We start from the raw sequence: 72,089 nt of genomic DNA, 5'->3' as shown, positions 1-72,089 counted from the left end.
GTGGTTTCCTTGGGGATTCATATAAATTGGCTAGTTGGTTCCTTTTCTTGTTTTGTTTTTGTAAAGATATTGTGTATCTTGTCTCTTACAATCGTGTCCTAGATAGAGAGAAATGAAAAAAAAGAGACAAGATGAGAAAAGAAAGAAAAAAAATAGAGAAAAATGAAAAAAAATTGTGAATAATAGAGTCAAGAAGAGGATTGAATTAGAGGTTTGGATGTGATTTGACTATGTTTACACTTGTTCCCCATTGCTCCTCTATTTCTTTTGGTTTATAGCTTCTCATCCATATGTTATCCTCCCTTGTCCTTGGCCCCATTACATCCATAAAAGACCTTTTGATTTGAACATGCATATGTTTTGAGTGTTGATATTAGAGGCTTGCCAAGTTTGTTGTTGCTTGCTTTCTTGAGTGCATTGAGTTGAAATTCTTTACCCAACACACTTGAGAGAAACACTGGTAGTGCATCTGTGAGGTTCTGTTGCTTTTGATTCACCTCTTAAGTTGATTGATTATTTTACCATGTTTTGAATTCCTTGAATGATTTCGATGAGTATCTGCTTTCTCTGATACCTGTGTGATGGATGTTGTCTATTCCTTTTCTTTTTCCAGAATCATTGAGGATTGTGTAAATCTATTTTGTGTCCTTTGTGTCTTTTCGTTTTTGTGTCCGGATGTTGTGTCACACTCTTGATGTATTTAGAATTGTTCCTTGTTCTACGTCTTGATTTTGCCCAGGAGTACAAAAGACTAAGTGTGGTCTATTTTGATGAGTCATTATTTTTCTACTACTAACTTAGCTTTTTGCACCATATTGTGTTAGTAAATTGTGTTTAATTCTCCATTTTTATCTCATTTTCACTATTTGGGTTTAATTTCAAGAATAATTCTTATTTTAATTAATTTGAATTATTTGGTCTTAATTATTTCAATCATTTTTTGCAGGACAATCGTTGTTGAAGGGTTGAGTAAGGATCTGCTGAAGAGGGCCGAACGATCTTTTGAAGGCTTGTCCGAATGGTCCGTGACCGAATGGTCTTGGAAACATGACTGAACGGTCTGTGAAAGACATAACCGAACAACAATCAACTGTAGTCTTGTGGCCGTACGGTATGCTGAATACTTGCACCGTATGGTCTGCTGAAGCCTTGACCGAACGGTCTTCTATAGGCTTGACCGAATTGTCAGAGAAACATGCAGAGCTTGATGACCGAACGGTCTGATGACGTCTGCACCAATCAGTTCCCGAACCTGCAATGAATGACCGAGCACTACTCTATCGAACGGTCTGTTGAAGGATTGGCCGAACGGTTTGTGGAAACCCAGCTCAACTGTTGAATAGAATGGGCGAGCATCACAGAACCGAACGATATGTGGACGCATATACCGAATGGTCTGTGAAAGCTTACACTGAATGATCGAACACTCTTGAACCAAACGACAAGCCTTAGTGCATGTGTTCCTTGAACCGAGCGGTCACAAGCGAATTGTAGAGCATTGATGAACCGAACGGTTTGAGCCTTTCATGACCGAACGATCAGATGCAGTAACCAGAGGAACTCAACAGTAGTGTTGGAAGCACATTCTGGGACTTCAAGAGGATCGGCACATCAATAGTGTAGCGTTTTAGAAGGTCATTGGGTCAAACTTTAGGACTTTGGGCCCAATTATAGGTCATTTTGTAGGACAAGCCCATTATGAGGGCATTTTTTGGTCTTTTGGTTATATAAAAATCGTAAAAGCAGATTTCTCTGCAAGTCTCCCAATCGCCACTACGTGCCTGTTCTTGGGGAGTATTTTCTTCCTCCTCCCCCTTTGGGGAGGTTTAAGTTTTATTTCTTTTGCATTTCCATGTATTGAATCTTGTTTACAGTACAATTTAAGAGTTGAAATCATTGCTACATTCACTTTTCAGTTTATTTTACTATTCATTGTCTTCTTCGCTCTTGCATTTTATTGTTCATTGTTGCATTCTACTATTCATTTTGTCCTCTTTACTGTTGTAGTTCGTTATTTTACTGTTCATTGGCCTTTTCTGTTTTTGGGGCATTTTTCATTTGCAATTTCACGTTCTGCTGTTTAAGTTTCACTTCTACTGTTACTGTTTTCATTTGAAGTTCAGAGCCATTTTGATTATGTTGCGTTTAGATTCTGCATGTTTACTGTTGCTGCACTCTATAGATCGTTCGGTCTATGCTTGTACCGTTCGACTTATGGTTCTGTTGCATTTACTCTGTTCGGTTGCATTGTTTTACACTGTTCGGTCTGTTTGTACCGTTCGGCTTTGGTTTATGCTCATCTTCAATTCTGTTCAGCTTTAGAGACCGTTCGGTCTCATATTTAGAACCGTTCGGTCGTTGTAGGACCATTCGGTGTGCATGTTTTCTTCATTTAATTCAATGTTTGTAATTATGTTTGGTTGATTTTCATTTCTAGTTTTAATTTAGTTTAATTTTCCTTGCAAAAACACTTTCAAACCCCCCTACCCCACTACCTGTTTACTTAAGTCTCTAACCACATTTGGTCTTTGAGAGACGGCTTAGGAGTCACTTCCTAGTCTATACTGCATTCTTATTGCACATCAAATTTCTATGGGCCGCGATACCCATCAATAATGCATTGGCTTCCTGTGGTTGGAAGGACACTGGATGTAGGCTTGGCCGAACCAGTATAAAAACATAACTTTTGAATTTTCTAATCCCTACTCTCTTTTATTCATTCGATTAAGTTCTTGCATATTCGATTAAGTTTCAGTTGCATTTTAAATCATTTACCTTGCGATTCAAGAAAAGTGTAAAGGCATCACATTTTGTGAAAAAGATTTTAAAAGCTTTTGGTTTTACACTTAACAAATTCACCCCCTCCCCCTCTTGGTGTGAGAAATTGAGCCATTCTATTTTAACAATTGGCACCAGATCTGGTTTTCATAAAATATTTGAAAAACTAATTGATTACTATTTCTGTTTAATCGATTGATCCTAGAAAATGGCTTTCACTCAAACCTTTGGTGAAGGTGCATCCACAAATAGACCACCACTGTTTGCTGGAAAGAACTATGTTTTTTGGAAAATTAGGATGCAAATTTTTCTTGAATTCGTGGATAAAGGAGTTTGGGATGAAACTCTAAACGGTCCATATGAGCCCACTCAAATTGTAAATGCAAAAATCATTTTGAAAATTTTCTAGAGTGAACTCAGGATGAGAACCGTAGAGCGCAGTATGATGTTAAGGTTAGGAATGTGATTGCATTTGCACTAACAATGGATGAATTTTTTAGGATTCCTAATGCAAGACTGCCAAAGAAATGTGGGAGGTTCTTGAGGTAATGCATGAAGGCACAGACGAGGGGAAACAGGCTAGGAAAAACTCCCTAGTGCAAGAGTATGAATTATTCAGGATGAAAGCTGGTGAGACGATTTATGAAGTGCATAAAAGATTTACACAGATAGTAAATCATCTTATGGCTCTCAGCAAGGTGTTTGACAAAGAGGACATCAACATCAAGATCATGAAAAGTCTCAACAGAAGCTGGCAGCTAAAGGTAACAGCCATATCTGAATCAAGAGATTTAACTAACATGAATATGGCAACTCTGTTTGGCATTCTTAGGGAACATGAACTGAAACTTGGAAGGCTGAAGAAGGAGGAAGAGATTAAGGAAAAGAAATCAATTGGCCCCAAGGCCACGAGTAGAAAAGCCTCAAAGAAACCTAAGTCAAAAACTGAATCAGAAGTAAAACTTCAAGAAAAAGAACTCATGAACATGATGGTAAGAAAATTTAACAAATTCATGAAGAATAGAAATTCTGCTACTGACAATGTAGGTCCTTCAAGAGGAAGAAAGATTTAAAAAAACAATGTTGTACAATGCTATGAGTGTGGAAAAGAAGGTCATATCAAGCCTGATTGTCCAGACTTGAAGAACAAGCAGAAAGAATTCACAAAGTATCCTCAGGACAAAAGCAGAAAGAAAAGGAAAGCATACATAGCTTGGGAAAACAATGATGGATATTCTTCAAGTGATGATGATTGTAGTGTTGAAGAGGACTCAAACTTGTGTTTTATGGCAGGCTCTACACACTCTGATGATGACTGTGGTAGTGATTTCGAGAATGAACTAATCGAAGTCAAGTACCACTTGCTACTGGATGCATTTCAAGAAATACATGCAAAGGCCATGCGACTCCAACACAAGGTGAATCGATTATCTTTTGAAAGGAAAGATTATGAATATAGAATTGATAACCTTGTAAAGGATAATGAAAAGCTTGAAAGTAAATTAGAAGTTGCATTACAATCTGCTAAAACAAATGTTAAAACTGAAATAAAGATTGTTGAAAAGAATTGTGATAATTGTCCTGTGCACATAGAAAAAATTGATTACTTAACCAACACTTTAGATAAATTCACTCAAGGAAAAGAAAATCTAGATGTTGTGTTAAGATCATCTGGAAGAGCAATAAATAGGCAAGATATTGGCTACAAAGCAAAGAGTAATAGGATTAATTCAAAGAAGTTTATTAATCTCAGTAAGCCTATTACAAATGCTTGTTTTTACTGCAATACTATTGGCCATAATGTTAGAAATTGCTACTACAGAAAGGTTGGGGTTCTAAAGGGAAAATATAAGTGGATTCTTAAGGAACAACCCCCTGCAACTGACAAGAAAGGACCCAAGTTCATGTGGGTACCAGCATCAAAACCATTCAATTGTTTTGCAGGGAAATAGCTGCTGTTGAAGCAAAAACAATGCTCAAGGATGAACTACAAATGGAACAAATCACAAGTTCTTGAGTCTCTGAATGTGGTAACTGGAATAAATCTTTTTCATGCACTCATGCATCATAAGTATTTGTATGAATGATTGTTGTATGCATGTTTAATGAGTGTGTTAATTGATTGATCTGATTGTATGAAAGTTCGATTGCACGATTTGTAATCGATTGTGTTATGTATAGAGTCGATTATGTTCTGTGTATGTGTTTCACTGTTTCTTGTAACACTATGTTATACACTAAGTTGACTATACTCTTAATGAAATCGATTAATATTCTCTGTTATGGGCCTTATGTGTTTTGAAAGTTTAAATGGGCTTTATACTTAATATGTTATTGCGCGCCCTTTTAAACATTTGATAGTCTTATATACACCGTGTTAGTCTCAACACTATGATACACAAAATCCTTATTTGAACCAAGAAGTCTCTGCAAATTCTTCAATATCTATCATGGCCGCTTCATCTTCTCATCCTCGGAAGCGCCCTGCCTCTTTGGTCAGAGAAGCAAATCTTTTTGGCTGGTTTAGTGATAATGATCAAAGAACATATTTCATTTGTCAATGGGGCTTTCAAGGAGGTCATTAGACATAAATATTTAAGCATAGATTTCTTTCGTGATGAAGGATTTATGTTCCAAGAATGGCTAGTCCACACTGGTTTAACAAAGTTTGTCGTACTCCAAGGTGACTATTATCCAAACCTTGTGAAGGTGTTCTATGCAAACCTGAAGAAAGAAAGAAACTATCTTCTATCAAAAGTATAAGGTGTAACTATTCGCATTGATGAAGCAGTATGGAGGTTTGTTGCTGAATTCCAACTAGGAGGAGTTAAATCTCACCATGGTATTCCTGGACTCAACAAGATTGATATCTACAACATATACTTAAGGAATCCATACATGATAGGAAACTATGATTCCTTCAATATTGGTCACCTTAGTATGGAAGACAAGATATGTGCATTTGTGATTACTTGGATTCTACTTCCAAGGAATGAAGATCAAAATGTGGTGGCTACAGAGGATGTGTATCTATTACATGCACTAAGAACCAAGATTCAAATAGATTGGTCTTCAATAATCAGTGATCACATGATGAAAGTTGTCAAACAGAAAGAATCCCACTTACCATATGTTGTGTTCATAAGAAGGATTTTAAGGTTTCATAATGCGGACCTCCCCAATGAAGTAACAATCTGCTGCAACAAGAAGAATGTCATTGAAAATTTATTTTTAGACCACATAGGTCTTAGAAAGAGTGTCGAAGGTTGGATATTTAATGATGAGTATTGTCTTGGTAGTGTTGAAGTTGACACTGTAAATATTGACTCATCAAGGTACAAATTCAGACCTAAAAAAGGATTTGAGAAATTTGTGGATGAAAGTTTTAAAAGGCTTGATGATAAGATGTCAATGCTTCAAAGATCCTTCACTGAACTGCATAGAAAAATGGATTATGCACTAAGGATAAATGCATTTGGTGACACATCTGTAGATGATTTTGAAAGTGAAAAGAATAGTACGGATAAGAAGATTGTAGAGTCATCTGAATTAGAATAAGGGTTTTGGGGTCACTGTTTTAAAGTCTAATAATGTAGTTTCTATTGTGATTGTTATGTTGTTTTGATGTCTTACTTTGTAATGGTTGGCATTATATGCCACTTTGCTTTTGTTATCATCTGATTGTACCTTATGGATTGATAACCAATGAAATCAGATTTTTTGTTTTTTCAATCTGTGTGTGGATAACTTGTTGCGAATGATGAATTAATCAAATTGGAAATTGATTACATTGTGCATGTATGCAACTTGATATATTTCACTGTTACATTCATATCTTTGCATATTCATACATTATATGTGATATTTCCTGTAATACATTGATTCTAAAATGCTTGATCTGGAAAGACCATGAAAGGTTTTGCAGGAACATTGCTTTCTAATTGTGTGAATCCGAGAAATCAACAAAGTGTTACAGCAAGAAATCGATTATGACAGTAATCAAATCGATTGAGTTTCGACATTGGTTTGAAGTTTCCAAACTTGGAATATTTGTTATCTTTAAACTTTGTTTTATATTCTCATTTAATGTTTATTATGCTTATATCGCTATGCTTATCCATTGTATCTATGTTCTGAGATGGTAAGAGATTAAACTATGTTTGATAATTGAAATTGTATCAATTATGCTATGTTAATAATGTTATACATGAGCACTGATACAATGCTAGAATACGATATTACATGCTCTAATATATACTCTAATTGTACTGCATTGTGCATATGTGATTTGAGATTAATACATGCATAATGACAGGGGGAACATTACATTTTATTCATATATCTCACATGTTTTCATTTAAGGGGAGAAAATCTTAAAATCATGGGGATATTAATGACAGGGGGAGCATCATAATCTGTTTTGATTATTATATCTGATGCATCTTAAGATTGTTGATTATGTATGTATCAATTATAATGTGCTTACCTTTTTTGCTAATGTCCAAAGGGGGAGAATTATGATGACTTTTGTAATTGAAGATAATCTGTATGATTTGTGCAACATGATTGTTTATTAATCATGGTTGTGCATCATCAAAAAAAGGGGGAGATTGTTGAGATTGTTGATAGGGGAGCACAATTGTTGTTTAACCCAATCTCAGAAATATTTGTGTTTTTGATGATGACAACACATAATTAATAACACATGTATATTCTGTGTTACATGTTCTATGTTTACATATTATATGTTGTTCTTTAATGTGTTAAATTTGTATGAACATATATGAGAACATGATTGTGTTGGTCATTGCATATCACTGTGTTAAATATGTGATTTTATATGTGAATGCATGACATATGTTTTTGGAAAAAGAAAACCACATGCACTTTAGTTGAACTTTAAATATGTGGAAAAACAACATATTTAAGTCGATTACATTATGAGGTGAATCGATTAAAACTCGTGTGTTTGCACAGAATCTTTTCAAGTGTGCTGTGAGATTTTTCAAGAAGAAAAGTCTTTAAAACTGTGCTAAGTATTGTTGCTTAATCGATTGCATCTGATTTGTATTCGACTAAGTTGGTTGATGTTTTGAAAAACTGTTAAATGCTTGTCATAACTAACATAATAGTCATATTTTTAATTGTGTTGACCAAGCATTAAATGATAGTCAATTGCATTAATTGTACATTCAATTAATTGTTGTGATTGTTGCTAAACTATTATAACTGAATGGTGCATTCGATTACGTTAGTAGCAAAGTCGATTAAAACATGTCTAATATGTGTTTAACTATAAATTGATTCTGATTTGAATTCTATAAGAACTTTTGTGATTCTAACACTTTCATATTCTTTACAGAAAAGCTTTGTGATCTTACAAAGAAGAGAAAAGCTACAAGAATCAAGATTGACTGTGGTGATCAAGGATTCTGAGATTTGTTGAGGAGCATGACTAGCTTTGTTTCAAACATCTGATCAATCTGCACATTTATTTGTTTACTGTGTGGTCAGGATTTGCAATCTTGTGAAGATTGGCTTGGCTTTCCTGTTGTGATTACAGGAAGAAGAACGGTGGTGTTCTTGACTTTGAGGATGCCTCAAAGGGGTTAGACAACAAAAGAGGATGTTCTTGCTGCTGGTCTTGTTGTTGACTGCCTATATTATATTAGAGGGTTCGAGAGGGGCTTTATATTTTTGACGTGAGGTCTCTATAAAAACCTTGTTGTAAAAACCTTGATCTTTATAGTGCATTGGCTTCCTGTGGTTGGAAGGACACTTGATGTAGGCTTGGCCAAACCAGTATAAAAACACAGCGTTTGAATTTTCTGATCCCTACTTTCTTTTATTCATTCGATTAAATTTTTTGCATATTCGATTAAGTTTTCGCTGCATTGCAAATCATTTACCTTGCAATTCAAGAAAAGTTTAAAGGCATCACATTTTGTGAAAAAGATTTTTAAAGCTTTTGTTTTTTACACTTCATCAATTCACCCCCCCCCCCCTCCTCCTCTTGGTGTGAGAAATTGAGCCATTATATTTTGACAGTAAAAAACATGCAGTAAGCAAGGCTTCTTCACAAAGGTTATGAGGTGCACCAAAATTAACAAGCATAGCATTCATCATTTCCTTAAGGGTTCTATTTTTTCTTAGTTACTCCATTAGACTTAGGTGAATATGGTGGGGTCACTTCATGGATAATTCCTTCTTTAACACAAAAGTCATTAAAGAGCACATACTCACCACCTCTGTCTGATCTAATCCTTTTTTACTTTTCTTATTCAATTGATTTTCTACTTTTACTTTATAGGTTAAAAACACATCAAAGGCTTCATCTTTATGTTTGATTAAGTAAACTTTGGTGTATCTAGAATAATCATCTATAAAGGTCACAAAATAATTTTTACCTCCTCTAGACATGGTTTGTTTCATATCAGCTAGATCAGTATGAATTAACCTTAACAGTTCAGTTTGACGTTCTACAGAAAAACATGTTTTCTTTGTTAATTTAGATTCTACACATATATCACATTTACTACTCTATTTATCATGCATATTAATTAATCCTAGTCATTGTAATTTCAAAACATACGAGGAATTCACATGAACTAATCTAGCATGCCATATATCATACAAGTCAACAATATAAGCAGAAGAACCTGATTCACTAATATTTTCAGAAACATTTAGAATGAAGAGTCCTTGATTACAATATCCCTTTCCCACGAAAACATTATTTTTTGTCATAATTATCTTGTCAGACTTAAATGACACTTTAACCCCTACCTTTCCCAATAGTGCTACAGAGATTAAATTAACTCTGATTGATGGCACATGTAGCACATCACTCAAGGTCATCGAGGTAGACGTGTTATTCTCCATCCCCTACACTAGTGTAAGAGGTAAAGGCACTTTTGTTTGCACAAATATTCTTGGTAGCACCAGAGTCTACCACTCACTTGCTCACATTGGTCATCAAATTTACTTGAGAAACGACCGCAACAATAATGTCATCTCTTTCGGCTATATTGGCCCTAGGAGGATTGTCGTTTCTCGCTCTACGCCTGCAATGGGTGCATGATTGCCCGACTTCCCACATACGAATCAATTTCCTTTCTTCTTAGAGGTGGGTTTAGATTCATTGGGACGGGATTTAAGAAAATTATTTTTCTTTTTGTGATTAGGTTTGTATTTGTACCTTTTGGGAGCAGGTTTTACTTCTACCATATTTTCTTTTGCAGATAAAGCTTTGGCCCTTGTAGTAGTAGACTTCTTCCTGTTGGTATCTTCAATTATTATGTGTGTAATGAGTTCTGGTAGAGACATTTGTTTGTGCCTGTGTTTCAACTGTTGTTTGTAATCTGTCCAGGATAGCGGCAATTTCTCGATCAGAAGTTCTGAAACAAGTTCATCCGGTAGAAGAATGTTTTTTGCTTTGATATCTTCCAGCAGCTTGTGGTACTCATTGATTTGAGTTTTTATGTTCTTGTCTTCAATCATCTCCCAACGGTAGTAGTTTCCTATGACGAATCTTTGTCTGACGACATCTTTGGTAGTGTATTTGAGAATCAACGAGTCCCAAATGTCTTTTGCTTCCTTGTAGGAACAATACACATCGGACAAATCATTAGAAAGTGCACTAAGTAGAGTAAGTCGGCATACCTTGTTCCCGTACTCTTCAACTAGTTTTGAGTTTGAAGGAATAGTGGAGTCGAGCTTCGAAGATGAAATAGCAGCAGCAACTCCATACATGTCTAAAAGGGTGGACATGCGTTCTTGCCAGCGCCGAAAATTCTGTCTAGAGAAAACCTTGATTTTTGACATGTCCAAAAGTGATTTTGCGAAGATCGTCTGGGTTCCGGAGGCAATGGTTTGGCTCTCCGAAGGCATGTTGTTGATGTCAGTCATAAGTCCTTAAGATTGTTGTAGAAAAGCTGACAAAACAGTATTTCCTGAGGCGTATAGAGTCACTGTTAAGGACTTATCTGCGGTGTATTGCACAAGTCCCCCAGAATACAACAAGAACTTCTCAGAATTTCGGAGGATCTCAAAACTAGCAAGGATCTCTAAAAAGAGTATAAAATAACCCAGAATATTTTTAGAAGAAGAGAGCTAAAGAATGAAACTCAAAAGAGAGGAGAATGAGAAAACTGAATTTGATGTGTTTTGGAATGGAGGAACAACTCTCTATTTATAGAGCTAGGGGAGAATAAAATTAATAAAAGAAAATAAAAATAATAAATTATTTTAACGTTGCAGCACTTAAAGAATTTGTACGTTGCTTCAAACTTTAAAGTTGGTAGTTAATAAAATATTAACGTTGCCAAGTAAAACACTAATGTTGCATTACAACGTTCTGAAATTCAATCTCACAATTAATGTTTTAAAACCAAAAATTAACTTTTGCAATAATATAATATTAATATATTGTAACATGAGGTACTTGACGAACACAAGGCCAAACCTGATACTAAGCGTGAGAATCACAAGCCCCTTCATGGAGGAGCCAAGGTACTCTCATTAGAAAGCACTGAAGTAGATACTAAGGTACGTGAAAAGAACTATGTCATTCAAACTATTCTATACTAAGTTAGACAATGCTTAGTGGGTACTCTGATAGTGACTAGTGTGAAGACATGGATGACCAGAAGAGCACGACTAGTTATGTCTTCTTCATTGGGAACACGACGTTTACTTGGCTCTCAAAAAAACAACCCATTGTAACGCTATCAACATGTGAAGCCGAGATGTGACAAGATCCTGGAGTGTACAACATGCAATCTGGCGTAGAAACCTGCCAAGCAAACTAGAGATGATGTATGGAGAGAATGTGATGATCTGAGTAGTTAATAAATCAACAATCAAGCTGGCCAAGAATCCAATCAACCACAAAAGGAACTAGCCAAGAATCCAGTCAATCATGAAAGAAACAAGCACATTGATGTCTCTTTTCACTTTATAAAAAAAAAATGAAGGAAAGAAGCATGAAGCTCGAACACATAAGAAGTAAGGAGCAAACCGTTTATATGTTCACGAAGTCGTTACCTACTACGTCATCTCAAGAGTATAGATAAAAAAGAAAAAATTTAAATTTATGAAAAAGTTTTGTAAAATAAACTTAAATTAAGGAAGTTTTGTAATTTTTCTTTAAGTCTTATTTTATTTTCGATTATGATTACTTGCGGTTTGTTTTTATTTTGGTTGGTTACTGCGTCAGTTTTTGTGTCCAACCAGTTTGTGAAGCTAAGCATGTTTTCGTTTCAGTTTTTCGGTTTCTATTTCGTAAAGTTATGTTGCTCTTTGTGTCTATTTATAGACCCGCATTCAATAAATTCAACTCAGTGAATTATCAGAGTCATATAATTTGTTTGTGTACGGTTTCTATTTATCAGAGATGATATTTGAAATAATCTAGGTTGTTCGGTCTTATTATTTTTGTATGTTACTAATCTGATGATTCTAAGTGACAATTGATGTCATTCTTTTTCTTTCTTGTGACTGAATATGTTCTGTTACTCAAAAGCCATAAACTGAACCTGCAATAATCTAACCCTAAAGGAAATTAGAGGGAGTAAGTGAACAACTTTCAATCTCATAAATATGAAAAGTGGATCCGATCAAGATTAAGCTGCTAAATTGTCTATGCCACAGCCGACTTCAACTTTTATATTGTAAGCATATATAATGATTGCAAGTTACTAAAAAAAGAGGTAGCAGACAGCAGATGCTACAGATATGTTGACATGAAAGAAGAATTCTTTACATTCAGAAGACGAAAATTTAAATTTGCATGTGAAATATATGAAGGCAGTGAAGAAAGATACTAATGGCACATCAAGACTTTGCATTTTACCAAAATGTTGTTCCTGGCTGCATTAAGCATTTCTGAGGCTGAGTTCATTTTAGATGAGCGTTAACACTCTAATTTGTTAAGTACATTTTGGCTCATTATACAATTGCTGCACACATTGAAGGTTCCATGGATGATATAGATATTTCCTTGTAAAGAAGTTGCATTTTAGGTCTAATAATGAAAATGAGTTAGTTATGCCCACTGAAGTGTTTGTAGAAAAGCTGTGACCCACATCCACGTGCCCTCACATATACACGTTCACTGCATTCATACGTCAATTTGAGTCATGGACTCTTTTTGCCCCCAGTCAAGACATATCAAGGTGTGACATTCTTGAAATGTAGACCATATTGAATGTACTCTAAGACAACAAAAGTCCTGTTTCCTCATTCCTGTCAGATCACAAACTGTTATACTCATTACTCAGACAGTGTCATGTCCTTAATATCTCTCGTCATATTTTAGTCTCTACTTTTAAAATTGTATTCATGTTAAAAGTAACTGACCTAAACCATTATGAAAATGTTTTGAATCGGTAACCGATTTGTAGACTACTAATAAGTAATGTATTCATTCCTTCATCCATGAAGCGATGTAATAATGTTCTGCAGTAGCTTGACTACATCATATCTTATGCCTTTTGTTGGGTTGGCACAATAAAGAAATTGCCTGCCAGTTTTCAATAATGCTTGCATTTTCTAATGGATTATTCAATAATGTTTTTTACACTTCTTGTGTATTAATATGAAATGTTAGTACCATGTCTTCAATCATCCATTGTTCAATGATTTGTTCCTTACCTTTGTTTGGAAAGTTGAGATTTCTGATCATATGATCTTGCTTCAAAAGCAATTCAAAATTCACATGCTGAAAACTAAGAGAGAATAAGTAAAACGAAAAGGAAGTAAATATCCGTGAGAGAACCAGCAGTAGCAGATATCTGGATGCTTTGCGGGGCCAACATTCATATGTTAGTAGTAGGTATATTTCATGTTCTAGGTTTCTTTGTAATATAATGACACACACCTAATTTATTGCTATGTGATGTATACAATTTGTAAACTACAATCAAATATCTCAATGGTAATAGATATCTGATATGGATAGCATAGCTAGACAGATTATTTACTAATCATATACCTGTAATAGAAAAAAAGAGAAATTAAAATTGTGAGAATTCATTGAGCTATTTCTGATAGCCACAATTCATGTTGTCCACTCTTACTTGAGGCTGATTCTGATAGCCACAATTCCTGATGTGCACTTAAATCAGTTTTTTCCTTAGTCATTCTGCAAACAATGTTTCTTTTAAGTAAAAAAACATAACAGAGTGGACACATGGAGTTCTTCCCTTTGCTGAAAGTTTCATGACAATCTGACTAACTATTGACCATAAAGCAAATATTCTGTTAAGCAAATGACAAGAGGCCAAGTGTCACAAAATCATATCATAAATCCATAATGCAATTATGATTTGTAATATATATATAAATCTAAGTTATTTTGTGGCAATAAAAGAAAGGTGGTTGGGTATAAATAATAGCTTAACTGATCAAGCTAAGCAAGCTCTAGATTCTTCTTAACCGGCCAAGCTAAGAATAGAAATAGTGATACCTTGATTAGGATCCTTTAATCATCCTTCTTTCAATGTTTAGATACCCACCCACATGTAAAAAGTTTGTTTTCCCCTTTAGTTTAGTTCAAAGAGAGAAAGTTAATCATGTAACGTCAACTCAGTGTATATGAAAGGGTTACATTGGAGTCGAATTTGACGTGACATTTCTTATCTTTGCACCAGCTAGAAGATGTGTTGGTTGGTGGAATTTATTAATCTGTCTGATTTTGAGGTTGAGATCTCTTGCAAATTAGTCATAGTGGAGTAAAAGTAGCCTTTTTAGTGCACAAAGATGAGTCATCTCCACGTGGTGCTACACACACCTATAGTAAGCTGAAGCTCTTCTTTCTTCTTTGTCCCAAGAGTAAGCAATAATCAAGTCAAAAACTTTTCCTTTAAGCTGTTGAGAACCATTCAGTTCAGAAAAGATGGTTTTCACCTTTCCTTAAAAAGGGACTATAATTGATTAGGAAATTACCAAACCTAACCATTCACAGGTTAGCAGAGTTGGTGAGGACACAATTTTAATGCTCAATGGAAAATCTTGCCCATCACTTTCTGGTACATAGTATTTTGTTACCACATGTAATTGAGGAAAAACTGATTGATTGGTAAGAAGAGATAAAGAAGAAAAATGAATTTCACAATCCAAACTCCTATGGAAGCAGGAAAATGAAAAGGATGTGTAACAGACAAATGCTTTGTCATTGAAACTAGAAAGATCACTCACAAGTCCACGTGGAGATCAACTTTTCTATACCAGTTTTCTACACGCAAAATTCTCTGATCCCCATGTGTCATCCATCCCAATCACATTTCATGAAAATGAGAATTGCGTTGCTTAAGCTCCAATCTGTGTACATGCAAATGTATCAGCTAGTTTTGTTTTAACTTTTAGAAATCACAATGCATTTGATGACCACATTCACGACATCTGGCTTATTTTATTGGTACCTACTCTTTCATCAACTCAGTAATCCATGCATGGTCAAACTCATGTATAACTCGAAGGAAAGTATTTAATATCCAACAAATCGTCAATTTCATCACCCTTTTGTAGATTATTTATATAATTCCATTATTTTAATACACTTGATGAACAAATTGATACTCTATTCATATAATATATTACAAGCAATGTACCATTTACCTCTGTCTTCTGAGAGGATGCTTATTCTATGTAGAATAGATAAATAAATATGAAAGATCTCTCATTGATTGGACAAACTCTTGTGTTTGTGTGACTCATCTATGAATAAAAGTACAATCTAATATTTAATAAATATACAAGACATTTTGTCTTTTGATGAAAGTATCTTAATGTTCAACCAGGTAAACCAATAAATTTTAACTAAAAGTAAGGTGTAGTGTATGCTTTAGATGAGAAGAATGATTATCAGTAACATAAAGGAATAAAATTGATTTGATTTGTCTGAAACCAACAACTGAGTTGATAATTTAAACGGCGGCAGTAATGTTGTTAGCATGTAAAGATTCTCAAGAATATTATTATCCTGTACTAACTTCTCTATAATTTAAGAGTTCTTTAATGCAAACAGAGAAAGAATCTTAGGCTCACATGGTTAATTATTTTAGCTTGAGTGGTGCATAGTAATTTGGTAAGTAATATAGTAATTTGTAATTACTGTATAGAGTAAAAGGCCAATAATAGGTCATTAGATTTAGAATAGGTGTTGACACTATAGATCCACACATAGGTAGGTCTCCAGGTTGTCCTGATGAGGTCCTACACTTACACATATACCATGCATGTCTGACAGAATGACACTTCACCGCTGTGTCATGAAAAATCTACCAGTCGGTGGATAATGGAAGTATCATAATATTTTTGTGTATTTTTCAAAGTTCCCTTTCTCCACTTTCTATATCTTTATTTCTCTCTCTTCTCAACCTGGCCTAACTATTAATCCCTCTTCCACCCCACCTTGCTCTATAAATCTGCTCAGCCTGCTCCACTGATTCACCCCTTCAACCTTCACATCCCTGAAGATTGAAAAGAGTTCTGAAAAGAAATATTAAACTAAGAGGTTCCTTTTGCAGTTAGTGGCACTGCATGTGATAAGGAATCACTCAGGTTTAACTTTATATGCAAATCAACCCCCTAGCAATCTATCATTGCCCCCTCTCCTTTCCTCCCTATAATATATCATCATTCACTTCTCTACACTTGTTAGACCCTCTCCATCTTTTGCATGTCCAAGAACTTTTCTCCAAAATCAGAATAATAATTGACATTTCAGTCTCCATTCATAGGAAATATGGGTGAGGAAGCAAAACAGGTGATTTAACCTTCCTGTTGCATTATGATTTCCTAATGATACTTTGCTTTTTTTCTTCTATGTTGATAGTGTTATAACTGGGTCTACATTAGTTCTAGTACTTATTAGGTTGGTTTCTTTTTTTTTTATATTGTGAAGGAACAACCAGTGGCTGAAGCCAGGCCAGAGGAAAAACCAGCAGAGGAAAAGAAGGAAGAAAAACCAGAAGAAAAACCAGAAGAAAAGCCAGCAGAAGAGAAGAAGGAAGAGCCTAAACCACCTTCCCCATGTGTGCTGTTTGTGGACTTGCATTGTGTGGGATGTGCAAAGAAAATTGAGAGATATATTATGAAAATGAGAGGTTGAAATCTTTTACATACTCTTCCTCTTTTCCACGAAATGTCATGCATAAGTGTTCACTCATTATTTTCTTTTTGTATTTATCTTCTCACAGGAGTTGAGGGAGTGGTAATTGATATGGCTAAAAATGAAGTGACCATAAAGGGTATAGTGGAGCCTCAAGCGATCTGCAACATAATCACCAAGAAAACAAAGAGAAGAGCCAGTGTTATATCTCCATTGCCTGAAGCAGAAGGAGAACCTATACCAGAAGTTGTCAATTCTCAGGTATCACAATATTTTTCCTTTTCCTGGTTGAGTCCAAAATAAACAAAGGAAAGCTAGTTGCATATGAAAAAAAAAAAAACTATTAACAAAGGGAATTGTCGGTGTTCCAGGTTAGTGGACCAGTTACTGTGGAACTAAACGTGAACATGCACTGTGAGGCCTGTGCTGATCAACTCAAGAGGAAGATACTACAAATGAGAGGTACCCTTTTTCTCTTGATTTAAAATTTTCAATATGATGGCTTCATTGTTGGTTGTAATTGGCAAAGGAAAGGTGAAAAAAAAAAAAAGAGAGAAATTTGCTTCCTTAATGACCAAATCTTGTGGTACATATCATGCCTTCAAAATCAAATTGCCCACTTAACCTTATCCTTTTGGCTTTGAGCTAAAAGTAGAGGACAAAATACTGCAGTGGTATATTGGATCCTTCCTTGTAGATGACATGATCATCTTAAAAAAGATACAAGAAAAGAAAGACAACACAGAAAGGATCATTACAAATTGTTTGGTTAAATGAGATTAATAGGCGTAGAAGGTTAGTGTAAAGGATTTGATACCTCTAACTACTCAGAAATCATTTTGGTATAACAGTGATTTGTGAGTGTGTTTGTGTGATCATATATACATATTCTGGTTATATACTCCTTTGTTTGTATCTTTTTCCTGTTAGTAACAACACCGTATCATATCCTGTTGGTTAATGTAGGAGTTCAAACGGCAATGACAGAGTTTACCACAGGGAAGGTTCTTGTGACAGGGACCATGGATGCAAATAAGCTAGTAGATTATGTATACAGACGCACCAAAAAGCAAGCCAAGATAGTTCCCCAGCCAGAACCAGAACCAGAGAAGAAAGAAGAGAGTAAGGAAGGAGAGAAAGCTGGTGCAGAAGAGAGTAAACCTGAAGAGAAGAAAGAAGAAGAGAAGCCAGCAGAGGAAGCAAAGAAAGAAGAGGGTGGTGAAGGTGGTGGTGAGAACAAGGAGCAAAAGAATGGTGAAGAAGGCATGGAAGAAGCCAAAAAAAAAGAGAATGTGGTAATGGCTGCTAATAACATTGATGATGAAGGATTGAAGAGGATGATGTACTATTACCAATACCCTCCACTCTATGTCATTGAACGAATACCTCCTCCACAACTCTTCAGTGATGAAAATCCTAATGCATGCTGCATTACATGAACTTTTAACAATGTTCAGAGTTCGTTCTTCCAATAATTTTTTTTAGTGAATTTGGTTTAATAGGAAGTGGTGTCAAGTGAATTGGAATTTATACAATAATAAGTGATGAATGATATATCGTTCTTTCTTTTTTATGTATGTACGATATATTATTATTGTTATATTACACACCGATCAGGTATCATCATTGTACAAAAGTTGTGAAACATGAGTATCTCAAGTTTTTTTAGTTCCTTTTGTTTTCTTGTGTACTTATGATTATCAAAGTAAGAATGATGACAACATATCACAATAAAACACACTAATAAGACCTTGCGTAATAAGAAAGGAATCTTATAAATTTGACATATTACTTTTAATATATTAATTAGTGTGTTTGATGGGTTGAAAATAGAGAGAAAAAACAAGTATAAGGATAAAAGTGAGTGGTATAATGTTAGAGGAGTGAAAAGAATTTTTTATGGAAAGAAAATTGGTAGGACTTTAAGTTAAAATTTTGCGCAAAAATAAGAAATATGAAAAAGTATTTATGAAAATGCAATATAAAATAATCTATGTTGAACATTATTTTACTTATTTTGATATGACAATTGTCTTTCACATATTACATTAATAATAATAAATAAATAAATAATTTTCATAGTAAAAATAAATAAGAAATATAATAATAATAAATATTATTATTAATGTAACAGAACTTACAAGGAACTTAAGGCTACTAGAATAAGAGATCTTGATGGATAAAAAATTATCTATCCTGTTGTTTTTCTCTCTCAACCAAATGTTGAATATCCTGAAAGATGTTCGTCCTAAGCTTACACCAATTAAGGTGATCATTGTTTGTATCGTATGTAAACAAACACAAAAGCAAGGGTAAGCTAAATACAAAACATTACATCATAAGTTTGAAAGCATTTTATATCGTATGTAATTTAATCTAATACAAACATCTTAACATGCAAAGACCTAAACCGACTGTCTGGACTTAGAATGAATGTCGAGCTATGGTGAGTTATGCACTTGTGGTGGTCACTACTGATTTTGCAAAGCCCTTGCCAATTGGGTTTCACCCTACCACACATCACAAGGTTAGTCTGTATCGTGTCATAGGTCATACTGGAAGCACCTAGACTAAGACCTCTTACTACTCTCACCACATGCGTCAAACCTCTCTATATGAGAATGTATGACCATTAGAGTGTTAGGAAAACTCCCAAAATTGAGCTACTTGCATTCATTCTAACACACTTGAACCATACCAAGAAATTCCACCTTGGAACTAACTTTCATAACTTTGAAACCATACTTATATCCATATACTTTCACATTGAACCCCGACATATAATATTAAAGATCATATAATACCATAGATACTTTTACATCGTTCTAAACATCAAAAGGTTATCAGAAAACAAAGATATAAAGAATAAAAATAAATTCTGGACTGGTCACTCAGCGTCCCAAACTCGCTGTGCGAAAATAGAAACAATGGGCTCTACTCATTCACCTTTCGCTCAGTGACGACTCTCGCTCAGTGAACACACACTCACTCAGCGAGATTGCATAATTCTGCAGCACCAAAACTGCAAAATTTGCACTCCTCAACCACTCATTACCTATTTTATGCAACTCTCCCAACTTGTAACACCCCTAGATTGTATTCTAAACTAAAATTGACCTAACTAAACATATCTAAACCAACTTAAACTTGTTTTAAATTGATTAATCACAAGATTTAAATCCAAACTTAATCAAAACCTCACTTTAGAGACCAAAATTGAATTCTACAAGTTCTAGCTCATTTTTAAGTAATTTAAGAACTCTAACAAGTCAGGAATGACTTACTAACACACCCCAAACTTTTTATTCGGGCACAGAACCATTGCTTCAAAATATCACTAATCCAAACCCCTAAAATGAATCTTAAAACTAAGCAAAATAACACCAACTTAGTACTAATTATTTCTAAACCATATTTTAACACATTCACCATTTTAACAAGTCTTAAACAACACCAAACCAACCTTAGAAATTCATATTACTCCAACCAACCCCAATCTCACCGATTTACCCCTTGTAACCTCTATTTTAGACCAAAATTGACCTACAATTCTATTCACACCTTTATTCTTAACCTTTCAACCAAAATTAACACCAACACAATCATATCAACCGCATTCATAAGGTTACTCTAAATTTACAAAAAATTTACACAAGGAATCAACATCCTACCATTTATTCTTCTCAATCAAACACAATTAACACCAACAAGATCATTTTAGACATAACCAATAATATACAATAACATACATACCAACAGTCACAATTTCATATATTATAGTCTAATTTAAAGGCAAACTAGCTTCCATTACCTTACAAGAAACAACCCCAACTCAAAGAATGTTCTATAGATTACTTGAAACCATAAGGAATACCTAAACGAACCTACAAAGAACCAAATTGCAAATGCACAGAGTCCTTAGAACTCTAGATGAACCAAGAACGTGTAGGAGAGGCATGATTACACATGAAACAGTACTAGATTCTCCTAAAACAGATTTGGGAACAGAAGGGGAAAAAGAAGTCGAAACTTACTTGCTCTATTAAAGAAATTGATCGGGTAGAAACATAGACGTCGTTGTCGTGGTTAATTAGGTACCCCTGATCATCAAAGAGATGACTCAGGAGTTAGAACTCTTAAAGAAAAAGGTAGAGAACTCTAGAAAAGTGGTTTCTAGAGAGATGGTACGTTTTAAAATAATGAAACTCATTTATAACAAAACTATTTATAATAAAATCATTTAACATTAAAATAATCGAGTCTCACTAGTTTTAGACTACTACCACTTCTAAAATACCATTTTCTAGGGTTTTAAAATAATAATAATAAAGTTAAAATATATTTTTTAAAATAAAATATCTTAAATAGTTAATTTTCAAACTATTTTTCTTGAATTAAGGGGTCTCCATTTTAATTTTATTATTACCTTATTTCGTTACTTTTTTTTGTCATTAAAAATTGAGATTGAGAATATTTTATAATTCTCCTTTCCTTTCTTTTATCATTATGATAAATTGTGATGAAAGTATTATGTTTTAAAATGAACATTTGTAATAATGTTAATGATATTTTCTTAAACAATTCGAAATGATTTTAGTATATTCTCAATATATGGAATTAAGAAAATATATTTATTATTTAAAGGTTGAGGAATTTGTTTGGGGACTATTGTATTTATTTTATATTTTACTACTCAAGAACTTGAATTCTTTTGGGTGATTTTGTTAATACAGTGAGAATCAAATTGTATGGTCAAAGTAACAAAACAAAGTTTAGGATACACCATATTTTGGGCATTTTATTTTGAATAACATTTTTTGAAATTTTGAGAATACATACGTGCCAGGTTAATTATATAATAGATAAGATGGTCAAGTCATAATCGAATTATCACGTTTGATATATTATGTTTTTAAGTAAAACGAATTATACTCTCGCTACAAACTATATTTTTTGGTCTACTAGTAAATTCTCAATAATGAAAATCACAATTTTGATTTCTAGTAATACAATTTACAAGGAGATTATGTAATATCCCAAGATATAGCGATAAACCATATGATAGAAGTCACACAAATAATAAAATAAAACAGTTAAAGGATAATATAAAGTATGCACTTTACAGTCATTTAAAATGGTCATAAAATTTAACACTTTATATATATAAGACGGTTCAATCAAAATTATGTACAGTCCTATTCTATCACTAGCTACTCTACAGCATCAGTTCCGTCCAATGCCTACTCCAGGAAAACCTCATCTCCTTCTGCTCACATACATTAGATGATCATTGCAAAAGAAAGAATACAGCACATATAAACACAAACACAAGCAGAAAGGGTAAGCTAGATATACAAAAATCATACCATTATAATAGTACACAACATACATGTTTATTTCAAGTAAAGTAGACTGAATCACACATCCTAACATGTTATACTCTAGACTTGACTCGTTCGGACTTAGAATGAATACCGAGCTATGGTGGGTTATGCACTTGTGGTGGCCTCTACTGCTTTGCAAAGCCATTGCCAATGGGTTTCACCCTACCACACACAAGGTTAGTCCGTTATTGCGCAATAGGCCTCCAAGTAGTGCTTACACTAGGACCTCCTACTACTCTCACCACATGCATTAATCCTCTCTAAATGAGAATGAAAGATCATTAGAGTGTTAGGATAACCCCTAAGACTGAGCTCCCTATATTCATTCCAAACAATACAAGTATCTCACCAAGAGATCCTACTTTGATACTCAATTACACTACCTTGAATCATACTCTTCTTCCCTTTGAATCACCAACATACCTCTCATATTCATATAATTTCATACATATTATGCACAACATTTAATGAACTAAATATCATTCAACCAATCAAGAACAAAGGAAGAAAATAGTAAACTACACTAGGACTAGTCGCACAGCACACACAATCGTTGAGCGAAACCAGAGGATTTTCGCATAGAGACTCCAACTCGCTATGTGAATCCTCAAACATAGACCATCCCTTCACAGTCATTCGTACAACGACTAAACTCGTTGTGCGAATAAACTCTCAGATGTTCCAGACCTCTCTCACTCGCATAGCGCCCCAAATCGTTATGCGAGAGTCCCAAGGCAGTGGCTCAGACTCCTTAAGCACTCGTAGAGTGCATCTATTCTCTATTCAAATAAAAATAGTAGTAATCCTTGATCCCAACTAGTCGCATAGCGTCCTAATTCGCCATGCAAATCGTCAAACAAAGAGCAACCCTCTCAAATCATTCGCATAGCGCGTCTATTCGTTGTGCGAATGCCTTGGCAGAGAGCAACTCGCCAGGGTGACTCACTATGCAAATTCATTCGCATAGCTGATAAGTGCAAAAAGGTAGTTAATTTTCATATGGAATTTTAGAACTTATGTTTTGAATTGAGTACATTTGTATCAATTTTCCCCAATCTAAGAAAGATGAAATGTAATCACATGTTTCTGAGTTGTTGAGTAAAAGGAAATCATTTGATCCCTAGTTTGTATACATTTCAGGTAAACTAAGAGAGAAGAGCAAATCCTGCAACATTTCGCCCAAGCTAGAATGATTTCGCTTAAGCTAGACTTGTCCAGGAAGCCATTACTTTAAAAGTCATTCTCGCTTAAGCGAGAATATTTTAGCTTAAGCGAGAATGACTATCTTCTCCAAAAAGTTTCTTCTCGCTTAAGCGAGAATAATTTAGCTTAAGCGAGAATTCGGGCAGTTTATATATTTACGAAGCAGAAAGAAAAAGCAAGAGGGAGAGCTACGGAGAAAGAAGCACCCAAAGAGTTTTTCTTCCACTTTAGTTGTAGGATCTTCTTCTTCATCTCTTAGAATGCTAATGGCTACTATGAGTGGCTGATCTCTTCTCTTGGGATTGAATGTAATCGATTCGAACTCGGATGTAATCTGGTGATATTTATATATAGCATTTCTGTTTTTATTCAACATTGGTATTTTTGTTCTGCTCTTAATGCTTGATTCTACCTGATCAATAGTTTCATGAATGTGGATTTTAGACTTGACTGGAAAGTATTTCTAAAACCCTGATCTGAGCAAGAATACTTGATATTCTGTGATGCTAGGGATAGATTTCAGTTTATCAATTGCTTATAACACTTGAATATAATGCTGGACAGTTTGTTGGATATGTGAGGAATCAATATTCAAGGAACTGATCTTATGAATTTTATATGCGAGGAATCGATATAAATGACTTTTGTGTGTTGCATCAATGTTGGTAATTTCAGTTGTTATATGTTTGTATTCATCCAGATTGCAGACGAGTGAGATAGATGAATTCAATCCCAACTTCTCATATTAATCTTCGTTAAGTTATTTGTTACTTTCACGCAACGTAGTTTTATTTATCAACATCAATCATGAATCAAATTGAACATCCTTGTATATATACTGTTTGAGATAAAAATTTATCTGTTTAATCGAAACTGTTCCTCGTGGGTTCGACACTCTTACTTAAAAATCATTATATTACAGTTGACTATTGGTACGCTTGCCAAAAGTCTAACAAGTATTTTTGGCGCCGTTGCCGGGGACGGTTTCTTTTGAATTTTTAAAAAGTTATCTCATCCAGCTTTGTGAATATTTTTTTTTTCTTAATTAGATAGTTTATTTTATTTTCTCATTTGTATTAATCCTTGCTTGAGCTGTTTTGATTTATGTTCTTAAGAGGTCAGGTTTCTAAAGATCAATTAGCATTTGACCCAGAGATAGAAAAAACAGCTCGAAGAAGTAGAGGCAAAAACAAGAAGAAGCAAGGAAAAACAAAGGAAAAATCTTCCAATACTTCCATCACACATCAGGAAACAGAAAACATGGCGGAAGAAGGACCAAATCCACCTAGAAGAACACTTGGAGACTATGCTATGCAACAAGGGCCAAGATATTTTTCTAGCATAGTAATACCGCCCACCACCAAAACTTTGGAGATGAAGCCAGCTTTCCTTAGCCTAATCAGTTCTCATCAATTCACTGGAATGGATAATGAAGATCCATACATTCATCTCTCTACATTCTATGAACTAGTAGGAACTATGGGATTTGAAGAAGGAGATCTTGACCATGTATATATGCGTTTGTTTCCTTTTTCTTTGACAGGTAGAGCAAAGGAATGGCTTAAATCACATCCCAACCAGAGTCTGAACAAGTGGAGTGATGTAGAAGATAAATTCTTGAACAGATTCTTTCCACCTTCTCGTTACATTAAGGCAAAAACTGAGATTTCTACTTTTAGGCAAGGACAAGATGAACCATTCTGTGAAGCTTGGGAACGATTTAATTCTTTGTTGAGGAGATGCCCCAATCATGGTTTTGAAGATATTGCTCAACTAAACATTTTCTGCAATGGTCTGAGGCTAGACACCAAAATGATATTAGATGCAGCGGCTGGAGGAACAATGATGTCTGTAGATGCAGAACAAGCAACAAGAATCATTGAGGCACTAGCATCTACAGACCATCAAGCCCAACATAACAGACAAACAGTTCAGCGGAAAGGAATTCTTGATCTCAGCACTACAGATGCAATTTTAGCTTAGAATAAAATTCTGACTCAGCAGATGGAAGCATTAACCAAACAGATGGCTAACTTACCTGAGCAGTTAAAAGCAGTACAATCTTCTCCTAGTCAACAACCCATGAGATGTAACTTCTGTGGAGGTGACCATCCCAATGGTCATTGTTCATATCAAAGTAGCCCACAAGAAGGAGAAGTTCAATATGTGAGTAATCAAGGAAGATCAGGGAATTTCTCTAACAACAATAACTTTTCACAAGGATGGAGAAACAATCAAAGTCAGAATTTTGGATGGAAACAAGATGTTGGTCCTTCAAATAGACAACCTCCTTATCAGCATCAACAACAAAATCCTTCTGTGTATGAAAGAACAACCAAATTAGAGGATACTCTAGAAAAATTCATGCAAGCTTCTATGATCAATCAGAAAAATACAGAAGCTTCAATCAGAAATCTTGAAACACAGGTTGGACAGTTGGCTAAACAACTATCAGATCAACAGACAGGTCATTTTTCAGCCAACACCCAAACTAATCCCAAGGAGCATTGCAATTCAATTACTACCATGAGTGGAAAAATTGTGGGAAGAGGGATTGAAGACAATCTAGTTGTGGAGGAGGAAGTTTTGGAGAAAAAAGAAAATGAGAAAGAGAAAAATGAGTGTGAGGGAGAGAAAGAGAAAAATGAAAGTGAGTATGTGAATAAAGGAGAAGAAAATAAAAGTCCAGAAAAAGAGAAAAAACAAAAAGAGAAGGAAATTGTGAAACATCTTCCTTATCCGAAAATCCCTTCAAATAGAGATAAGGAGAGACAATTGGCTCGATTCAAGCAAATATTCAACCAGTTGGAGATCACCATACCCTTGACCGAAGCACTACAATAAATTCCTGCCTATTCGAAGTATATGAAGCAAATCCTCAGCAAGAAAAAGAAGTATTTAGATGAGGAAACAATTGAAGTGCAGGGAAATTGCAGTGCCATCATGCAAAAGACTCTCCCTCCAAAATTCAAAGATCCGGGGAGTTTCACCATTCCTTGCACCATTGGAAACCATGATATAGGGAAGGCTCTTATTGATTTAGGGGCTAGCATCAATCTGATGCCCCTATCTTTGCTTAAAAAGATTGGTGGTCTTGAAGCCAAGCCAACAAGAACGATGCTTCAGTTGGCAGATAGGTCCATCAAATATCCTTATGGTGTGGTAGAAGACGTGGTGATAAAAATTGATAAGCTCCAATTCCCAGTGGACTTTGTAGTGATGGAGATGGAGGAAGATGTAGAGATACCACTCATCTTAGGAAGACCTTTCATGAAGACAGCTAAGGTTGTCATTCATATGGAGGAGGGAATACTAAGATTAAAAGACCAAGATAGAGAGGTAACTTTCAATGTCTTCAAAGATATGCAACAAGGTCAAGAGGAACAGACTAGTCTTGAAGCAACCGATGAAGTTCTATCAGTTACTAGTCTACCAAGGCAAGTTTCCAAGCTGACCAAAAAGAGCCTCAGTTGTTTCTCTCCCAAAGTGAAGGAAGAGGATGGAGATAAGGAAGAAAAACTAGTTCACCAACACCTTGTTGTGGAAAGTGATGAACCCAAACCTGGCAAACCAATGATTATTAAGAACAAGTTATGGGTTATCAAGGCAATAAAGGCAAATGGAGTACTTGAAATTGAGGCTCCCTATTCAAGAAGAGTCAAGTTGGTGACGGGAAAGCTACTGAGAAGATGTTGGTGCCATGAAAGGAAGAAGCACATCAACATCGTGAATCAAACTTAATTGCCCCATCTGTCAGGCTCGTGACGTTAAACAAGCGCTTCCTGGGAGGCAACCCAGTGTTTAATTATGTCTTCGCATTTTAAATTCATCTTGTTTGTTAGTTGTGTTGTGTATATATTGTGTTTGCATGAAAAGGGTAAGTTTTAACATTTAAATGTCTCAATAGGGCAACCATGCATGCTAGTGTTTTTTGTACCAAAATGTTTGTGTCATGCATGAGAATAAGTTCTGGTGCCAAAGTTGAGTTCATTGAATGTTAAAAATTACCTTGTTTTGGCCAAATTGTGAAAGTTGCACTTAAAAGTTTGATTTTGCATTTGATGATATGAAACTTTTAGGGATGGAAGATAATTGGTTGAGGAATAGATTTAATTGTGTCTTTAGAATAATTGGATTGAGTTCATCTTGATTGAGGGGCGTACAAGTTGAAAATTTTTCAAAAGGAAAACCACTGCACTATTTTCGCCTAGGCTAAAACTTTTTCGCCTGGGCTAAATATGCAGAAAACTGAAGAACAAGTTTTGCTGATATTTTCGCTTAAGCTAAAATTTTTCGCTTGAGCTAAAAATGTCCTGCAACTAAAGTTGAGCCATTGGAGCTCTTTCGCGTGAGCGAAACTTGCTTCGTCTGGGCCAGATTGAGGCTAAAGCTTGGGATACTCACTGGAACCATCTCGCTTAAGCTAAAAATCAGCCGCTTAGGCGAAAAATTGAATTTCATATTCTAGTGCCCACTGGAATATTTTCGCTTGAGCTAAAATTGAGCTGCCTATGCGAGATTTGGGCTAAAATTTGGGGTGTCCACTGGAATATTTTCGCTTAAGCTAAACCTTGCTCGCCTGGGCGAAAATGTTATGCAAATAAGGTTGAGCCATTGGAACTTTTTCGCCTGGGCCAAACTGTTTAAAATTGAATCCTGTCAATCTAGCTTAAGCGAAAATTTTTTAGCTTAAGCGAAAACACGTGACCTTGTGTTAAAACTCAGAAAAGGAAGCACTGATTCATAACTAATTTCTTTTCAACATAGTGCTTTCTTCCTTCAAAGTATAGGACACGATTTTCTTGATCCAATGGCGCTCAATTAACTCACCAATCCCTCCCTCCCTTTGCTAAATTCCCTTGAAGGTAAGTTCCACTTCACTATCTTCCATTTTCAAAGAACAAATTTGGGGTTTTTCTCTGTATGTTTTGTGGAACCCTAAGGTAGTGCCCATGTTGGTTGTTATTGTCCATGAATTATTTTGAATGTTTAAATGTGAGTTGTTGGTATCACTGAATAATGTAGGTTGTTTGTGCATGGATTAATTCATGAAAATTTGATGTATGAAGATGCACATGAACTGTTCAATGAAATGTCTAACTTAATTGATGAAATGCACCATAGAGGACAACTCCTCCTTTATGAGGACCATATCCAGGCATGACTCCACCAAAATTCTTGGCATACTTACAGAGGCCTGGGGACAGTCCAATTTTTCCAGGGGGAAGTGAACCAACTAGACTTGACAGTAGTTTTGCAGCCGAATTCACATCAGCCTTGGGACCTTCAAAAGGAGGAGTTTCAGACTGAATTTGATAGAGTCATGAGGGGATATTGACACACAACACTATTCCAACCTCCAGATCTCAATGAAATACGGTTTTTTTATTTTAGTGCAGAACTTTTATTTTAGTAATATTATGCTTTAGTTGTTTTGGTTAGAATGTACAGTTTCAATTACTTTTTACTTTACTTTTTGCTTAATATTGCACAGAGCACATACACAGCTAAAATGATTTTTTTTGGGAATTATAAGAAAATCTTTCTTGAGGAAATTGGTTAAAGAGAAATCAAGTTTCAAAAAGTGTCCTAAAATAGTACAACTGAAAAAGAAAAAAGGGAAAATTTTGGTTGAATCCATAGTTAAATGGGATTAGGATATCAGTGCTGGATAATTGGTTAAGATAATCAATTGTAACAACAAGTGATATACCAAGGAAAGAAACCAAACACAAAACCGAGTGAGTGTGTGAATCCTTAAACAGTTTGAGAGTTTCCACTGTTTGTTGTCAAGTTGATATTGCTTGAGTTTTCATTTGGATAACATCACACCTGAAGCATGGAAATGATCAAGGCAGTTTTGTTGAATGTAAATAACTCAGTGCCAAACATCCAACCTAGGAATAATTATCCTTTTGTGACAGCCCATTTGAGCCTAATTGTTTTGAATTATACACCTTAACCTTAACTTTAATTAATATTCCCTCCCTTTGCATACTTTAGGGATAGAGAGCATAGGTGCATTTTATTCAACTTTAAAATGGGAATTGGTTGGTGGAATTGTACTTAGAAAAGAAAGGGGTTGAGAAATTTGTACTATAATTCACTCCTCAGTTTTGTATAGAAATATATATATATATATATATATATATTCAAAAAAAAAACAAGAAAAGGGAAGAAGAAAAAGAAGGAGTGAATAATGAAGGAAAAAGAAACATTGGGTTTTGATTTATGAGATGGGATGAATTGAGAGTAGAATTGGAAGTGAGTTTAAAGTGTAGTTATGCTCTCTTTTCTGAAGTTGTGCTTTTGTTATCTTGAAAAACCATAATTCTTGGAAACCCAGCCTCATTACAACCCTTGAAAGACCTTGAGATTCATGCTGATTGTGTGTGTGGTTTGATTGAAAATGACTGGCAATTTTAACTTGTTCAATTTCAGTGGAAAATGAGAGAATTACATCCTTGTAAGATTTAAGAGAGAATTTCCTTGGTTAGAAACAATGGCTCTTACAATTGATTGTCTTGAAAAATTTGTTGCACTTTTATCCTGCTTTTATTTGATAATTGGATTCACCATTTTGAATTTGTTGTTTGGAATGCAAAAGTTGTTTTGTAAGGACAGTGAAATCGATTTCTCAAATAACCAATTTCAAAGTTTGAGTTTTGAAAAGCTGTTGGGATTTTATTACTTTGCTTGAGGACAAGCAAGATGCTAGGTTGGGGGGAGTTGATAAGTGCAAAAAGGTAGTTAATTTTCATATGGAATTTTAGCACTTATGTTTTGAATTGAGTACATTTGTATCAATTTTCCCCAATCTAAGAAAGATGAAATGTAATAACATGTTTCTGAGTTGTTGAGTAAAAGGAAATCATTTGATCCCTAGTTTGTATACATTTCAGGTAAACTAAGAGAGAAGAGCAAATCCTGCAACATTTCGCCCAAGCTAGAATGATTTCGCTTAAGCTAGACTTGTCCAGGAAGCCATTACTTTAAAAGTCATTCTCGCTTAAGTGAGAATATTTTAGCTTAAGCGAGAATGACTATCTTCTCCAAAAAGTTTCTTCTCGCTTAAGCGAGAATAATTTAGCTTAAGCGAGAATTCGGGCAGTTTATATATTTACGAAGCTGAAAGAAAAAGCAAGAGGGAGAGCTACGGAGAAAGAAGCACCCAAAGAGTTTTTCTTCCACTTTAGTTGTAGGATCTTCTTCTTCATCTCTTAGAATGCTAATGGCTACTATGAGTGGCTGATCTCTTCTCTTGGGATTGAATGTAATCGATTCGAACTCGGATGTAATCTGGTGATATTTATATATAGCATTTCTGTTTTTATTCAACATTGGTATTTTTGTTCTGCTCTTAATGCTTGATTCTACCTGATCAATAGCTTCATGAATGTGGATTTTAGACTTGACTGGAAAGTATTTCTAAAACCCTGATCTGAGCAAGAATACTTGATATTCTGTGATGCTAGGGATAGATTTCAGTTTATCAATTGCTTATAACACTTGAATATAATGCTGGACAGTTTGTTGGATATGTGAGGAATCAATATTCAAGGAACTGATCTTATGAATTTTATATGCGAGGAATCGATATAAATGACTTTTGTGTGTTGCATCAATGTTGGTAATTTCAGTTGTTATATGTTTGTATTCATCCAGATTGCAGACGAGTGAGATAGATGAATTCAATCCCAACTTCTCATATTAATCTTCGTTAAGTTATTTGTTACTTTCACGCAACGTAGTTTTATTTATCAACATCAATCATGAATCAAATTGAACATCCTTGTATATATACTGTTTGAGATAAAAATTTATCTGTTTAATCGAAACTGTTCCTCGTGGGTTCGACACTCTTACTTAAAAATCATTATACTACAGTTGACTATTGGTACGCTTGCCAAAAGTCTAACAATAGCGAGTCTACATAATCTGCAAAACTAAAATATGCAGAATTATACAACTCAAACCTCTATTACGCATTCTAACTATTTTTCCCAACTTCTAACACTCTTAGATTGTGTTATATACCTAATTAGACTTGACTAAGTGATTATAAACCTTACTAACACCAATCTAAAGTGATTATGAACCAAATCTTATTCTAGGACATCAAATTTCTCAACTTAAAGACCCAAATTCAATTCTACCACTTTGCACATGTTTTTGACCATTTAAATGACTCAAACAAGTCACAAATAACTTACTTAAACTGCCCCAACAGACCAAATGAGCCCTTGACATTTAATTCTCAAATTCACTACCTTACTTCCTCTAAATTGCCCCAAAACACTATAATTCACTTGACCTCATACCTAATAACTATCATAACATATTTCACATCTCCAACAAACTCAATTACAACCGTACATCTCATCCAAAACAATTCACAAACACCAATTCACAGTTTCACAGTTAAACATTCAATACATACAATTCAATCCACTCTAAAAACCCAAATTGTGCTTCAAACAGCAGAATAACACATAATTCAGCATATACACATGTTATACAAATAATTTAAAAACAATATCTAACTCCCCTTACCTTGAATAAGATTCTAGACAACTCTACCGAAACCTCGATCATTTGCTTGCACCGCAAGGAATTTCTAGAAACGCCTACAAATCACCAATTAGTGATAGAGAACAACTCTTAGAACCTAAATTGAGCTGAGAATTGAAGAAGAAAACTACAAGACACATGCAACAGCAAAGTTTGCATGATCAAGACTCAAGAACATGCGGAGAAAGGGGAAAAACAACTTACCAGCTAGAATCAAGAAATTGATCGGTCAGTTGTGTAGCCCTCTACGCCGTGAACGTCTAGGCACCTCCTGATCGTCAATCCGACAACTCAGTTGAGAGAAATCCTAGAGAGAAGGTAGAGAAAGAGTAGAGAATAGTGTTTTAGAGAGATGATGTGTTTTAGATAATGAACCGAGCTTTAAAAAGTTCTATTTATAATATAAGATTATTTCTAAAGTAAAATACTCGTCTCATTATTTTAATACACTTATCTACTTTATTACTCTATTTTCTAGGTTCTTACAGATTATGTTAAAAAGTATATGTAGAAAAATATATTCATATTCAAATTGCAAACCAAAATCGTTAAAATCATTAAATAATTATAGTATAAATTTGTTCAAGATAATTTCTCTAGCATTTGTTAATAGTTCCTACTTTGTAGCCTTTAATTACTTATGTGTGCTTTTATTTTCATATGAGCAAATTGATCTCAATTTCTATTTAAACTAATTGAATAAAATATCATAGTAGTTTTTTTTGTGTTGCGTTACAAATATTCCCTATTATTTCAATTTGGTACCAAGAGCATACTTTCGGCTAAATCTCTCCATTTAAAAGTATGACTACTTCTCCAAGAACCTCAAGTTCATGTGAGCAATATGCCTTATCTTCTTTTGCAAATAAAAAACTTACTCACTCAATATAATACAATTAAACTTGATCATACTAATACACAACATTATGAGTACTAATATAGCATCTCAATTGATGTGGAAATAAATATTGAAAGAATTGTGGGATGTAGCAAAAGAAATTTCAGGTGCGATCAAAGTTTGTCTACTACAAAGCTAAGTTATAGAAAACAAGACAAAGGAGGAGCAAAGACGGATGAATATTTGAAAATTATGACGTCTATTGTTGATAACCTACGCTAGCAAGTAACTCAATTTCTCAATTTGAACTAACTATTTTTTTTATAGATATAAGCAAATTTCATACATAAATTACGAAAATAGACAAATTTGAAAAACAATTACAAAAATAAACAAGTTGTTACGAAAATAGGCAAATGAAGAAGTTGTTTGCCTTCTGTACAACCTCCACTCTAAAACCATTGAAAAGTATAAGTCCCCCCACCCCTGATGACTTCAATATAGAAGTTGACCACACCCGTCATGACTTCAATAATGAGGTCGGCAAATTCAGACTGAAATGATGAGCTCGGCTAGTCTGAGCTGAAATGATGAAATGACTAAGTTTTACAAAGCTCTACCAAGTTTTATAGAGCTCGGCCAGGATAAATTTAAGCTCGACGAGACTCTACAAAGCTCTTCCTAACAATGTTAAACTCGACAATGTACACCAACTATCAACCAATGCACATGAATGATTAACCAACACGTTCATCTAGCGACGCCTCTCCTTCGTCGAGATCAAAACTACCACCAACAACTTTGATGATGGTATCCTTGTTGGTGTTGGGGGCTTTTGCCGCATGTATAGGGGCATCATCCGCAAAATTTTCATGTTAGTGGCTCTTAAGCATTTCAGACCAAGTTCAAATGGCCCTAAAAAGTTCTTGAACAAGATGGATGTGGCCATCAATTTCCACAAATCAGGTTCAAAGCAGAGCATTGAAGAGTTTCTGAACAAGATGGAGTTGCTCTCGTAGCTTTGCCATCGCAATCTTATTCCACTCATCGGTTATTGCAATAGCAAGGAGGAGTTTGTCCTAGTCTATAGTTTCATGGCACGTGACAACCTCTACGATCATCTCTACAACAACAACAAACCTCTGTTTCCATGGAAGCGACGTTTGCTGATTTGTATCGAAGCAGCGTAGGCATTTCATTATCTCCATTGTTGTGCCAAAACATACACAATCATCCACAACGATGTGAAAACCACAAACATCTTCTTGGAAGAGGAGTGGGTGGCTAAGGTTTCGAACTTTGGGTTTTCCATAATTGAACCCATAGTTTGGTCCAAGGATCATGTTTATGACACCCCCATTGGTTGATAGTTGGTGTACATTGTTGGGTTGAACATCGTCAAGCCAAGCTCTGTGGAGGCTCGTCGAGCTTAACTTCAGCATGGACAAGGTCGTCGGCCTCACTATTGAAGTCGTGAAGAGTGTGACCCATTTTCGTATTAAAGTCGTCAAGGGGATGGTTGACTTCTTCTTTTCAACAGTGTAACAACAAAATTCGTGTGAAGGGCAGACTACTTCTTTATTTGAAATCGTGTGGGAGTTACACAACTTGTATATTTTCATAATTTTTTTTCAAATTTGCCTATTTCCGTAATTTATGTTTGAAATTTTCCTACATTTGTAAAAAAAAGCTAAACTAATAGTTAATATTTTGAGTGGGCTTGATACAGAATATACATCAATTGTCACTCTTCTTACTGATAAAGAGATTGTGTCCTGGAATGAATTACATACGCATTTATTAACGTTTGAAAGTAGACTCAAGCAGCTTAATACATATCATAAGGTGTTAATCTTAGCCATGCTACTACCCACTTTACCATTAGAAAATTTGATAACAAGCCACTCAATAATGGTATAGGCAAAATTTTTGATAATACAACAACAAAGGTGACGAAGGTAGATTTTGAGGAAAAGGGAAAGGAGTAATGGAAATAAACTTGTGTGTCAACATTGTGATAAAGGAGGTCACACGGCTTCAATCTGTTGAACATATTTGATCGTAATGTCATGCCAAATTCATCAAACAATCAAGCCTCAAGTGCACTAATGACTACTCTCAAGGTGGTTGAAGATTCCATGTAGTATATAGTGTTGTCAAAATGGGTTTGAACCCGTGAGCCAACTATGCCCATCACGGGTTCGAGCTGGGTTGGGTTTAAAAAAAATTGAAATATTTGATAAGAGCAAATTTTGAGCCTGACCCACTAAGAACCCAACTCACACGAGTTGAACCCAAGGTGAGTCGGGTTGGCTCACCAACCCATCCAATTTTTTTAAGTTATATTATTATATTACAAAATTTGTTATTTTTTTTTTTTTGCATACCAATCCACGGTAAGTTGGATTGGTGAGCCAACCCATCCAATTTGTTATTTTTAAGTTATATTATTAACATCATTTGTATTAAACTTTATTTAGATTTTAATTAGAAAAATATTGTTATTTTGTTTGAGATTGAAGAAAAAAAAACTTGTAATTAAGTGAGTCAGTACCCGTTTAACCCATCAATCTATGATGGACCGAACTGGGTTCAAATTTTGTGGACTCTTTAATAAGTGAGTCGGGTTAGATTGACTCACTAGTGGCCAAGCTAGGGTGAGTCGGGTTGAGCTAGGTTGGTGGTATGTAAAGACTAGAGCTAGTCATCATGTTACAAATAATCAACAAAATTTATCACACAATCAGCCTATAATGGTAAGAAGTCGCTTATTGTTGCAAATGGGAGCAAACTTGAAATTATTCATGTAGGTAATGCATATATAGTTAACGGATTTGTCTCTTAATAATGTGTTGTGTGTACCTAAGATTACTAGAAATTTGATAAATGTGTCTAAATTGGTGACTAATAGCAAAGTAAATATTGTTTTCTTACTCTTTTGGTTGTTTTGTTAAGAACAACCAGACAGATCTGTTGATGCTCAAAGGAAAGCTTGAAGATGGTTTATACAAGATTGAAATTGCACCTTCCTTAAATTAAGCATGTTCAAATTTGTCAAGTCTTTCAAAAGAAGATGTGTGGCATAGGAGATTGGGCCACCCATCTAAAAGGTTTTTTTCTTCCATGTTTTAATATATTGTAATTTTAATTCTGTTATTAATAACATCAACTTTTGTGATGCTCATTAGTTTGGAAAATCACATGCTTTACCTTAGAGATTCTTATTATCAGCTAAAAAATGTTTTAGATGTCGTTTGACTCTAGGACTTGCTGCAACTCTTTCAACATCGAGATATTGCTTTTATGTTTATTTTGTTTGTGTCTTTAGTTGATTTACTTGGATTTATCCTCTTACAGTTAAAAGTGATGTTGTTCAAGCTTCCAATAATTTCAAAACTCTCATTGAAGTTTGAGACAAATATAAAACAGATTTACTCATACAGTGAAACTGAGTACTTATCTCTCTCAAAATTAATTCAAAAATATGGAATTATCTTTAAACACACATGTCCATATACCTCAATTCAAAATGGTAAAGTATAGAAAGGAAACATCGACACTTTATAGAAATAGGCTTAACTCTTTTAGCTCAAGCTAAAATGTTGTTAAAATATTGGTGTCAACCCATGTGCTTGTTTCTTCATCACCCTCTTGGCTTCAACTTCAAAATAACATCAGTTATAGTTCAACCTCTCCTTATATGGATCATTAACAAACTTATCCAAGAGTATCATCAAATCTTGAAAGCTTTATTTTAGATTCACCAAGAGAGTCAAACATAATACTTTTCGCACCAAATTCTGAAAGTGCTTAATCAAATCAACCAACATCTAAAATTGACACTAATAGGTTACCAACAAGTGGAGAAATTCAAATTAATTTTCATCCTATGATAACTAGAGGGAAAATTGGAATCTTCGAACTAAAGTTGCCATTTACTAGTATACGACCTAGGAAAAATAAAATATATGGAAGGGTGGTTTGAGTGTGAACAATATTAATTAAATAAGAAATTTAAGTTATATAGAAGTGAAGTGTAACACAATTGGTTAGAGCTCCGTGTTATGAGTTGAAGGTCATGTGTTCGGTTCTTGTTGTATACATTGAACGTGTTTTAATTATTTTTATTATTTATATTAATTGACGTATGATGTGTGACTATGTTTGTATTGTTTGTGGTACATGTGTATAACAAGGTAAATGTGATAGTTTGTTTGCTTTGGTGGGTTGTTTGGAACTTGGGGGTGGTGTGTGACTATGTTTGTATTGTTTGTGGTACATGTATATAACAAGATAAATGTGATCGTTTGTTTGGCTCGGGCAGCAAAGATAAGATAAGGGGAGTTATTCCTTTATTTTTACTATGTATGATGTTGAAACGTTGATGATGTGGCTATGGGTGTATATCTTTGCTGTTGTTGGTGATGTTTTCTTATGAATATGAGTACATCTTGTTAGTGTGGCGTAAAACTCTATATTTATGGTTTATAGTCTGGTTGCAAGAGAAGAATTTTTGAGGTATGTGATTAATTCTTTAGGTTGTGCATTTCGGATGTTTATTATGTATAGTTGAATGGTTTTGGGTAAATGTTATGGTTTTGAAGGTTTGTATGTTTGTTGCAATTTATTTAGGTATAAAAATATACATAGTGTTTTTATGCATAAGTTTTGATTCATACATACGTGTGTGTGTGTGTGTATATATATATATATATATATATATATATATATATATATATATATATATATATATATAAATCATTAATTTGTGGGTTGATGTATGGTGATATGCATAGTGAAAGAGTGTGTAATTGTTAATTAAACCATTTTTTTAAGAGGATCGAGCTACTAAGGCTTTGGACGTGTTGTTTGAATCAAAACTATGTTGTTTTATGTTTCGAGAGGAAGTCAAGTTGTTAGGCTTAAATCTTGATGTTAGAACTGAATTTGTGTAGTGTAGGCTTGAAATCGTGTTGTTTAAGTTAGTCCATGTTGTTTTCAATGTTGGTTGCTTTGATCTGTGTTGTAGAACTTATGAACTGAACATGTTATGGTTGCGTCGAGCTGTTGGTGATTGGAACCAAGTTATTGGAAGTTGAAAATAATGTTTAGATTGAGTTTGTGGTGTTGTTTAGGACTAAATCTGAGGGTTTTTTTTATCATTAATGTGTTCTGTATAAGGTTGTGAGTGGAAAAATTAAGTGATTTAGTTGTTTTCGTGTCGTTACATGTTTAATCTGTGTTTTTCAAAGGATTTGTGTTATTAAAGTTTAAAATTGTGATGTATAAAACATGAACTGTATTGTTTAACTGGTTTAAAGCTATATTGTTTCTTTAAGTTGAATTCAAAGTATCATTTGTATGAACTATGGTTTTGTACATTAAAACTAAGGTTTTTAAGTATCAATCTGAGTTGTTTCAGGATAATTTGTGTTGTTAAGTGCTTAAGCCACGTTGTTGAGTGTGTTGTCGAGTTGGACTAGTGGTTGTAGAGTTGGGTTAGCGGTTGTCGAGCCTGGTTAGTGGTTGTCGAGCTGTTGGACTTAGTAGTTTATGGACCTTGGTTAAGAGGTTTTGGAACTTGATTTTGATGTTTTAATGGTCGACTATAAGGCTTTTTACCTTGGCCGAGCTGTTTGTGATGTTTGTCAAGTTATGTGCAGTTTTGGCCAAGTTGTATTGTTTCTTCTTCGAGCTGTGTGCATTGATTTTCGAGTTATGTTTAAGCATGGCTGAGTTGCTTTTGTGGGATAAGTTGTTTTATGTGTTTTGACTCGTCGGTTCAGTTGATACTAGAAGACGAAGTTGGGTGTTATGTCTTTTGTTGTCGTAACTGTAAAGTCGGATTTGGTTCTTTTTCGCCTAAGGCTTTGGTAAGTTGGGGAAAAAGAAGGTTTGTTTCGCCCTTAAGGCTTTAGGCTTAAGCATCGTTAGGGTTATGGAAGTAGGGAAAATGAGTCTTGACTGTAAGGCTTTGGGCTTAAGCAAAGTATACTCGTAAGGCTTATGGAAACAAACAAAATGATTATGGTTGTAAGGCTTTGGGCTTAAGTAGAGTGTTACTTGTAAGGCTTATGGAAGTAAGCAGGATGACTCTGAGGCTTGGGTGAGCCCTTAAAAGGACAATAGTTTATGGGGAAGGAAAGACATAATGTTTGGTATTACATGGAAATAATATGTCTTGGTGTTTTTCATGAATATGGTTTGATTCATGGATGAAATTGTTGGTTTGAGCAGTTTGGGTGAGTGTGATTATTGTGTATTATTATGTGGAATTTTGTTAGTTCGCCCTTGCTTGTGTTTTTGCAATGATTGTATAACTTGTATTATTATGCAGGGAAAATGTTGTTATAGATGATGTTCGAGCTACCTAAAGTGAGGAGAAGCGTTGGGAATCATTTTGGTTTTTTTTGTGTATTTGGAACAATATGGATTTAAATTGTAATCTTTTTTAACAATGTTTTAAGTTTGAATTAGAATAAAAAAAAAATTCTTAGTTGATTTAAGTTCGTTTTTAACGATGGTATCAGAAAATGATTTTTTCTTTATAATTTACAAGTGACATCCTAAAATAGGTGTTACAACTGATATTGTAGAGGTTGTTGACTGTCTTGGCACACATAATGTTGTAGCAGCTTTAAGTAATGATAACTAGAGGAGGGCCATGCAAACTTAGTACCAAGCTCTTATTCAAAACAAAACATGGCATCTTATGTCACCATCCTTAAAGCATTCATTAATTGGCAACAAGTGGGTATTTAAGCTTAAATATAGTCCAAATGGAAGCATCAAACTCCACAAAGGAAGGTTGGTTGCAAAGGGGTTTCTAGATATAAATAATGTCTTTCTTAATGGGTTTCTAGCTAAAGATGTATATATGATGCAACTTGAGGAATTCATTGATCCTAAAAGACCAACTTTGTATGCAAACTCGACAAGGCTATGCACTTAAACAAGGCTCTCTTGCTTGGTTTGATAGGTTGAAGAACACATTAATTGCTTAGAGTTTCAGTCATTCTAAATGTCATTCATCCCTCTTCTTGTTCAAATCACATGGCAAAATCTTATTTATTGTTGTTTATGTTGATGATATTTTAGTTATAGGAAATGATAAAGCTCTCATGCAAACTTTTATTCATCAATTAAATAAGATATTTGCTTTCAAAGACATGGGAGATCTTCACCACTTAGATTATGCTTGAGTGGGTTCATGTAGAATGGGCAAGTTACCCAGATAATCATCATTCAGTTGTAGGTTACTGTGTATACTTTGGAGATACTCTAATTTCTTAGCCTTCTAAGAAGCAACATGTTGTAGCCAGGTCAAGTACTGAATCTGAATATAGATCTTTAGTTAATCTTGTAACAAAAATGTGTTGGATCACCTCTCTTCTCAAAGAACTTTCTTTTCCTTTACCTTTAAGATCGATTATATGACAACTTGAGTGCAACCACTCTTGCTTCCAATCCTATTCATCATGCTTACTCAAAGCAAATTGAAATTGATGTTTATTTCACTAGAGACATGATGTTTAGAAAAGATCTTGAAATTCACTGCGTTCCTTCCCATTATTAGTTACAAATTGTCTAATAAAGACGTTAGCAAATTCATTTTTTACTTGGTAAAAATTCCATTACAAATATGTAATTTTTAGTATTTTGTTAATAGTTCTTATTTTTAACCTTTAATTACTCATATAATGTCTTTATTTTTTTATAAACAATTTGTATCAATTTTTATTTAAACTAATTGAATAAAATATCACAGCAGTTTTTGTTGTTGTAATACAAACATTACCTGTTATTTCAATTCTCCAATTAAAAAATTATATCAAAAAATTGCAAAAATTGAAATTTTTGTTCATACTCGTTCAATGGGACACCGTCCTCTTCTTTCTTTCCTCACTTATTTGTAAATCAACCTAAACAAATATAAACGAATTCATTTTAGTGAACAATATACATACTTCAACAAACACAATATAAATAAATATCAAACTCAATTATAAACTTGACATTCACATCAAATTATATTACAACTAGCATTGTATTAAACTATTCCTTAACTTTAACATCACATCAAGTTACAGTAATCATTTTAAAACTTATTAAAACTATTTTATCCTTCTAAGAATACCACATAAAACTAATAGTACATCTACTTAACTACACTCTATACAAATTTTAACTTATATATTTACTCATATTAATTATATCCATTATAGTAGTAATTTAATTCTTATATTTATAAATTAATTATTATCAATAAATATACTAGTAATTATTATAAAGTCTAACTTCAACTTATACTTTTTATTCACTCATAAATTATATAATTTAGGAGTAGATTTCTGTTCGAATTGCATTCTCATAAACATATATTGTTCGACTTAAACTTGTAGATTACATCTTAACAAGTTTTGTAGAATACCTTCTTTTTTTTAATTCGTTTCCCATATACATTTCATGTTTTTCCTTCTTTACCAAATATACTATATACTATTAGCTAAATTTTATTCAAATCCTTGAAATAATATATGACCAACTGAATAGAGAGTAAAATTTACTTAATTTAAAGTAATAACAAAGTATTAAAATGTGTTATTATAGAAAAATAAAAAACAGATTATATTAACCATCACAAAATGTACATCTTCAAAGTCATATTTAAATTTCACAAAAATTACTTAAAAATAATGTGTGCATAAAAACCATTGTACAACTAAAGCCATAAAAAGTTTCATATTAGGATTATCGTTGCTGCAGTTTACTTTGTTTTTTTTTAACATTTAAGATAGAAAAGGAAAAGGAGATAAAGTAAAATATTTTTAGAATTTTTTTACTAAAATAAATAAATAAGTTTAGTTTTCGTGCAAAAAATATAAAATGAGACAAATATGTTGAACAAATGGTACCGATTTTGCGCAGCGGAAATATTAAAACTCAGAGTTCTATACAGATTGTTAAAAGCAAAGAGCTTGTTCGGTCAATTTTAAAAATGGTTCCTTTAATTTTCTCTTAAACGTTTTATCAAACAGTTGATGTGCTAAGAGTTTAAAGAGTGTAGAGTTCAAGAAAATCAACACAAAAATTTTATCCTGATTCGAATCAAAAGATTCTACGTTCAATCATAGTGATTAACCTTTTCACTAAAATAATGTTTGTACAGATTACACAATATAAAGTAAAGATTAAGAAACGAGAACACCTTTCGTTCGACAAACGAATGGAAGAACCTTCCTTCGACTGAAAAGACATCTCCAAACTGCCAGTGTTAATCGATTATCATAAGTGATAATCAATTATTTGTGTCCGTTATTGGGTTTTCAAAAAGTGATAATCGATTATCCTGAAAAACAATCGATTATTGGTGCGACTTGGACAATACTAACTCAGACTGGAATAATCGATTATCATGAGTAATAATCGATTATTTGCATGAGTAACTCTTTTACAAACAGGCTCGTAATAATCGATTATCACACCCAATAATCGATTATCTGCGCAAAAACTCTCTAATCAGGAAAACTTCTAAGTGTTCTTACATCAACAAAGTAATTCCTATACAAAGAAGTACAACATAAGTCTTCAAGTTCTTCATCTTGTAACATCATCAAAACCATAATATCTTCAAGACACCAATGTTTCTTATTAATAACAAAATATTTTAAATAAAAATATATAATTAACGACAATTTTTTCCATTTGTTCTACATTGTCCTTCCTTAATTATCAAACAAATGTATAAATTGTTCAAAATTTATGTTTTATTTTATTGCATGAGGAAAAATATATATACTAAAAATTAGACATGTGAAACAATAATTTGGAAATGATGTGATGCATTGTATCTAGCTAATAACTTCTCCAACTACTGATACCTAACGAGACAGAAATTCTCCATGTGCTCTCAAAGGAATATAATTATTATGTTTCATATTATTAAATATGTTCCACTAAAAGTATGACGACTATAGTATTTCTGTCTTTCAATCAAGTCATACATATTTTTAATAATACACTTTATGTAAATATTATAATATTTTCATTATTGTCTTTATTTAGAGATTTTATATTAATTAGAAATAAAATTAATTAATCCTCATCTTATAAATAATTATGATGTAAACTGGTCTCATCTTTTAATAATTATTAGCTCTAATAAAGTTTAAATTCTTAATAAATATGATCATTTTTAATTTTTTTAATTAATTTGTTGTCTATTAAATTTTCAAAAAAAATGTTTTTTTAATTGAGTTTTTGCTATTTAATTTTTCTATTAAGCGAATAATGGGATTATTATCTTCCTGATTCTTACTTTGTTTGTTTATGTAAAGTTATGAGATTAATATAAAATTGGTATTGTAATGAGTTATTTTTATTAATTAGTGTTTGACAGATCTTGAGTTAACAATTATTCGAGGGTGCTAACAATAGAATCTGTGTGTACACAAAATAATGCATCTTGTGTCGCACATTTAACACTTTTTTTTTATCAATATTCAAAACTTTTAATATATATATATATATATATATTGTGTATGCATGTGTGAGAGAGAGAAAAGAGAGAGTGTTAGTATTAAATAAAAAAATTAGAGATAAAAATCAATAAATTATAATTTTCAATATATTTAAAATAATAAAAAATGTGTTTAAAGAAATATATATATATATATATATATATATTCCATCATATATTATTAATATTTCTCGAATTATTCATAAAAACAGTACAACTATAATAGAGAGCAATTTAATTAACTTGAAGGAGATTATGAATATAAATGAGGGCGATTCTGGTTATGAAAAATGTGTAATGACATTTGACCATAGAAAAATTATCTAAAGGTGGGGAGAAGGAGAATTTTTAGAAGATGCACAATAAAATTTTGTTGAGTTCAGTTCAGTTAGGTGGGATCATAACAAGGTAGAGAGAAATTTCCAGATGAAATCTATCTTTTTCTCTTACATTTAGATAAAACAAATCATTTTCTTTAGAAATACATTAAATTTAATTTAATGATTTCATTTTTAATTATTTTTTCAAGATATTTTAATAAAGTCATTTAAATTTATCAAACTTTTATTGTTTTTATGAATAAAATATTTTCATTATCATTATATCTAAAATAATTATTTAAATATAAATAAATGCAACTAAAAATATTAATACACTTTTAATTATTGATATGTTTTTTTGCTAAAATTTGTCAAAGTTTTTTTAGTAAACATTTTCTTTTTTTTATTAACTTCAATCAAAATTAGTTTTAATTAATGTCGATCATTACTATGATTACGTGATATTCCTAAAATACTCTCCTTATAACATTATAGTAAGTCAATGCATAAAGTTTCTTTCATCTCTCGGAAACCTCTTCTACTATTATCATATTCTTTCTTCAATATCTCACTCAAATCTCATCTTTTCTCCGAGCAGATATTGTTGTTGGAATTTCTACGGATAACTCTTCCATTCCATTTGGTCAAACTCGTGATTAGAGTAAGTTTTGTTATATCATGTTTCTATATGAGTCCAATATGTGATTTTTTTTTCTGTTTTTTCTGTTTTTAGTGTTTTTAGTGTATATCTGGATTGCATGTGGTCCATTTTCATCCCAATGGACTCTCAGCATGTTGGTTAATTCATCATTGTGCTCAAATCATTTATTTGACCTTCTTGTGTGTATAGATCGAGTTTTTGTGAGAATGAGTTTTGGACCTATGTTGAGGGACTTAAAGGACATCAATTAAGGTGGGGGAGCTAAGTTTGGTTCAATTTTATGTTACCTATTTTTCCTGTAAATTGATGAGTTGTGTTTGTGAATCCAAAATGTATCATCATTGGTTTTTTATTTTAAGTTGAGATGCTTGAAACCTAATTGTCATAACTTTGAATGGTGTTGAAAATTTGGAGGTTTTCTAAGATTTATCCTGTAAATAGACTTGGTTAACTACTATAAGTTGTTTCTACGTGAAATTGATGCAATTATGACTTGTGTAAGGTATGAAATGTGAAATTTGGGTGTTTGGGTGGTTGGATTTGTTTGGAAAACGCAAATATTGAGTTAGTGTGATATGAAGACTCTCGTTGGGCAAGCCTGTTTCATTGGCGAGCGCCAAAAATCAAATTTGGCAAGATTCTAAAGAGGTTTACTTGTTGGGCGAGCCATCCTCTTGTTGGGCAAGTAGGATTTTCCTATTTTGAATCATCTTGAGAAAATTGGGATTTTTGCTTCGTCAACCATTGAATCGAGTTGAAATTTTTACAATTGATCCTAGACATATTGTTCTTCACTTTGACCTGTCATGTCTTTGATCGGAGGTCTGTAGTTAGAGCATTTTTTCACATAAGATTCCAATAGTTAGGTTGTTGACAACTTTGACCTTTGTTATTTATTTAGTGTATAACTTTTTCCATGGTTACCTAATTTGGTTGATTCTTTTTGCATTGTATTCAATTATCTTTAATTTGAATCCAAAAACATAATTTTCTGAGTTTTATTTGAGTTGTAGTTTTATTTTTAAAATTCCAACTCAATTTGTATATGTGGTGTTAAGTTTGTGCAATATACTTGAGAATGTGTGGTATAAAGTCTAAAGTATATATGATGATGAGGTATGAATTAATGAGAATGTAAGGGATTCCATGGAGGAAATCCTTTTGATGTATGTTTCTTTAGTTTATGCATTTATTTTGGATTCAAGCAAGGAGATATCATGACACTTTAATAAGCATTCACACCCATATATATGTGTGGTGAAAATAGCAGGAGATCCTAGTCTAAATGAAGGATAATGGCCTAAGACGTAAATGGGACTAACCTTGTGAGTGGTAGGGTGATACCCATTGGCAATGACTCTATAAAGTAGCAGAGGCAACCACAAGTGCATGTCTATAGTAAATCTGGTATCAATGCATGTATCTAGATAATTAAGTATAATTTTACCTTGTTTGTGAAATGTATGTTTTTTGAATGCTTGATGGTTAGTTTATCTTGAACTATAATAATAATATGAATGATTTAAGTTTATTCTATTGTTATACAACTTGATTCATTAATGTATGATATTTCTTTTGCAATTTAGTTTACTGTCACATATGTTCGTGGTATGTGTTGTAAGTGTATATTCTTTTGTGATGATTATTAGTCATTGAGCATACAAGGATACATGAGTTAAGTTACCTTAGCAAGAAGGTGATGCAACTGGATAGATATAGGACCATGGAAACTATATTGTATGGTCGTCCGGTTAGCGTAAGATGGGACAGTCCACACAGTTAGGAACATGCAATAAACCACCTAGAGACCGATTATACATGGATTGAACGATTACCTTTAAAACAATAATTAAGATTGATGATGATTAACTTAAGTCAAAACATGATCGTTACCAGTTGGGTTGTGATTAGGCTGATGTTAATCTGAAGCCCATTCTGAAATTTATAAATACAAATTTGAGGTAGTGAGATATGTTAATTACATTTATTACACATTTATTGCTAGAAGAGTAGTGATATGAATAATCAATTAGACACGTAGAATCCAAAAAACTTATAACCTCAACTTCATAACCAAAACAGAAACCATATTTGTTTCAACCTTTTAAAAAACTATGTATATCTATTTTCAATTTTCAATTGCTTGAATGGTCAATATAAAACAACTTATATACCAGTTTGGTTATTTTGGATAACTATAATAATATAATTTATGTCTTGTTTTAACTTTTTTATATATATATATATATTATAGTTTTATACAATTAAATAAAATGTTACATATTATTATTAAAATTATTTCTAGCACATTACTACATTTTTTTCTTATTTTTCAATCCATGTGCACCAAAATATATCCTTCAATTGATTGATAAAAATAATTTTAATTAATATTTCTATCTTAATTAAAGTAACCTTACAACTAAAATTAATCTAAAATGAAAATACAAAGATAAAAAGAAACATAAATTTAATAATAAAAAGAAACTTAAATTATTATTTTATAAATATAACTTGGATTGTTTTAATTTTAAATAATTTAGTTACCTATAAAATTTTAATTGGTTTCAAAAGAAATTATTTAAATAATATATATCATAAGATATTTCAATTTTTTATAAAGATATTTATCCTCTCAAAATTAGAAAGAGCAAAGATAACAAATATGAGACGAGTCAAATAAAATTAGCACCTATGGAAACGAGTCCAATAAAATCAACAATTACGGAAAGGAATCAAATAAAGTTTCTTATGAAACATTCAATGTGTTCATATTACTGTATGTTTATAATTATTTAAAAATATTAAACTGATTTTATTCTATATAATAAATATTTGGGTTAAATAGTCTCTAAACTTTTATGCAAATGAATTCATTTTTATTTAAAACGATATATTTTAATTTTTAAATTTTAAAAATAAATTGATATAGTTCTTTTAATTTAATTATGTTAAATGTGTCATGTTTTTCCGCTGATATCTAAGGTACGATGTGTCAAAGGGTGTAAACAACTTAAATATTATCATTAAACACATTTTACTTATAAAAAATGTAACATAATTTAGATAAAAGGAGTATATCCATTAAAAACAAAAATATATCAAAATTTCGGACAATAATAAATTTCAATTTTACATCAAAACTAAAAAAAAAATATATTTAACTCTAAATATTTTTTAACAATTCATTATTATTATTTCTTCATGGGTGTGTTAACCATTTATTTGGATTCGTTTCTTAGTAAAGAATTTAAATGGTTTATAAGAAGTCATATTTACCTCAAAGCTGAAAGAAAAAACACCACCTTAAATTTTAATTAGCACTTGAGAGAGAAAAAAGAAAAGAATGTATATAAAAACTAAGGAATATTTGTGGGATGGTTTTGATAATAGTTCAAAAGTAGGCAATATGATATGCTTATTAAATTTCTTTGATATTGTATTAAAAAGATGAATTTAACTTATCTTATAAAATTGTGAGTGTACAATGTGGAATCGATTACATACTGAGTTTCATAAGATGATTTCGACATATTTATGTGTATGGCCAAATGATATATAGTGTTTAACATAACGAAGATAGTTATCACTATTAAGACTAATATGAGATCAGGAAATTTTAGAATAGATCAGACCAAATCTGATATGACATCAACTTCATTTATTGATGCTTTTACTATTATTTATATATTGTTAACTTGTGTATCAGAATGTCATTATATATAGTATCTTTGGACATGCATGATTGAAAAATATGTGATTATTCTCAAATTATATTTAAGATATATATACCGAGAATATTATAAATGAATCTATATACAAGAGGACAACATAAAAAATAATATAAATTATTAAAATGAATTTTTAACTTTAATTGAACAATATACATATTCAATAAAAAAATTGAATTATGTAAACCATCTAACTCAATAATAAAAGCAGTTAGGCAAACCCTGGTACTGTGATTTAAAATTAAGCAATGCTTTATTATGTTTGCAACAAAAGAGTTTTGGTTTATGTGTATGTGTGCTTCATCACAAATGAAGCGACAATTGCATGTGCATGGAATTAATTAACATGGTTCTGTGCTTTAAGTGTCCTTTATGCATAATTTAAACTGAGAAGGTACCAACAATTATCACATACTTTAAATTAAGATTAGAGTCTCTAATTACCAACAAAGACTCCTGGGTCATGGTGCGAAGAGTAAATTACATTTAATAATTCTTTTTTATTGTTTTAATCGATAATAAATTAAAATGGACGAGTTTAATATTCAAAATATAAACCATTTAATATTTTTTTCATTTATTATATGATTAAAAAAATTATTTTGATACAATGCTAATGTCAATCAATTCAAAATTATCCGTGGAGATATTAAAATTATTATTATTAATAAATTTGATAATCTTAGAGTTTAACTTCTATACAGTCCTAAAATACTTACCGGTAAAACAATGATAGATATAATTAATGTGTAAGATAATTAAAAATTAAGTACATAAATAATTAATTTATATCCTTAATTTTAAAATAAAACTTAGGGTATGAATAAAATCAATGGATTTTATTAAAAAGAAAAAAATCATGAAAAGTTGGAAGTTAAAAAAGGAAAGTACATTCTACCTTGATTAAACAAATATTGAAAAGAATAGTATAAAATTGAATAATTTGGAAGTATTGGAATTCTATTACTCTCTTCTTTGGTAAGGAAAACATCCCACGTGCGAACCAAACTCCAAGATTTTCCAATTTCCAACAAGGAAAGCTGAATGCAATGCATCTACTTTTGTTTAACCAACACACCCTTGCTGACACAACTTTGCACTCATCCATGTCACACCCCATGATTTCAATTTCCTTAATCAAACCCTAATTTATAATTACCCCTCTTAATTATGATGCACCGATTGACAGTAACAAGCTCTCAATTGTAAAGGAAAACGAAAAGAAAGAAAAAGAGAAAGAAAAAGTGATACTTTTGAATAGAATCTGATAAATGGATTATGAGTTTAGTTAAAGTTCATGCATGATCCATATATAAGGGTTGAACACTCATTGATTCATTATACATAACAATTTGGATGGTGTGAATTGAAGATGGCCAACATGCAAATTGTCCCAGCTTACAACAACATTGTAGAGGCACAGTATGTTGAAATGATGGTTCCATTGTATTCTTATGGATGTGAGAAGAAAATAAAGAAAAACCTTCTCCAATCTTAAAGGTCATTCATCCTTTTTCTCTTAGTCTTATAGGCTATATATGCTTTATTTCAAACATTTATATGCATCCATCATTCTTACCAACACTTATTAATCACTCCATTCTTAAAATAATTATCTGTTTTTATCTTGTATTTTTTTCAGAGTTTTAGGACCTTGTCTAATGGAATTTATCCTACCACACTCTACCAATTACTTCTTTATTATAAAAAACAATATATGTTTGATGGTTGATCGTTTGTTTCAGTCATGTTTAACTCTCTGAATCTTCAAATTGTGCTATATGCAGTCAAATTTGAGGGCTTTTACTTTATGCACTCCCGCAATTTCTTTGCACACTCCAAATTTTCATAATAATCAGTGATTTTCAGATTTTTATTTTTTTTTCAAATTTTCAGAATAACATTTCTGAAACTGGATTTTGGAAAAAAAAATTCAAAATGATATTTTCGAAATAAAATTTGAAGAACCCATGAGATGCATTCTGGAATAGGTTTTTAGATGTAGAATATCCTAAATAAACTTTTTGGAACATATATGATATATTTTGGAACATTCCGTAAGGAATTTTTGGAACACATGAAATGTGTTTCGGAAAGAGTTCTCCATACGGTTTTTCTTACTGATACGGAGCTGGAGTTAGTAATTGTGGAGGTGCGAGAAGTAATATAACCAATTGTAGATAGGTTTTTCAAGCTTTACAAAGTTTTGGGTCGAATGGGTTGTGGGCTATGAGCAGAATTTGTTGTCTCTACTAAATTAAAGTTCTAATTGAGATAGAAACATCATGTGTATGTGGTAGGAGATAACATCTACCATTAATCAAAGAAAACTCTAAGAGGATTTTATTTATTTTTATCAAATTGGCTATTAAATAATGACAAAAACAAGCATTCAAATGGTCTTCTTTGTTTTCTTCCTTTTATTGTATGAATTGCATGTAATTCTCTTTCAATTTGGTATATACCATGTGAGTTTATCGACTGAAAAAGAAATTATGTTGTGTTGTTCACTATCATTTTGCTTAATAATTTATCCCGTATTATCTTTTCATATGAAATTGCTCATTACATCTTAAATTTATGGGTTAAATATGTTTTTAGTCCTTAAACTATCAAGCGAAATTGTTTTTAGTCTCTCTTTTAAAGTAAGGTACATTTTAGTCCCTCTATTTAAAAAAAAACGTTAATTTTTTATCCTCCTGGGAGGACCAAAAGTTAAGGTTTTTTTTTAAGGAGGAGGATTAAAATGTACCTTACTTTGAAAGAGGTACTAAAAACAAATTCGCTAGAGACTAAAAACATATTTAACCCTAAATTTATTTATTGTATAAATAAGATTTACATAAGTGAAAAAGATTTTTATTATTGATGAGATTGCAGGCATATACTCTGTGAACGTGGATTACTATGAACAGAAGGTGACTGTGTGGGGAATTTGCAACAAAAATGACGTGCTAGAAACCGTGAGAAGCAAGAGAAAATATGCAAGGTTTTGGAACCAAGAAGACAATGTTGTATTAGAGAAATCACAATCATCCTCATCTTCACCATCACAGTTTCCTCCGAAAGATTTCAAACCCTCTTTAGCTTTAACCAAGGTTCGCTCTCTCAGTTTGAAAGCATGGAAGAAGATCTTCACTAGATCATATTCTTTCTGAATTATTAAGTCATCTGTACAAGAAAGGATAAATAAGTGCTTCCAAAACAAAATGAGTGTAAATTTTCAAATGGAAATCTTAAGTTCCATATCTCCCTTGTATTGTACATATATTATTGTCCAAGCATTTCAGATCTTTAAGCATATATTCTTGCACTATTTCCTTTTACATTGTGATTTTGGTTTATTGATTGAATCTCATATATCAAAACATCATATTTGATGAGCACAATATTCTTGAGAAATTCAACACGCAAAAATTATGACAACATTCTAATATAAGTTTAAGTCTTTCATTGTTTGTTTGAAGATAAACAAAATTAAATATTATATAAAGATAAAGACTTGTTTTAAGATTTTCAACGAAAAGATATTTTAATCTCTTACATGTGAATTGAACTTTTGTGATTCTTTTTCAAAGTATTCATCACATATTCAAATTCTAAATGAAGCTTTATTTATAGGAATTCTCTCACTGCTCACTTTTTTCCTAAATTGTAATATTTCAAGCAGGGAAAAGAAAGTAAAAAACATGGTGGTGGTTATGATAGCATCCAAAATAAACACAAAATGGTATCTAAAAAATGAAAAAAAGAAGCTTAATTCATTGTCACATGAATTGAACTACAAAGTAATTAGAATGCAAATTTTCATATAATCCTAAAAAAAGAGCTGAAAAATAAGCATGGAACATCAAGATTTATTCCAATGGTGGTTATTACGCTTGATTCTATAAATAGGTCAAACTTTAGTTTAGAAAAAGCAAAATTTAAAAGATTTTACTAATTAAAATATATAATTATTCTAATCTTATCCTTTTCAGCTTTGGCCTTGTTGTTGTAAACATAACTGTATAACTGACTTGTGTCAGACAGTTACTGGGTGCCATGCACACTCTATATACTTCACTGTTTTTGATTCTTTCAATATAGTGAATATTCCCCTCTCTCTCTGTGTGTGCTATCTCTGCTGTTTACAAGTTTCTTCTCTGCATACTGTTACGTTAACAGTGGTATCAGGAGCACAGGTTTGAAAACCTGGTGGATCAACTCAAGACGATCAAGAAGATGACTGGCGTAATACACAGTAACTTTCCTGTGTTTGATGGTACAGGGTTTGATGACTGGTGTGTCAAAATGGATGCCATTTTTGGCTATCAAGAGGTTGACGAGATTATCAAGAAAGGTTTCAAAGAACCAGTGAAGGGTGATCTCGAAGAAACAAAGCGATACAAAGAAAATAAGCGATTGGATTGCAAGGCCCGGATGCTCCTACATCAATGTGTATCGGCTGCCATCTTTCAGAAAATTTCGAAAGCGGCTACGGCAAAAGAAGTATGGGAAATCTTGCAGGAGGGATACGGAAACTCAGGCAAAGTGAAGAAGATTCGGTTGCAATCCTTGCAGCGACAATACGAACTTTTGAGTATGGGCGAGCAAGAAACAGTAATAGACTACATCGGAAGGATTCAAGTCATTGTAAATGCGATGAGATCTTGCGACAAAATTGTGAAAGACAAGAAAATAGTCGAGAAAATTCTCAGAACTTTGACACCCCAGTTTGACCATATCGTTATAACGATAGAAGAATGCAAAGATCCTGCAACGATGAAGGTGGAGGAGTTACAAAATTCACTGGAGGCACATGAACAAAGACTAATCGAAAGAAGAAATGCAGAGAAAGAAGTAAATCAAGGTACGAACCAAGCTCTACAGGCTAGAAGCAATTATAAAACCAGAGGACGTGGAAATGGAAGAGGTAGAGGTCGTGCCCGGGGAGGTCGAACTGGAGGCAGAAACTCCAGTGTGTCTGATCAGAATGATGAAGATGAGTGTAATGAAAACAAGAACGGCAGCAAGAGAGGAAGAAAATACTCCAGAGGGAGAGGAAGAAGTAACGTTGATAAAAGAAACATACAATGTTATACGTGCAATAAGTATGGACATTATTCATCTGAATGCTGGCATAATGAGGATGTAAAGAAAGGAAAAGGAAAAGAGGAGGCTAATCTGGTGCAAGATGCAGAGGAGTCTGATTCAGAGCAAGTGCTATTAATGAGTACAGTCATAGAAAACGAAAGAGAATACACGAACAGGTGTAACGAGTGCAAGAACAGTGTCTCTGCATGCGACAGGTGTTGTAAGGCTAAACACGTGTTGTTAGCTGACGAAACACAACATGCAGAAGATGAATCCTGTTGGTACTTAGACACAGGCTGTTCCAATCATATGACAGGGAAGAAAGAGTTGCTATTGGATCTGAATCCGAGTATTAAAAGCAGCGTGCGTTTTGCCGACGATAGCGTGATCATGGCTGAAGGAGCTGGAAGAATTATGATCAAACGCAAAGATGGACGTCCTGCCTACATGAATAATGTACTGTATGTGCCAAACATGAAGAGTAATCTGCTGAGTCTGGGGCAACTTCTTGAAAAAGGTTATACAATGACTATGTGCGAGAAACACATAAATGTATTTGACGAAAGACAACGAATTGTCCTTAGAGCCCCACTTGCCAAGAATAGAACATTTAAGGTAAATCTTAATACCCTTTCTGTTCAATGCTTGACTGCTGTTGATTCCAAGGAAGAAGCTTGGCTGTGGCATTATCGGTTCGGGCATCTGAATTTTAGAAGCCTGAAATTGTTGAAGAACAAAGATCTTGTAAAAGGAGTTCCTGAGATACAGATTCCTGATAAAATTTGTGAAGGATGTGTTGTTGGGAAACAGACCAGAAACAAGTTTAAACAAACCATGTACAAAAGAGCAAAGCAACCACTTGTTGTTGTCTACTCGGATGTTTGCGGTCCATTTGATGTGCAGACAATAGGAGGTAATAAATACTTCTTGCTTTTCGTAGATGAGTGGACTAGGAAGATGTGGGTGTACTTGATCAAAGAAAAGAAAGCTGTATACCAATGCTTTGTAAAATTTTGTGCTATGGCGGAAAGGGAATCTGGTTTGCAGGTTAAAATTTTCAGAACAGACGGTGGAGGAGAATTCAACTCACTTGAATTGAATGAGTTTTGCACCAACAAAGGTATCGTGCATGAAGTGGTAGCTCCGTACACACCCCAACACAATGGTATTGCTGAGAGAAGAAATCGGATGTTGCTTGACATGACCAGGTGCATGATTAAACCAAAGAAGCTGCCACACTGCTTGTGGGGAGAAGCAGTCTCTACAGCAGTTTATCTTCTGAATAGGAGTCCAACCAGATCATTGACTGACTGCACCCCAGAAGAAGCTTGGTCTGGAGTTAAACCTACAGTTAAGAATCTGCGTGTTTTCGGATCTATATGTTACAAACATATACCAGATGAAAGAAGGAAGAAGTTAGATAATAGAAGTGAGTTACTTATTCTTGTCGGGTATCACTCAACTGGTGCCTATAGAATGTATGATCCAAGAAAGAATCAGATAATTGTGAGTAGAGATGTTATAGTGGACGAAGAAAACATCTTTGATTTCAATATGACAAAAACCGAGCCAGACTATGTTCAAGCCATTTTAGAAGACAATCATATTGAAGAAGAACAGGTTACTGGAGGCATTGAAAGCAATAACAGACGGTCACAGAGAGTTAGATTTCCCTCAACGAGGCTGTCAGGACATGAAGTGTTTGCAGATAGTGATGTTTTGGACTCTGGAGACTTGACTCATCTTGCGTTTTTGGCAGATGCAGAGCCTATTACTTGGAAGCAAGCCATTAACATGAAGGATTGGAAGGAAGCTATGATTGAAGAATTGAGATCCATTGAAAGAAACAGAACCTGGGATATGGTTGAACTACCTCAGCATAAACGGGCAATTGGGGTAAAATGGATTTTCAAGACAAAGTACAAACCAAGTGGTGAGATAGCAAAGCTAAAGGCCAGACTTGTAGCGAAGGGTTTTTTACAGCAACAAGGAATAGATTATATAGATGTCTATTCCCCAGTTGCAAGACTTGAGACAGTAAGACTCGTGATAGCAGTTGCCAGCTGGAATAACTGGAAAATTCAGCAGTTAGATGTGAAATCTGCCTTTCTCAATGGTCCTTTGGAAGAGGAAGTCTACGTGATGCAGCCACCTGGTTTTGAGAAACAAGGTGAGGAACAAAAGGTGTATAAATTGAATAAGGCTTTGTACGGACTCAAGCAGGCACCACGAGCCTGGAACAATCACATCAATGCATTATTGATCAAGCTGGGATTTAAAAAGAGCTCTGTTGAATTTGGTGTGTATGTGAGAAGTGCTGGATTACAGAGCAAACTACTGGTGTGTTTGTACGTGGATGATCTCCTCGTAACTGGAGATTCTGAAAAAGAAATAGATATGTTCAAGAAGAAAATGAAGGAAGAATATGAAATGTCTGATCTAGGCAATCTGAGTTATTTCCTCGGACTGGAATTCATGGAAACAGCAAATGGAGTTATTCTGCATCAAACAAGGTACATCAATGAAGTTCTGAAACGTTTCAGCATGACTAACTGTAACTGTGTTCCAACCCCAGTCATTGCAAATTTAAAGCTTGGAGAACAACCTGAAGAGGAATGTGTAGATGCTTCTCTTTATAAACAAATCGTGGGTTCCTTGAGATACATCTGCAATAGCAGGCCTGACATCAGTTATGGTGTTGGCTTACTAAGTAGATTCATGCATGAGCCTAGGACATCACACTTGACAGCAGCTAAACACGTTCTGAGATACTTAAAGGGAACAACAAATCTTGGTCTTCTGTTTCCCAAAGCATCCAGCAGCACAGAAGGCACATTGGAGGTATGGTGTGATTCAGATTGGAGTGGAGACACAGTGGATAGAAGAAGTACGTTTGGTTACTTCATTCAATATGGTGGAGCACCTATTTCTTGGTGTTCTAAAAGGCAAAGTGTAGTGGCACTTTCTACCTGTGAAGCAGAATATATTTCATCTGCAGAGACAGCATGCCAGTGTATTTGGTTAGAAGCACTCCTTGAAGACTTGAAGCTGAAGTGTAGAAGACCCGTACAGTTGATGGTTGACAATAAATCTGCAATAAGTCTATCAAAGAATCCTGTGTTTCATGGGAGAAGCAAACATATCGATACTAAGTTTCATTTCCTAAGGGATTTAGTGAGTCAAGGCAGAGTTGAGTTACTGCACTGCCCAACTGAAATACAAAAGGCTGATATTTTTACTAAAGCTCTCAGACAGTCCAGGTTTGAGCAGCTGAGGGTTTTGTTAGGTGTAATTTCGTTTAACTAGTTATGTTTAGGGGGGTATGTTGTTGTAAACATAACTGTATAACTGACTTGTGTCAGACAGTTACTGGGTGCCATGCACACTCTATATACTTCACTGTTTTTGATTCTTTCAATATAGTGAATATTCCCCTCTCTCTCTGTGTGTGCTATCTCTGCTGTTTACAAGTTTCTTCTCTGCATACTGTTACGTTAACAGGCCTAAGTTCACACATTATTTTGAAAATGCAAAACTGAGAAAACATTCAAGTGATTTTTGGCCCAAAAAGAATCACCACGTCACAAAACAATTCAGATTTCTCTGATAAATTGATATAACTTTCACTTGTGTTTTGTAAATTGTTGAATTAAGTATTATTTTAATTTTTAAATTTTAACATAATATTAAATTTTTTTATAGTTTAAATTTTAATATAGTTTAAATCTTAAAAATTAATAAATAGTTATTTTAATTTAATTGTGTAAAAGAAATTACATGTTAAAAGACGTTTCAAGTTAACGTGTGAGATGACTATATCGATTTAATTTTAAATTTTTGATATTTAAAAAATATAAATATATTTATTCTCGTATCTATACAATCGACACACTTATAAATAATTTAATAATATTAAGTTGAGAGGAATATATCGTTTACTTTTAAAAATTTTGAGAACAAAATATATGAAATTTAGAGAGAGAAGAAATTTTAATTTTACGTCTAAATTTAAGAAATATAAATATATTTAATTTTATATTATTTCCACTACACAGTCGACACACTTATATATGACCATATGATTGAAATTCAAATATTAAAATCATCAAAATGTCATCACCAAAATTTTTTCGAAACTAGACATGTTAAGTTTTATGATTGCATCACCATTTTTTGAAATTTGTTTTAAGTTTTGGAATATATATCATAGTTAAGTGTTAAAGGATGATAATTAACGTGTTGTCATGCCTTGAAGGAAACTTGTTTTTGTTTAAATTCTTTCTCTGACACAATTTCAAAGTGGTGTTGATTGATGCATGACTAGATTGACAAGATTTGACTATTAAAAAGTACAAGAAAAAATGAGAGAAACGAAGATGGTGACTAGCAAGCATGCCATGTCTCTTTTCAAACAATAATTGTTAAATTTGTAAAGGAATATACGAATTTAGATTTAAAAAAGCATCATTTGCCTTTATATGGCAATTCTTCCTCCACTCCCATGATTTCTTTTTACACTTTGAGGGTGTGTTCGTTTGAAGGGAATTTACTATTTACGTAAATTGGGAAGGATGGATTTCTAAAAGTAAGGATGTTCTGATGAGCTGATTTGCGCCGATTTGCGACGATGGAAAGGCGATGATTTTCGGAAAAATCACTGTGCATTTCATCTGCGCAAAAAGCGACGATTTGCGCTGATTTAAGTGACAAAGTCTTATATGCCCCTGTAAGAAGTACGAGCACTGTGCAGCGTCGTTTTTAACGTGAAACGATTCTTAGTTATAAATAATCGATTCCAAGCTGTTCATGATGAGGAAGCACATGAAGATGAGAAATGAAGGAAGGAGCAGTGGTTGAAGAAGTTATGGAAGAAGCCATTGGCAGTTCGAAGAAGAGGGTCTCTAGAATGCCTACCACGTAATCGGTTACAAGTGCCGTAACCGGTTACTCATTGTAGAAGACGGAAGTGTATTCGGTTACACATCCCGTAACCGGTTACAGCTTCAATGATGCTTGGCAAAGATGTGTATTCGGTTACAGTTCCCGTAACCGGTTACACAGCGCCAAGTTTTACGGTTCAGGTGTGTGTTATGGCATCGTGTCAGGTGTGTGTTGTGGCGTGGTGTCCGGTTGGCCTTCGTGTTTGCATTATCTGCACTTGGATAGGTGAAGCGTTGAAAATGTGCAGCGAATTCACGTTGCACATGATGGAGGTGGGGTCCGAGCACTACCAATGGAGGCATAGTCATAGACAGAGAAGAAGGGGAGGAGGGAGATGTAGATAGCTACGAAGGTGGTTGATTTGGTAAGTTACAGAGAATGTTAGTGATTCATATGTGCACAGAAGACACCCATTCCCTTTTTTTAATAACTTTGCTGAATTTTAACCTTGTTGTTTGACAGTTTCCCTAGCTAGAAGAACAACAGATGTCCAGAAGTATTACAAAAAGGTTGCCCAAGTTTGTTGTGGTGATGAATTTCCAAGGACGAATTTGATGACATTTTGGTATAAACAGCCATAATATTAGTGTTTATTTAATTTTTCTTCCAGGACAGTGGTTGGAGTAGATGTTCATAAGATTGTGTTCGTAATTAATTGCACTTAAGATTGAGTGAAAAACAGAAGAATATGTTATACGTGTAACCATTGGTACATATGAAGATGCCACAGACAAATTTATGACATTCTTTATGAATTTGCTTTGGCAAAAAAAATTTTGGCAGAAAATTACTGATGTTATGAACGTAATTTAATCAAAGCAATGATATAAGATATTGATGTCCTTTATTTAACAGGTTGCATGCAGTCATTTTATTTCAATATTGACACCTGAAACTACTATGTTCTTGGGATCTTACCATGAATGTATAAATATTGTTAAATATGATATGACTTGTTGAGTACATTAATTCAATGATGTTGATTATTTGCATTTTATGTATGTATAAAGTTGTTCATGTTTGGTTTATTAAGGTGAGACTTTGAAGTTTATCATTTTAAGGAGTGACAAATAAATTGATATCACTTCGTACTAAATTATATTACAATTTAATTCTATAATTTCAAATACATTCATTTTACTACAATTTAATTTTTATAATTTTAAAACATTAATTTTAAAAAAATTTTATAAATTTTTTCTCTTTATTAACATTTTTACAATTAAATATAACATTACAAAATAACATTTTATAATACTTTTATAAGTAGGGGCAATTTGGTAATCTTTATTTTCTACCAATTAAACTAATTTTTAAAATCAATCACATCAATCAAATCCTACACTAATTCTCACAAACTTTCCTTCCAAATCCACTCTCAATTAACCTCAAATCCACTCAAAAAAACAACCACTCAAATTACCCTCAAATCCACTCAAATCATCTCCCCCAAATCATCTCCCTTAAATCCCTTAAAAAGAACACAGCCTGAAAGAAGTGTTGAAATAATGAAGGTGCGACAAAGATTTTATGGAAGTGATAGAGAAATCAAAGGTAATTTTGGTTTCAATACTTCTTCATTCTCATTATTCAACTCACCAGTAAAAGTATTATGTGATGTGCAATTTATACAGTAAAAGTAAAAATGCAAGAAACAACTCTAGAAAAGTAATAATGCCAGTTGTAATAGAATATGCAGCAAAGCAAAATAATCATCCTAACAAACTAATAATAAAGCAACAAATAAAATATGTAGTGGGCAAAGATAATAGTGCCAACTGTAATGATAAGCAGAAGACGTGTCTTTTTCACACCCTTCCTCAAGATGGATGGTAAATGTTCAACAAACCTATCTTGAACAAATTATCGTGAAAGGGTCCAGGATAAAGAGACTTAATTAACATATCAGCGAATTGATGCTTGAAAGGAACATGTGAAATGATAATGAGGCCATCAAGAATCTTAGCATGTATAAGATGACAATTCACTTCAATGTGCTTGGTTCGTTCATGAAAGGATGGATTCTTGGCCAGCTGAATTGCAGATTGATTATCACAAAAAGTGGGAAATGGAAGTGGAATTTGAAGGCATAAGTCATCAACAATATATTTTAACCACTGCAGTTCACAAGCAACAGAAGCCAAAGCTTTATATTTAGCTTCAGTAGAGCTTCTAGAAATAGTGGATTATTTCTTAGATTTCGAGGAAATAAGACAGTGGCCATAAAAACACAATAGCCCGTGATGGATTTGCGAGTTAATGAACAAGTAGCCCAATCGAAAGTAGAAAAAGCTTGAATTCTGTAAGGATTGGAAGAAGAATTAAATAAACTGAGACCTGGACAACCTTTGTGATATTCAAGAATTCTGAAAGTAGCATAGATATGAGATTTCGTGGCTTGGACATGAATTGGCTAACTTGCTGAACAACAAAGGAAATGTCTGGGCGAGTGTTAGTTAAGTATTGCAGCTTACTAATCAATCTTCTGTAAGCAGTGGGATCTGAAACAAGATCACCCTCATCATCTCTAAGCTTAACAGTGGGATTCGAAGGAGAAGTAGCAAGTTTGCAACTGGTTAGACCAAATTCTGCCAAGATTTCCAAACAATACTTTCTTTGATTTAGCACAAGGCCCTGTTGTGATCGAGCAATCTCAAAACCAAGAAAGAAATTAAGAGAGCCCAAATCTTTGATGTTGAATTTATGATGTAAAAACTGTTTGACATCAATAATGGCTTGCATGTTATCTCTAGTGAGCACCATATCATCAACATAAACCAATAAAGCAATAAAAGAGTCAGAAGAATGACGGGTAAATAGAGAATGATCAGCAGAACTCTGTGAGAACCCATAAGAAATAAAAGCAAATGTAAGCTTGGAATTCCACTGTTGAGAAGTTTGTCTAAGGCCGTAAAGAGACTTGTGTAATTTACAAACTAAATGAGGTTCAGGAAGAAGCAATGACCAGGTGTAATTTCTCTATAAAGCTTGTATTTTTGCAAGCATGGTCTACTGCCAATGATCATGCTGACAAGCTTCCTTAAAGGAAGTGGGCTCGATAGTGGCAGATAAAGACATGTAAAAGGTAGTGTGAGAGTTAGAACAATTGGAATATGATAAATATGAATGTAATGGATAAGGAGTACTATAGGAAATGTTAGCAAAAGAAAGAGTAGGGAAATCATAAGCAGACAAATAAGCAGGGGGCTTCCTCTGTCGAGTTGAAACTCTAGGAAGGTGATCAATAGTTTGTACAACACTATCAGAATCATCATTGAATTGCATAACTAGTTCAACAACAGTGTTATCAATATTGGGAGAAGAAACATCAGAACCAGGTATGTCAAAAGAAATTAAAGATTCAAAAATTTGTTGTGATGCAATAAGACCAATGTTATGGTGATGCGAAATGGATTGAGAATTAGGAGCATATGGAAAATGAGACCCGTAAAAAAACTACATTGCGAGACACAAGAAAATTTTTGTTACGAAGATTATATAAAAGATAGCCTTTAACCCCTGGTTTAAAACCAAGAAAAATGCACTTAGAGGCACTTTGTCTAACTTAGTTCTGCCAGCCATATAGTGTTAGCAAAAGCTAAACAACCAAAAACTCTAAGTGTTCGAAAATCAGGGAGGCTTCCAAAAACATATTGATAAGGAGATTGGTGTTTAAGAAAGGGAGTAGGGAGCCTATTAATGAGATGGACAACATGTCTGATAGCGTACAACCAGAAAATAGAAGGCAAGTGAGACTGAAAAAGTAAGGCGCGAGCTACATTCAAAATATGTTGATGTTTGCGCTCAACTATCCCATTCTGTTGAGGAGATTCAAGGCATGAGGTTTCATGAAAAATGCCTTTGGAAGAAAAGAAATCAATTAAGAAAAATTCCTTTTCATTGTCAGACTTTATTCTTTTTAGTTTTGTATCAAATTGATTTTTAATGAAATTGATGAATTTGGGAAGAACAATTTTGACTTCAGCTTTGGATTTTAAAAGATGAACCCATGTGAACCTACTATAGTCATCAACAAGTGTTAAAAAAGTATTTAAAATCATCAATGGAAACAGTTTGTATGGGACCCCAAATATTAGCATGTAACTATTCAAAGAGATGAGAGCTTCTGGAGGTGCTAACAGGAAATGGTACTTTCTTATGTTTGGCAAAGTGACAAATGTCACAGGGCATACAATTTTGGTATTTAATATCAAAATGTTGAGAAGATAACAATTGTAAAATGGAATTGGAAGTGTGTCCTAGTCTATGATGTCACATTGCACTATTATGTACTGCATTTACAATAAAAAATTTTGATTCGGTGATGGGAGAAGATTGTAAAACCTTGTTATGATTCAAATTGTATGATTCTTCAAAACAGTACAAGCCATCAACCTTCCTAGTTGCTCCAATCATCGTGAGGTGAGACCTCTAAAAAAATAAACAGTGAGAATCACAAAATACTGCCATGCAATTTATAGTGGAAAGAAATTTAGGAACTGAAATGAGAGAAACAGAGAATCTAGGTACAAAAAGGACATCAACAAGTAATAAGGTACCTATATGAATAGTCCTTGAAAATGAGGCAATGACAGTAGTGTGATTAGGCAAATTAATATGGATTGGTTTAATGGGGTGAAGGTTATGAAATAAGAATTGAATTGGACAAATGTGGTCAGTGGCACCACTATCAATGATCCAATGAGGAAAAGAAGAGGATGTACCTGAATTATGAACATAAGCATGATTCATAGAGGATGAATGATCCTTAGTGTGTTGGAGCAAGGCCAAGATCGCTTGATACTGATCTTTAGAGAAAGTGAACTGATCATTGTTGTGCTTACCATCCAAATTCAATGGCTGAGGAAAAGCAGAAGAGTCCACAGTAACCAAACTAGCAGAAGTTTTAGAAATTTGTCAACATGAGAGAAGCGATCCTTGAGATCTCACCAAATCTCAGAAGTCGTATCCATCCACATCATAGATTGCTTGATGAAAGGAGTCATGGAACGAGTGAGCGATGACATTACGATGCGATTAGATCTGCACCAAGCTTCATATGGGGGATCTGTGGTGGGTAGACAAGGAAGAGTGCCATGAATGAAGCGCTCCTTGTTTTTGGTTTCAAGGGCGACTACCATGTCTCTCTCCCATTGGTGGAAATTGCTCTCTGTGAGAAGAGGCGAAACAAGCACCAAAGCTGGGTTTTCTCCAAGATGCAAGTAGAGTGGATGAGTTAGATTCACCAAGTGATCCGGTGTTGGGAAAGTAATTTGGCTAATGGAAGCCATGGTTGAATATAGAGGAAGAGGATAAGAGCATTAAGCGGAAGAAAGGTGAGTTTTCAGTGATGATACCATGATAGAGAAAGCATAGGTAATTCTGGTTTCAAAAGTTCTTCATTCTCATTATTCAACTCACCAGTAAAAGTACTGTGTGATGTGCAATTTATACCACAAAAGTAAAAACACAAGATACGATTCTAGAAAAATAATAGTGTCAACTGTAATAGAATATGCAGTAAAGCAAATAACCATCCTAACAAACTAACAATAAAGTAGAGCTGTCAAAACGAGTCACCCGGTCCGGCCCACCATGGGTTGGCCACTTAGTGAGCTAATCCAACCCGGCTCATTTATTAGCGAGCTAGAAAAATTCGAACTCGGCCCGACCCACCACGGGTTGGCTCACTGACTCACTTAATTACAATTTTTTTAAAATAAAAAAAAATTACAAACTTTCTATAATTCAAATCTAAACAAATTTCACTCCCAATATGGATGTTTAATTAATTTTGAAAATAAGAAACTTAAATAATTTTTTCAAGTAAAAACAAAATAATAAATATTTTTTATAAAATTAAAATTAAATTTTAATAAAATAAAATTAGGTTTTGGGTTGGTGGGCTAACCCAGCCCACCATGGGTTCAACCTGCATGAGCCATGTTTAAATGAGCCAGGTTGAAATCTGACTCGCATAAAAAAAATATAATTTTTTCAAACCCAACTTGATTCAAACCCGTAGTGAGCCGAGTTGACCCACGGATTGTAACCCATTTTGATAGCTCTACAATAAAGTAACAAATATAGTATACAGTGGACAAAGATAATAGTGCCAGCTGTAATGATAAACAAAAAAACATCTCTTTTCTTACAAAGTGCATATCGTTTCACTTATGTGAAATGAAGGTGTATGGAGTCATGGCTTCCATTGGTATAGTGTGTTGAAGGCTTCCTTTCGGTAATGGAGGTGCAGGTTATGTGATGAGACAGGGAATGTTAGAATTTTTATTATTTTTAATTAAAAATAATTATGTCATTTTAATAGGGGCATAGGGTGCAGAAAGAAATTACCTTTGGGTGTAACTGAGGAGAGCCAAAGGCCCAATCAGCATATTCCCATTGTATAATTGGTTTTTATTTCATGCATCTCTGTAATTACTACTTGCACCCTTATAATTTTTAAAATAATCATTCTATCCTTATTGCTATATTTCAATGATGACTTATGGATTACTTTTAAGAAAATAATAATAATTTATTTGAAACAATATTTCTGAAATATGTTTTCTTGAACAAGAATTTTAGACAAAAGATTTTTACTAAACATATGAAATGTTTTTTTTAGAATAATTTTTCTCGAACGAATTTTCTAGAAGTTTTTCGGGAATAAGAGTTTCAGAACATATGAGATGTTTCTTTTAACATTGAAATATAAAAATAAAATATAAAAAATATAGTTTTGTAAATATAAAAATATAATTAGAAAAATTAATTTCATTCACTTTTTTTGTAAATATAAAATTTAAAATTATAAAATCATAAATGTTTAATCCCTTCCTTGTTCCTCATTTTTGTATGAAAATCTCAGTTCGGTTCTCATTTTTTCATCTGTCTCAATTAGGTCATATTTTTGGTAAAAATGAACATATTTTATCCTAACCGTTAACTAGTCTCAAACGGCGTTAAATTTATCTGAGTTGTATTTTTTCTTTTATCCACGTGGCATTGTGCACTGAAATTGAATGACTCTTGTGTTTTATCCAGGTGGACGATTAAGCCCTAACATTTAAGGGCATTGATTGTCAACGTTGGGTTTTAATCTCTGATCAACAAAAGGTATCTGAATTTAAATATTTCCCTATTTTACTATTGAGTAGGACCTTTTCTGATTTCCAGGGACTAATGACAAACTTTTGTGATTTGCAGACACTAATGACAGTTTTTTATGAGATATTGGAAGGAGTGGAACATAGATTGTGCTTAAGGCACTTGTATAACAATTACAAGAAGAAATTTGGTGGAGGAGTGCTTATTAGAGATCTTATGATGGGGCTGCGAAGGCCACATTTAAACAGGATTGGGAAAAGAAAATGGGTGAGTTGTCCAAAGTTAACATTGATGCTTACAATTGGTTGCTAGCTATTCCAACTAATCGTTGGTGTAAACATGCATTTAGTAGTTATCCTAGATGCGATGTCTTGTTAAATAATTTGTCTGAGTCATTTAATAGTACAATTTTACTAGCTAGAGACAAACCTATCATAACTATGATGGAATGGATTAGAACTTACATTATGAGGAGGTTTGCATCACTTAGAGAAAAAACAAAGACATATACAGGAGCTGTGATGCCTAAACCACGAAATAGGCTTGATGGGGAAGTTGAGAAGAGTGGAAATTGGATTCCAACTTGGGCAGGGGCTGCAAAATTTGAAGTCACTCACGGGTTTACTATGGATAAATTTGTAGTTGACCTAAGTAACCATTCATATAGTTGTTACTTTTGGGATTTGATAAGAATTCCTTGCAGGCAAGCTGTGGCTGCCATCAATTACAAACTAGAAAACCCTGAAGACTATGTACATCCTTATTACAAGAGAGAGGCTTATGAGACTTGTTATGGCCCTGAAATTGTTCCAATCAATGGACAACAATTGTGGTCAACTTCTGAATCTAGTTCCCTACTGCCTCCAATTTATAAAACACCCCTTGGGAGGCCTAAAAAACTAAGAAGAAGGGAGGCTGATGAATATGTGACTCATACAAAATTGTCAAAGAAGAATCTTGTTATGAAGTGTAGCAGCTGCAATGAATTTGGTCATAATGTAAGAACATGTAAAAGGGGAAAGAAAAAGGTACAAAATCAATGTTTTACAACTTCACTTATTTACACATTCAAACTTATTTACACTATGACAATTGCAATGTTGCTTACTTCCATTTACAGAACACAAGGGCCACTTCAACTGTAGGAGGATCTGGCAGCACAAGGGCCACTTCCAGTGCAGGAGGTTCTCAACCAGAACCAGCTCCATCAACGTCACAATGAGGAGCAACATCAACAAGGGCAAGAACAAGTGGCAGTGGAGCAGGAGCTACATCAAGTCACCAAGGAGAAGGAACATCAAAACGGGGAAGAACAAGTGGTAGTGGAGCATGACCTGTATCAAGGCACCCAGGTGGAAGAAGAACATCCTCACGACTAGCTGCACAACATATAGGGTCCCAAGCTAGTACCAATTGAAGATTTATTGTAGCCAACCCTTTATTTTAATGAGAATTTTGTAAGTCACAGTGACCCAGGGAACAATAGTAGTAGTGGGTACAGTGGTTGCTGTGGTTGCTTTTAATATTTTTTGTAGTGGAAAGGGACCACTAAACTTATCTTATTTAATACTCTGGGACCACTTCATATTATATCGTGCTTCGTGTTGTATTCCATCTTTGCATAATGTGCCAAGTTAACTTTATTTATTCCAACTCCACATTTACAAATACTCTACTTCTACTTTCTTATGCTGTGAACTCCTTTCTTTATTTACATATATCAATATACCAGTAACACTGGAATGTTAAAGGCAAAACAAACAACAACCACAATTTCCAGACAAACCTCATTCTATTAAACCATAATTCTTAATTACAATTCATCTTTAACAAAAACATAATACAAAAGAAAATTGTTAACGCCCATGACAAGACAAACAACAACAACATCATTTTCACAACTTTCTTCTCTTCTTCTAATTTCCTTTTCAACTTGTCGTTCTTCTTCCTTAGATCCAATACAAGTTTTTCATTTTCCAAACACATTTGAAGTTCTTCACGTTTTCTTTCATAGCTTCCTTCAGCTTCAGAAACTCCTTCATCATGCCATTCAAAGTAATTACAACTTGAATTACTCTACAATCAAAACAACACAAGATTAATTCAAATTTCAGCAAATGAAATGAAAGATAAAAATCACTTACTGCCCAATTTCTACATCTATATAACAATCTTCCTTTGTTCTTCACAGTAGTGGCCTTCAAAACCAACAATGTTTCACCACAACCACACAATTTAGAAGGTAACCGTGAAGATGATCCACAGCTTTGCGACTTAGACGAACCAATTGACCTTCGCGTCCAACCATTTCCTCCACTCTCACCTTTCATTTGACTACAAGAAAGCAATCCCTTCATCAGCTTTCCTGCCCACAAAAACCCTATATCCCAAATCCTCATATTGACACGAAGAACAGAAGAAGACCAAAACCAAAACATATGAACTTACCTCCTCAAGAACACCAACTCCAACCTTCACATGTACCCAAGGTCTTTGCCCCCAGCTGCAGCGACGAAGAAGAACCCAACTTCTTCAAATCTGATTTATAAAAGATCACGAAGTGGTTAACTAACTTAATCTCAGTTCAAACACTTAAACATCCAACGTGGCAGACAGAGAATAGAGCAGATCAGTGATCACGTGGCAACGCCGTTTGCCACATCCACTGAAACTTAACACCGTCCAATTTTAAGGACTATTACTCAGAGTTTCAAAACAATAAGGACTAAAAACCATCAAAGTTCTGAGTGGGGACTAAAACCAAAATCGCTTGATAGTTCAGGGACTAAAAACATATTTAACCCTTTATAATTTTATAATTGTATATAAATACATATATTTTTATTTTTATTTGATTTTTTAAAAATTTATGGTTTCTTGTGATAAAATATAATAGTATGTGACAATTTAAGCAGATGATACAGTAACATTATAGTCACTTATTAATAAAAGAATTTGACTAAAGAAATTAATTGAAGAATTTTAAAATTTTTAAAATTATAGAAAACACTAAAATTTAATAAAATCTCAATTAAAATTTCTAAATTATCAATTACTCAAAACTTAATTAAGTTTTATTACAGTATATTATATTCATAAGCTTTTATTATTTGGATGAATTTATCCAAAAGTAATTTCATGAAAATTAATTTTGTTTACACGCAAAAATAAAAAGCGTCTATATAAGAAAATAAGATGTCGAATTTGAAAGAGAGAAAAATATATTGAAAAAAAAAGTGGAAAATACTATTTAATACTTTTTGGATACATAATAATGTGTTTTAAAAAATAAAATTTAGTGGATGTCCGTTTATTTCAAAAATAGTTATTTTTCATAAAACAGTTAAAAATGAAAAAAAAAATAAGTTTTTCAAAACACAAATGTTTTAGAAGGGGTTTTTTAATTCATTCTGAGATAGAGAATTTTTATATATTTATTGTGAATTTAGGTAATGCTTTTGTTTTTTTCTCGTTGAAGAGAAAATATAAGGTTTAATCCTTTTCGACATCCCTATTTATGTACGAATATCTCAATTGGGTCCTCGTTTTTTAAAGTGTATCAAAATGGTCCCTAATTTTGAAAATTGATATCAATTGAGTCCTTTCCGTTAAGTTGGCTGGACGGCGTTAAAAAAATTGATGAGTGGATGCTGAGATGACGAACGAACGCTCGTCCACCAGCGAACGAATGCTCGTCCACCAGCGAACGAACGCTCGTCCACCAGAGAACGAACGCTCGTCGACCTCTTATTGCTGGACGACCGTTCGTTCGGTGGTCGACGAGCGTTCGTTCGCTGGTGGACGAGCGTTCGTTCGCTGGTGGACGAGCGTTCGTTCGCTGGTGGACGAGCGTTCGTTCGCTGGTGGACGAGCGTTCGTTTGCTGGTGGACGAGCGTTCGTTCGCCATCTCAGCATCCACTCATCAATTTTTTTAACGCCGTCCAGCCAACTTAACGGAAAGGACTCAATTGATATCAATTTTCAAAATTAGGGACCATTTTGACACACTTTACAAAATGAGGATCCAATTGAGACATTCGTACATAAATAGGGATGTCGAAAAGGATTAAACCAAAATATAATTCTAACATAATGTTATTTTCTTTGGGAATGATCCATTTTGTAACTTGTAACTTTTATCCATCACCGTCCAGATTTTAATATTTTCAATTAAACTTATCATTAAATCATAATATTATTTTAGAATATTTACACAATAATTTTTCATTCTTTAGTCATAAATCTATTATTAATAAATCACTTTATAATTTGAACTAACCAAATAATGAACATAAAACATTTAAACAATATATATTACCCTAAAATTTTAAGAATCTACTATTGGTAATATATGTGTCCTTACAAATGTGTCACACTGTGAATTTAAAATTTTTCCATTTTATACCTTATCCAATTTATTAGTTATATCAGTACAGGTACCAAAACACTTTTCTTTATATTGATCATAATTGAACACTTGAATGATTACGAATATTAACACAAACTCATCATAAAATGTGTGACATGAAAATGACTTGTACATGTTAATTTTTAATTGGTCATATTTTACTTTAGATCAACCAATAAAATTATTACACAAAGTGTAATGATGGAATATCAAACTTTGTATTTGATAAAAAAAATGACCTAAATACCAAAGTATGTATATACATAATACTAGACATAGAACATAAACATGTATATGACTAACCCCGCTGAACTAAAAAATTCCTCAAATTATAAAACACTCATTTAAATGATATGTTCATGAAAGACCTTCGGTGAAATATCTTCAATAAAAGAATTTTTTATAATGGAATAAATCCCTATATGCTTTATATTTTTTTGTCTACTTTGTATCATTTCCTTTACAACTAGGAACTTAATATCATTGTGTTTTAACTTGATTAAACTCTTATTACTATTTGAATATAAATGATTGATTTATTGTGATACTATAACTTAAGTGTTTGAAATCCCAAGACTAGATGCCTTAGTCAAATCCCAAGACTAGATGCCTCAAAGCATGCTATAAATTCTACAACTATGATAGATGAAGCAATAAGGGTTTGCTTGAAATTGTACCCAGAATTTGCACCACTAACCAACATATAGATATATCCTGAAGTGGATCTTAAATCATCCTTAAATCTAGAAAAATACAATATGAAATATCTAGTGATCTTCAACTAGTCTAACATCTTATATGTGAGCATATAATCCTTTGTTCTTTGTAAATAATACATAACCTTTTTAGCTTATTTCCGATGATCTAGTTTTGGATTGCTTCAATATTTGCCAAAATCCAAACTATGTATGTTATATCTGAAGACATACATACTTGGACATACATTAGACTCCCTACAATTGATGCATAAGGAATCTTCTGCATTTCCTAAATTTCTAAGTTTTCTTTTGGGCACTGATTAAGACTAAATTTGTCTCCCTTAGCAGTTAATCTTCTAACTTGCATGTTTGCATATAAAATCTTTTAATTACCTTCTTGATATAGCTCATTTGTGATAATCTCAATGTATATGAATTCCTAATACAAATGAGACATCACCAAGATCTTTCATTTTGAAGTTTCTTGACAAAAATATCTTGGTTTCGAGATGAATCTTGTTGACGTTGTGTGTATAAAAAATTTAGTCCAATGGATTTATTCATTTTGTATTCCATATTCCTTGGATTTTCTAACACAGATTTTTGTTTGTACCATATATATTATTTTCAAATAAGTTCATGATAGGCATTGTTGTCATTACATGAAGATTTTATTAAAAAATAAAAAAAATCAAAAATCAAAAGGAAAAAAATATGAGGAACCACATCAAATCCATGATAAAGTTACATCGCACTTATAGGGAAAAATTATTGAAAAATAACATGATAGAGATAGGTATAAATGGGTGTTCGTTCTATCATAACTTCATCGCTAATTCGATGTAACTCTATGAAGACTCTATCGTTGTCTTCTATAACTACAAGTGACTCTGCAGATGATTTTCCATTGATCATTGAGTTAAAAAAGCATTGGTGATCTAAAGTCGTCGTCTGAAATTGAGAAAAACGCAAGTAGTTACCTTTATGGTTTGAACACCAAAGAACAAGAGATTAGCCTTTTTGATATTGTGCTTCAAGACACTTTGATTATATGCATCTCTCAATCCATGGGTGTCATGTCTTATGTGTCTTAGTTCCTCTTCACTCAAAGATCTTGAATCACATCCCTTTTTCGATCTTGTGCTTTCATTTTTAATATCAAATTTTTCATCAAATCTGGATCACATTTGGTGAAGCATCGTTGCATGGTTTTTGGCTTTTGGGAATCTTACAAGGTGGTTTTGATTATATGAGTATGGCTTCGTTCTCAGGGTTTCATATTCCCTAAGGTTGTTCACAGAATCAGGGGTATTTTCCCTCATCCAAATCACCTATAAATGTGTGACTATAAAAGCATACTTTTGTAAGTTCTAAATAATGCATGTGATATTCCTTTATCACAATTGTCTTATCCTTATATTAAAGGAGTTATAGCTTTTGTACAAATTGTTGAGGAAGTTTATTTTGGTATGAAGGATTGTAAAAATCATTTGGATGAGCGTATTCTATTGACAAAAGGGGATAAGTCCCTCACACACTTGGACCTTTCTAAGAAACTTGGTGTTGCTTAGAAACATTTGGGTCAATGGAAGACAATTTGTCTTGGTAAATGATTCTATGAATTTTCTTTTCCTTTGTTTAAGGATATGAGAAAGGTTTTGATTATTGGAACTTGGAACTTATCTCCTAATATTCTTTATGTTTTTATTGGACAAAGGATTTCACTCAATGTTGGGT

At 33.3% G+C, this 72,089-nt stretch overlaps 2 protein-coding genes and 1 non-coding gene across 3 annotated transcripts; 2 read left to right on the top strand and 1 right to left on the bottom strand.

Annotated features, from left to right (window-relative positions):
* Positions 1–16,102: 16,102 nt before the first annotated feature.
* On the top strand, positions 16,103–18,563 carry LOC108337071 (heavy metal-associated isoprenylated plant protein 9). The gene is made up of 5 exons (XM_017573513.2): positions 16,103–16,546; positions 16,685–16,886; positions 16,980–17,152; positions 17,263–17,353; positions 17,858–18,563. Exons 1-5 carry the CDS (start codon positions 16,526–16,528, stop codon positions 18,328–18,330), a joined length of 960 nt encoding a protein of 319 aa, XP_017429002.1. The 5' UTR covers positions 16,103–16,525; the 3' UTR covers positions 18,331–18,563.
* A 6,566-nt stretch (positions 18,564–25,129) lies between these two features.
* On the bottom strand, positions 25,130–25,235 carry LOC128193400 (small nucleolar RNA R71). The gene has a single exon (XR_008244621.1). It is a non-coding gene; the product is annotated as a small nucleolar RNA R71 (small nucleolar RNA).
* A 24,217-nt stretch (positions 25,236–49,452) lies between these two features.
* On the top strand, positions 49,453–51,377 carry LOC108337906 (uncharacterized). Its single transcript, XM_052880799.1, is given in 3 exon segments — positions 49,453–49,618; positions 49,864–49,867; positions 50,992–51,377. Coding segments are annotated over 3 exon segments (417 nt in total). The 5' UTR covers positions 49,453–49,490; the 3' UTR covers positions 51,277–51,377.
* Positions 51,378–72,089: the final 20,712 nt, after the last annotated feature.

This window comes from Vigna angularis, chromosome 7 (assembly GCF_016808095.1).
Source record: "Vigna angularis cultivar LongXiaoDou No.4 chromosome 7, ASM1680809v1, whole genome shotgun sequence".
NCBI classification, from domain to species: domain Eukaryota; kingdom Viridiplantae; phylum Streptophyta; class Magnoliopsida; order Fabales; family Fabaceae; genus Vigna; species Vigna angularis.
Note: the sequence above shows the minus strand (reverse complement) of the source record. Positions and strands in the feature narration are given on the sequence as shown.

Excerpts from the sequence above, each read along its gene's own strand:
- LOC108337071 (XM_017573513.2), top strand. The coding sequence starts at position 16,526 with ATGGGTGAGGAAGCAAAACAG. Across the intron at positions 16,887-16,979 it reads ATATATTATGAAAATGAGAG|GAGTTGAGGGAGTGGTAATT; the intron begins GTTGAAATCTTT and ends ATCTTCTCACAG. Across the intron at positions 17,354-17,857 it reads GAAGATACTACAAATGAGAG|GAGTTCAAACGGCAATGACA; the intron begins GTACCCTTTTTC and ends TGGTTAATGTAG.